The sequence below is a fragment of the Cherax quadricarinatus genome, unplaced genomic scaffold, assembly GCF_038502225.1.
Source record: "Cherax quadricarinatus isolate ZL_2023a unplaced genomic scaffold, ASM3850222v1 Contig40, whole genome shotgun sequence".
Taxonomy (NCBI): Eukaryota; Metazoa; Arthropoda; class Malacostraca; order Decapoda; family Parastacidae; genus Cherax; species Cherax quadricarinatus.
In genome coordinates, this window is record NW_027195066.1 from 122,169 (window position 1) to 194,257 (window position 72,089).

The 72,089-nt window shown below is 42.4% G+C and overlaps 1 protein-coding gene across 1 annotated transcript; it reads left to right on the forward strand.

The window, feature by feature from the left end:
* Nucleotides 1-6,543: 6,543 nt before the first annotated feature.
* On the forward strand, nucleotides 6,544-52,925 carry LOC128700662 (uncharacterized). The gene is made up of 4 exons (XM_070079908.1): nucleotides 6,544-6,987; nucleotides 17,521-17,691; nucleotides 23,211-23,298; nucleotides 50,658-52,925. The coding sequence occupies exons 2-4, from the start codon at nucleotides 17,525-17,527 to the stop codon at nucleotides 51,795-51,797; spliced, it is 1,395 nt and encodes a 464-aa protein (XP_069936009.1). The 5' UTR covers nucleotides 6,544-6,987; nucleotides 17,521-17,524; the 3' UTR covers nucleotides 51,798-52,925.
* Nucleotides 52,926-72,089: the final 19,164 nt, after the last annotated feature.

Below are 72,089 nucleotides of genomic sequence, written 5' to 3' on the forward strand. Positions count from 1 at the left end.
GTTTGTTCTTCGACATTGGGGCACAGAGATCATTTATAACAGAGAGTCTAGCAACTAAGTTGAAGTTGAAGACAGGTGGTAAAGTTGACATGAAGGTGGAAGGGTTTGGTGGTCAGGTCCCACGCAAGTCTTATCCGGTTGTCAATGTGATGGTCAGATTAGCTGGGCATCGACGGAAAATTTCAGCCTTGATAGTGAAGAGGCTGCCCAATATCATTACCACTAAGGGACTGGCTGCAGCAGTCAAACGTTTGAGGGAGTTGGGTGTGAAGCTGGCAGAACCAGACTTTGCTACAGACAACATCAGTAATGTAGGAATCTTGGTAGGAGGAAATTACATAGACGAGTTCATGTCGACGAGAAGGGTTATCAAGGAGGGTGTTGGCCTGTACAGGACTCCAGCGGGGTACATCGTAGGAGACAGGATACCGGCTCACTTCCCTGTGACCCTGGGAAAGGGGGGCTCTGATACTACAGCGACTGAGGCTGTGCTGGTGATGCGGATTGCTCTGCACGAAGATCTATCAGAGTCACAAGTCGACATAGCCGACAGTGAGCCAGTCCATAAACTATGGGACCTGGATGTAGTAGGGATTAAGGGTGACTAGACGCCCCACGAACATGAAGAGACCTATCAAGATTACTTGAACCATGTGCAGTTCAAGGATGGACAGTACTGGGTGCAACTCCCATGGAAACCGGTACACCCAACGCTGCCCACTAATTTCAAGAAGGCACAGGGTCAGTTGAATTCATTGGTGAACAGCCTGACCAAGAAGGGTCTGGTGGGGAAATACGATGACATTATTAAGGAACAGCTGGCCCTCGGGTTCATTGAGAAAGTACCCAATGCCAGCCCTGGGGAAAACATCCATTATCTTCCACACATGGCAGTCACCAAGGAGTCAGTAACCACTCCCATCAGAGTGGTCTTCAACTGCAACTCACAAGCGAATCCCCGAGAGTCATCGCTGAACGACTGTTTGCTCACAGGGCCCTCCCTGACGCAGAAGTTAGCAGATGTGTTGTTGAGATTCAGGACAGAGCAGTATGCCTATGTGGCAGATATCAACAAAGCCTTCCTACGTATTGGGTTGCAGCCACAAGATAGGACATACACAAGGTTCTTACGGTTGGCTAACAGGGAGGTGCCCGAGCAAGGGTATGATACCTACAGATTCAGGGCGGTGTTGTTTGGCGCCACTAGTTCACCATTCCTATTACAGGCCACCATAGACTACCACCTTGCGAACTGTAACAGCCCGCTAAAAGAATTACTGAAGACCCTATTTTACGTAGACAACATGCAAGGTACCACCTCAGATGAGGGGCTGTTGATGGACATTTACCGAGAGTCTAATCAAGAGATGCTCTCAGCTAACATGCCCTTGAGAGAATGGGTGACAAACAATCCAATGTTGCGAGGCACAGTGGAACATGACTATGCTGGCTATTCAGTACCTGAGGTAACATCGGTGTTGTGACTGGAGTGGGAAATCAAGGAAGACAGACTTAGGCTAAAGAGGAAACCTGATGGGGAAGGGAAGCTGACCAGGAGGTCCTTGCTGAGTAAAGTGCAGACTGCCTTCGATCCTTTGGGTTTGTTGACACCCATCACTATTCGAGGGAGGATGCTAGTGCAACAGACCTGGGAGCTGAACCTAGGTTGGGACGATCCACTGCCAGAAACAGTCTGCCAGGAGCGGGATCTGGTTAGCAAAGATCTAGCCGAATTGCATGAGTTCACCTTCCCCAGGTTCCTCGGGTGCATCGGGCAAGACTATGACTTACATGTCTTCTGTGATGCCTCCTCCAGGGCCTATGGGGCAGTAGTGTACTTGGTGGCTGGGGACCAGGTCAATCTGGCCACCAGCCGGGCGCGGGTGACACCCCTGAAGGATTGCTCGATCCCAAAGCTAGGGCTCACGGCGATGTTGCTGGGAGAAAGACTGGGGAAGTATGTAAAGGAGGTGTTGAGTAACCTGTGGGTGACACACACCTATGTATGGACAGACTCGGAGGTGGCCTTACAGTGGGTCCAGAACGACAGGTCCAAGCTCCCCTATGTCAGGAATCGGGTAAAGGAGATATGGGAGCTACAGTCAATGTCAACAATTCTGTATGTACCTACAGATCAAAACCCAGCTGACCTGATAAGCCGAGGGGTGACACACAAAAAGCTGAGTAAAAGCGAGATTTGGTTCAAAGGCCCAGACTGGTTACCAGCAAAGGAGTGCTGGCCAGAGCAGAAATTTGGGGAGACAACCAGCAGCATAGTACACTTTGTGGGGGAACCCGACACTGAATTATTTGACCCCAGACGCTACTCCTCTTGGAGGAAACTTATAGGAGTCACAGAAATGGTATTTCGATTTGTGAGGAAGCTGCATGACAAGGTAAGCCGAGGTCGACAGTTATCTCTCGTGGATCCCAGAGAATATTGGATACAGCAATACCAAAGGGAGAGGTTCCCGGGAGCTCTGGAGTTACTGGTGGCAGGGCAGCAGGATATGACGTCGGGTCTTGTGCCCGATGGCGGCTCAGGGAACAGTAAATTGCTCCACTCATTTGGATTGTTCCTAGATCATGCTGGGCTGATAAGATGCAGGGGAAGACTACAAAACTCTGAGCTCAGTTATGGAGCCAAACATCCCATGTTACTGGGAAAGGAGGGGTGGGTGTCAGAGTTATTGATACATGATGCTCATCAGAGGACCATGCATGGGGAGGTTTGAAGATACCCTTACCAGTCTTCATCAGAACTACTGGGTACTGAAGGGTCGAGCTGCCATCAAAAGGGTGATAAAGAGTTGCACTGTCTGCCGGCAGTACGATGGGAGGACCCTACTGTACCCAGGTCCCCCACTGCTGCCTCAGGAGTGGTTACATAGTGACAGGCCCTTTGAGACTGTGGGAATAGACTATACCGGGGCTATCACGTTGAAGAACCCTGGAGACGATAGGGTAGGCCCACAGAAGGTATATGTCTGCCTGTTTACTTGTGCACCTACTCGAGATGTACATTTGGAGTTGGCAGAAGATATGTCGACAGAGACTTTCGTGAAGTTGTTCAGGAGGTTCACAGCCAGATTCTTGTGCCCGCGATTGATTATCTCGGACAATGGTGCGAGCTTCAGAGCAGCCGATAAAGTTTTCAGGAATCTTATGGACATCAGAGAAGTACAAGAATATCTGAAGAGAATGGAGTGCGAGTGGAGGTTCATAGTTCCCAGAGCACCTTGGCAAGGGGGTTTCTATGAATGCATGGTGGGCACAGTCAAAAGGCGCATTTGGAAGGTCTTGCATGGCAAGAGAGTGAGCACTGATGAATTGAGGACAGTGCTAGCCGAGATAGAGGCAAGAGTCAGTAACAGGCCCCTGACCTATGTACAAGATGGGATTGATGAGCAGGAAGCTCTCACCCCCAGTCACATGATGTCTGAAAGGAGGATTGAGCCCTTCCCCGCAATTTTGAGCCAGTCTTCCAAGGAGCAGGATTATTATGGGCCAGATGGTCCCCTCATCAAGGAAGAACTGCACAGGAGTCACAACAGACTGGTGAACATCCTGGACAAATGGAACCAGGTGTGGCAAAGGGATTACTTGACAGCCGTGCGAGAGCATTTCTATGGTGCAGACTCTGAGGCAAATAAGATGACGCTGAGTGAATGGGACCTGGTGCTAGTAGAATCTGAGGCACCCAGGGCATACTGGCCTCTAGGCCTGGTGGTGTCGACCCACCCAGATAAGGCTGGGCAGTTGAGAATGGTGAAGGTGAGAATGAACGGGGCCGAGACCATAAGGCCCATCAACAGGCTTTTGCCTCTCGAGGTCCACACGGTGGGACTGGGACAGGAGAAATTAGACCCGAGGTTGACAGACCAGAGTGGCCGGATGACCCGTCGAACGGTGCTCAAGTCCAGGGCCCACTGGGAGGGCCTGCGGGAGGCAGACTTGATTTAGACTTAGTGCCTACCTTGGCTGGTGGGAGGATGTGGAAATTTATTTAGTCCTAAAAGTTCCACAGGACAGATACATCGTACAAAGATCCCAACAAGTCATGGATAAACAGCTGAGTTGGGTGGCCCTTACACCCACCCAAAACACACACACACACACCCGGGTTGGCGGAGGTGGTTGGAAGGTACTTCTTAATTGATAGATTTACCCTTCAGGGAAGAAGTAGGTAGTTTATACTGTTAGTACACTAATATTAGGATTATTGAGGCAACTGTAGATAATAATAATGTAGACCTAAGACCTTAATGTAGGTAGTAATAGGCCGATAATGTAGGCAAACACTAGGTTATGTTAGCCAGGGAGAACTGGCAGCCCAAATTTGAATACTGGGGCAAGGGTTTGAGACTGCAGTGCCCTTTCTTCTAAGACCAGGCACCATCTGAGCAAGTGTCATGATCAGCAGGTGGCACCCCCATGTGTCTTCACATACTAGACCTGGGGAAATCTGGTGGAGGCACCTGGACGTACCGTAGATGACCTCCTCTGTCAGGCCCATACAGAAAGAAGACAATACCTCTCTTTTTTCTGCAAGATTCCGGCCAGTGTCTGGGGAAAATTGCGAGTGAGTTATACTGTGGTCCTTGTGCAGGCGGCAGTTCATGACCAGTACGTACCGGCATCACTCCTTCAGGCTTTAAAGCTAGTGTCCATTTCTGCATAGTCATGCTAGGGGATACACACCCCCTTGGAAATAGGAATTTCTGAGGTGCAGGCAGGTCACTAATGTCGACTGAATATTGCAGGAATTAAGGCTCCCGGTTGCACGTGGTTCTGAGGTGAAGTTCATAGGGGCTAAAGCTTAGGGAGGTTGAGGACTGGGACATATTCTCCAACACCAAATAAGTTAGTCCTTCATAAGTGCATGCAGGCGAGATTTCTTGCAACATCAGTCATTTATGAAAATCTGTCCTATAAGCCACTTGTGAGGCTGAGGTACCGACCTCAGGGCTCGGCGTCAACAGAGCTGGCTAGGGCAGAGAACTCACATGGAGGCAGTCAACACAAATTTTCACAAAGCCCCACCCGAACCATGGTTTGTTTACCCGGAATATATTCCTCATTTAATTCACGTATATCATGAAAGATACTTACAAGTAATTCGACTGATACATATTTGCAGGAATAATTCCTGACTTAGACACAATGACAGACTGAACGTTTCCTGGAAAATTGCTGACCATAGTGGAAGCCGCCGCGTCACACAGCACCTCAGGCACAGTGTTGTCACTACGGCTGCCCAGCACAGAATCTTACAAACATTTTCTGCTATTCCTCTGGTAGTGGGATTTATTCACATTATATTTAAGCATTGAATAATGAGGAAAGCCTTGATGAGGTACACTTGAAACCGCCTTGAAGCGTTAGAATTAACACGCTATTTAAATGATACTGACTAGTTATTATTAGCCGCGCTCTACCCACTGGGTACCCGTGGGTACGCATGGGTACGCCATGGTGGGCAGCTCACTCACACTCCTAGTTCAAGGTTATGAATAACAGCAGAACTTATGCTTCTGTTTCCAGTAGCTGTTTAACTTACTAAGATTTAAATGATAATGAACTTATTTACCAGGAAATTTAATATTCTTGGGAGCACCATGAAAAATAAATTTATTATGGATGTGTGTGGACAGTTTCCAAGTGTTGCATCATCCACATTTTTAACGAAATATTTATTATTTAATGCTTAGTTATGATTTAATAACGATTAAATATTTTAATACAGCGCATTAATGCTCGTAATACGAAATATTTCTCTAATTGAGTATATTTTAATAATTATTATTACTGACAATTATTTGATATTATATATATATATATATATATATATATATATATATATATATATATATATATATATATATATATATATATATATATATATATATATATATATATATATAAATGTGTGTGTGTGTACTCACCTATTTGTGGTTGCAGGGGTCGAGTCATAGCTCCTGGCCCCGCCTGTGTGTGTGTGTGTTTATTTTGAATATCTGAATGTATGAAGTATATTACTGTTGACTGAAGGTCTGTTATATTATAGTGAGTTGACACTACAACAGTTACCAGTTACCAGTTACCAGTTACCAGTAAAGAAAACAGTGCAGCAGTAATTTCTTATATTTATGTGAGTGTCAGTGATACTGTGCTCTGGTAAAGATTAAAACTTTATGCAAAAATACGGGAAAAAAATATATTATGCTGTCGATGGGATAATGTGTAGTTGAGACTGTGAGTGAAAACTATAAGATTTAATTAATAATTACGATTAAACTGAATGAAAAATCCTAGATTCTGAGAGAACAGCAAATATTAGGACACCAGTGGAAATAAGTCACTTTGTTTGGGTAATCCCATCTTCTCTACACATATACTGCTATGTATGATAATCTATGTATTTGTGTATACATGAATAAACTTAATATTACAATACAAGAAGCAGCCAACGCAGAGTGAAGGTCAGTGCTGGATAAACAATAACGAAGGTTGAACAGAGATTTGTGTTAAGTTGTGAACACTGGACACAAATGCAACACTGCAACGCCCAGCGGCGCCTCAGACCTTGAGACTTACTCAGCAGATCAGTTACACACAGGCAGGACCACATACACCAGCTGTATCTCTGAACACACAGTCGGGACCATAACACCAGCTGTATCCCTCAACACACAGGCCGGACCACAGACACCAGCTGTATCCCTCAACACACAGGCCGGACCACAAACACCAGCTGTATCCCTCAACAGACAGGCCGGACCACAGACACCAGCTGTATCCCTCAACACACAGGCCGGACCACAGACACCAGCTGTATCCCTCAACACACAGGCCGGACCACAGACACCAGCTGTATCCCTCAACACACAGGCCGGACCACAGACACCAGCTGTATCCCTCAACACACAGGCCGGACCACAGACACCAGCAGTATCCCTCAACAGCAGCCAAGACAACAGAGAAAAGGTACCTAAATTAACTGTTTCGTTATGTGTTTGTAACCTAATGTATCATTTACAATGCATAGAGTGTAAATGATACAAGTGTGAAACACTGAGAGTGGGATTATATTCTACATTAAGTACGTAAGAGGTACATATGCGGTAACACTCTTCTCCTTGTTATACATGTATAATTAAGATATAAATCAGTACATAATGAATAACCATGAAGACTTTTGGAGTTATTACTGTACTACCTCTCACAGTACAAACATTGAATGTGCAATAATGGTGTTACCACTTACAGTATGAACATGGGGTGTACAATAATGGTGTTACCACTTACAATATGATCATGGGGTGTACAATAATGGTATTGCCACTTAAAGTATTAACATCGGGTGTACAATAATGGTACTACCACTTACAGTATGAGTATGGGGTGTACAGTAATGGTACTACCACTTACAGTATGAGCATTGGGTGTACAATAATGGTACTACCACTTACAGTATGAGTGTGGGGTGTACAGTAATGATTCTGCCACTTACAGTATGAGCATGGGGTGTACAATAATGGTACTGCCACTTACAGTATGAACATGGGGTATACAATAATGGTACTGCCACCTATAGTATGAACATGGGTATACAATAATGGTACTACCACTTACAGTAATAGCATGGGGTGTACAATAATGGTACTACCACTTACAGTAATAGCATGGGGTGTACAATAATGGTACTACCACTTACAGTATGAGTGTGGGGTGTACAGTAATGATTCTGCCACTTACAGTATGAGCATGGGGTGTACAATAATGGTACTGCCACTTACAGTATGAGCATGGGGTGTACAATAATGGTACTGCCACTTAAAGTAATAACATGGGGTGTACAATAATTGTGCTACCACTTACAGTATGAGCATGTGGTGTACAATAATGGTACTACAACTCACAAGATGAACATGGGTATACAGTAATGGTAGTACCACTTACAGTATGAACATGTGGTATACAATAATGGTACTACCACTTACAGTATGAACATGGGGTGTACAATAATGGTACTACCACTTACAGTATGAACATGGGGTGTACAATAATGGTACTACCACTTACAGTATGAACATGGGGTGTACAATAATGGTACTACCACTTACAGTATGAACATGGGGTGTACAATAATGGTACTACCACTTACAGTATGAACATGGGGTGTACAATAATGGTACTACCACTCACAAGACGAACATGGGATGCACAGTAATGGTGTTACATCTCAAAGGATAAACCTTGGGAGTACAATAATAATAAAATAACTCTCTAACGAACTTCGGGTGAATAAATATAGTACTACTATTATCTACGTGAACCTGATGTGTACAGTAGTGGTAAATACAATCACCGCTTAATTAAACATGGAGTGTACAACCAGATGTGTGTAAATCCAGTCCCCCCAGAGAAAGATCGCAATCAGGTGGATTCGAAACCAGTGTGAGTAGAGGCATAGCATCCATTGTGACACTCGAGACCACTCAGCCGCAGATGCCACAGGAAACTAGGTAGTCTGATTACGGACCATATTTTGTAATTGTCCTTGGCACACCAGGGAGCCTCATACATTGTTTCCAGCAGTATAATTCTTCTCTATTTTCTGAAGAAATGAGCGATTTTATATCAATGTGCGACTCAGAAACAACCAGGTTACCTAGTTATGTGTGGCATCAGAGTCTTAGTGGTTGTAGAACATCACTTGGGGAACTATACCTCTCACCACATGGTTGTCAATCCAACTGACTGAGATCTTTCTCTGTATATATCTCAGCTTGTTTCTACGAGGTGCTTTGAGTATGGGGGACATACCTTTATGTTCTGTTTTGGGGGGGTTCTGGTGGGCCACACATAGGTGTGAATTCTGGGGGTTGCACTAATGAGTGAATTTTGGGGTTGCGCTAAGGTGGGAATTTTGGGGGAGGGGGCACACTAGATGGGAATTTCTTTGGTGGGAGATAACTTGAAATGAAAAAGAGCTCAGTCTCAAACTCCCAAACCCCTTTCCCTACTTTCTCTCACATCCCTACCCTTCATTACCCACTTACATCTCTCCGTTTCAACCTGCCTCCTCTCTCATCCCTCACATGCTCCATAACCCCCTCCCCATTCCACCACTAACACCTCCCCTTTGACCTCTATTGACCAAGCTATCATCCACCACCCTAACCTCATCCCCTCGCACTAGGATGTAATGCCCACTACCTTATGTGATAATTTTGATGTGATAAATGGTTTAACAAAACGACAAGTTAGGACTCTTTATTAAGGAAACGTCTGAACACACAGTGCCTTCATCAGTTCAATACAAGGTAGAAATGGGTAAGGAGAGGAGGAGTTTGAGTGTCATCAGTCCCTTAGCCTGGAATCGACGTGAGTCCACCAGTTTTGTAGAAAGTGCAGCATATGGCCGAAGAAGTGGCTTATATACTGTAGTCAGGTGAGTGGAAGCAGGAGGTGGCGGGATTACAGTGGAAACATCCACTAGTGTAAGTAGGTCTTCGTTCAAAGGTTGGACAAGTGATAAAGAATTACTGTGTCAAGTTCCCATGATGTTGCAGTGTCTGACAGATGTGATAAATGGTTTTTATAGCCCACAAGTTGAAGAGTGAGACACTTATGTAACATATAGGAAACGTTTCTACTTTATATTGGACGGATAAAGCCACTACGTGGCGAAACGTTGACTTAATAAAGATTATCATATGTTGCATATGTGTCTCATTCTTCATAATTCTCATATTAACAAACTGTATCACTTTGGATCAAGACTGAACCAAGATCACGCCTCAAACCACTCCCTCCACCACACTCCCTCCACCACACTCCCTCCACCACACTCCCTCTACCACACTCCCTCCACCACACTCCCTCCACCACACTCCCTCCATCACACTCCCTCCACCACACTCCCTCCACCACACTCCCTCCACCACACTCCCTCTACCACACTCCCTCCACCACACTCCCTCCACCACACTCCCTCCATCACACTCCCTCCACCACACTCCCTCTACCACACTCCCTCCACCACACTCCCTCCACCACACTCCCTCCACCACACTCCCTCCACCACACTCCCTCCATCACACTCCCTCCACCACACTCCCTCTACCACACTCCCTCCACCACACTCCCTCCACCACACTCCCTCTACCACACTCCCTCCACCACACTCCCTCCACCACACTCCCTCCACCACACTCCCTCTACCACACTCCCTCCACCACACTCCCTCCACCACACTCCCTCTACCACACTCCCTCAACCACACTCCCTCCACCACACTCCCTCTACCACACTTCCTCCACCACACTTCCTCCACCACACTCCCTCCACCACACTCCCTCCGCCACACTCACTCCACCACACTAACTCCACCACACTTCCTCCACCACACTTCCTCTATCACCCTTACACCTAAGACAAAGCCTTCCTCCCCCTACCCTCCATCACCCACTCCCATCATCAATCAATCGATCAATCAATCAATCAGTTTTATTCTCTATAAGGATTACAATGCTGGGTTTGCAGATTTTGAATATTGTGTGGTTTACATGTTATAAAATACTAATTAGAGAGGGGGCCACTAGGACACCTAGCATGGCTAGGCATTTCGGGCAGACTTAGATTAATTCTAAACTTTAAATCCTTACGGATTATGGTATTAAGGCTAAGTAACTTTATTATAATTTGTGAGTTTAGCAACGTGAATGCTTTTGTTTGGCACAATACAAAGTGTCTATATTGGAGTATCATAGGTAAACTTATGACTAGTTAGGATTCATTATTTTAAGATTAAGATATAGTATTTCTGGGTTTATAGTCAGTGGGTGAGTGAGTGTAATTGTGAACCACCAGGTGGTTATCATGTAGTTAGTTGTCGGGGTGGATCAGGGAGATAAGATGTTTTCTAATGGTAGTTTTGAAGGTGATGAATGTGTCTGCAGTTCTAGAGTTCTCAGGTAGGGTGTTCCAGATTTTAGGGCCTTTGACACACACTGAATTTTTGTAAAGGTTTAGTCGGACACGGGGAATGTCGTAGAGATGTTTGTGTCTGGTGTTATGCCTGTGGGTTCTGTCACAACTATCAAGAAAGCGTTTTAGGTCAAAGTTAATATTGGAATTTAAGGTCCTGTAGATATAGATTGCACAGTAGTAAGTGTGGATGTTCTGAACAGGGAGTAAGTTTAGATCTATGAAGAGTGGGGGGTGTGTTGCCAGGGATGGGATTTAGTGATTATTCTTACTGTGGCTTTTTGTTGGGCTATTATTGGCTTTAGATGTGTTGCTACAGTTGATCCCCAAGCACACCTTCCCCTCAACCTTCAGGACCATACTTGCTCCTGCATCTTGGATCAAGAGTCTATCCATGTTACCCCCCCCCCCCCCTCTCCACATACCAACTCCACTCCTAGTGACTTCACTGCTTTCATAAGTACCAATATTCAACACCACAAACTCACCTTTAACCAACCCCAGACTCCCAGCCTCACCACCTTCCCCTAGTATCACTGCTACAGTAACCAGCGCACTGTCTAGTACTACGCTCTAGCTAATAATAGCTACGTGACACACTATGGCATTTCATTTAAACTTAGGAATATTTATAAACAAAGCATACCACAGGTTGGGTTTGAACCCGAGGTCAGAGAGTCTCAAAAGTCCAGACTGTTGCATTAGCCACTGACCAAGGGTTCAAACCCCAACCGTGGTATGGTTTGCAATCGTGTCATTACGATTTCGTGAGTCATTCCCAGAGTAACCACTCTGTGGTATTGTTCAAAACATACCATTATCGATATTATTTCATTTATTCATAGCGATGTTTATTAAATATTTCTTAGTAAAAACTCTAATAGTCTTAAAACTTACAAATAATATTTACTAACATGCATACAAAATCATACACATTTATGCACACTCATACTCACTTATAATCATTTACCCACTTATACACACACACACACACACACACACGCAAATGGCTTCTCGAATTTAATCCTGCCAAATGCAAAGTCATGAAGGTAGGGGAAGGGCACAGAAGACCACAGACAGAGTATAGGCTAGGTGGCCAAAGACTGCAAACCTCACTCAAGGAGAAAGATCTTGGGGCGAGTATAACACCGAGCATGTCTCCGGAAGCACACATCAATCAGATAACTGCTGCAGCATATGGGCGCCTGGCAAACCTGAGAACAGCATTCCGATACCTTAGTAAGGAATCGTTCAAGACACTGTACACCGTGTATGTCAGGCCCATACTGGAGTATGCAGCACCTGTTTGGAACCCGCACTTGATAAAGCACGTCAAGAAACTAGAGAAAGTACAAAGGTTTGCGACAAGGTTAGTTCCAGAGCTAAGGGGAATGTCCTATGAAGAAAGATTAAGGGAAATCGGCCTGACGACACTGGAGGACAGGAGGGTCAGGGGAGACATGATAACGACATATAAAATACTGCGTGGAATAGACAAGGTGGACAAAGACAGGATGTTCCAGGGAGGGGACACAGAAACAAGAGGCCACAATTGGAAGTTGAAGACACAAATGAGTCAGAGAGATATTAGGAAGTATTTCTTCAGTCATAGAGTTGTAAGGCAGTGGAATAGCCTAGAAAATGACGTAGTGGAGGCAGGAACCATACACAGTTTTAAGACGAGGTTTGATAAAGCTCATGGAGCGGGGAGAGAGAGGGCCCAGTAGCAACCGGTGAAGAGGCGGGGCCAGGAGCTAAGACTCGACCCCTGCAACCACAAATAGGTGAGTACATACTTTTACTTATACATTTACAAAACTCCACAACAAAAGATCCATAATAACCCAACTCCTACCCCTCGAATTCATGTTACAAACATGAGCACTATAAATTACACCATGACACCATAAATTACACCATGACACCATAAATTACACCATGACACCATAAATTACACCATGACACCATAAATTACACCATGACACCATAAATTACACCATGACACCATAAATTACACCATGACACCATAAATTACACCATGACACCATAAATTACACCATGACACCATAAATTACACCATGACACCATAAATTACGCCATGACACCATAAATTACACCATGACACCATAAATTACACCATGACACCATAAATTACACCATGTCACCATAAATTACACCATGTCACCATAAATTACACCATGACACCATAAATTACACCATGTCACCATAAATTACACCATGACACCATAAATTACACCATGACACCATAAATTACACCATGTCACCATAAATTACACCATAACACCATAAATTACACAATGTCACCATAAATTACACCATGACACCATAAATTACACCATGACACCATAAATTACACCATGTCACCATAAATTACACCATAACACCATAAATTACACAATGTCACCATAAATTACACCATGACACCATAAATTACACCATGACACCATAAATTACACAATGTCACCATAAATTACACCATAACACCATAAATTACACAATCTCACCATAAATTACACCATGACACCATAAATTACACCATGTCACCATAAATTACACCATGACACCATAAATTACACCATGACACCATAAATTGCACAATGTCACCATAAATTACACCATAACACCATAAATTACACAACGTCACCATAAATTATACCATGACTCCATAAATTACACAATGACACCATAAATTACACCATGTCACCATAAATTACACCATGTCACCATAAATTACACCATGACACCATAAATTACGCCATGACACCATAAATTACACCATGTCACCATAAATTACACCATGACTCCATAAATTACTCAATGACACCATAAATTACACCATGTCACCATAAATTACACCATGACACCATAAATTACACCATGACACCATAAATTACACCATGTCACCATAAATTACACCATGACTCCATAAATTACACAATGACACAATAAATTACACAATGTCACCATAAATTACACCATGACACCATAAATTACACCATGACACCATAAATTCCACCATGTCACCATAAATTACACCATGACTCCATAAATTACACCATGACACCATAAATTACACCATGTCACCATAAATTACACCATGACTCCATAAATTACACCATGACACCATAAATTACACAATGACACCATAAATTACACCATGACACCATAAATTACACCATGACTCCATAAATTACACCATGACACCATAAATTACACCATGACACCATAAATTACACCATGTCACCATAAATTACACCATGACACCATAAATTACACCATGACACCATAAATTACACCATGTCACCATAAATTACACCATGTCACCATAAATTACACCATGACACCATAAATTACACCATGACACCATAAATTACACCATGTCACCATAAATTACACCATGACACCATAAATTACACCATGACACCATAAATTACACCATGACACCATAAATTACGCCATGACACCATAAATTACACCATGACACCATAAATTACACCATGACACCATAAATTACACCATGACACCATAAATTACACCATGACACCATAAATTACACACCATGGCACCATAAATTACAGTATGACACCATAAATTACACAATGTCACCATAAATTACACTATGACACCATAAATTACACAATGTCACCATAAATTACAGTATGACAACATGAATACAATAAATTACATGATCACCAAAAATTGCACCAATGAGCATAAAAATTTACAACATAAACACTAAAAACTACGACAAGTAAACCAAAAATAACAAACATTATAAAATTGCAACTCAGTCACCAAAAAAGTAACATCTCAGCCTCCCAAAATTACATGAAGAATGTGTTCACTTAACCTAACCTAACGTAACTTAAGTTTCTCTCTTCTGCTTCTATGTTTTTCATTGCCCTTTAACGTTCTTTTATTTTTTTGAAGCTCTTGCTATTTTCGTTTTTTTCTCCTCATCTTTGCTAGAACTTTTCTATTCATTGAGACTTATCAACCACCTGTGAATAAATGCCTCCTCTGCCTTCCAGAGCTTCCCAGCCAGTATTCCTTCGTCTCAATGAATTTTTTTAGTTACCATTCAGTATCAAATATTATGGGGAAAAGTTCAATATTTTAAGGGAGTTCTGCCTATTTGGCTCAATAAGGTTCAAATATACACACACGCAAACAAAAAAAAGGCCAAATTGATATTCAAAGCAGAACTGGCCTGAAACAGGATCCTGCAGGAGAAAGCATGACTAAAGGACATACCGACATACAGGAGGGTGTACCTCGAAAGGCAGAAACTGCCCCCACCCCTCTCATCACAAACTCCACCCCCACAGAAACCCCCCATAGATCCCTGCCAGGTCTCCCACTCCCCAACCGCAACGTTCTCCCCAGACCACAGTTTTCAAAAAGAAGTTGAAGGTTTTGGTATACGAATGTAGATAGTATAACAAATAAATATGAAGAGTGGCATGAAAGAATTAAGGATACATCCCCAGACATCATAGCCCCAACAGAAACAAAGCTCACAGGGATTATAACAGATGCAGTTTTCCCACCCAGATATCAGATCTTGAAGAAAGATAGAGGCAGCGGAGGGAAAGGAGCAGTCTGGGGGACATAACATAGTCATTGCAGTGATGTACAACCTGCCACAGAACTGCAGGAGGCCAAGTGAAGAATATGAAGAGAGCAACAGAGCAATGATTGAAACACTAGCTGAGGTAGCCAGAAAAGCTCACACAGGTAGAGCAAAGTTACCAGCTATGGGTGCTTTCAACCACAAGGAGATTGATTGGGAAAACTTGGAGCCACATGGGGGGTCCCACAATGATGGCACTGGTGGTAATGGAAAGCGATGGTACTGATGGATGTGGTACTGGTAATCCTCATGCATCAACATGTTAGGGACACTACCAGAGAGAGAGGGGAGGATGAACCAGCAACATTGGATCACGTATTCAACCTGAGTAGCTCAGACATCGAGGACATCACTATGAAAGGCCCCATGGAGCTAGTGATCACGTGGTTCTGAGCTTTGAATACATAGTAACAAGTGGAGAGGGTATAAGGAATAGGATGGAAAAGCCAACTACAGAGGGGGAACTACACAGGCACGAGGAACTTCCTGCAGGAGGTTCAGTGGGAAAGAGAATTGGTAGAAAAATCAGTAAATGAAATGATGGACTACGTAATAACAAAATGCAAGGAGGCAGAGGAAAGGTTTGTTCCCAATGGAATAGAAATAATGGGAAGATCAGAACAAGCCCTTGGTTTACCCAAAGGTGTAGGGAGGCAAAAACTAATGGAAAATGTACAGAAGACAAAGGACCAAGGAAAATAAAGATATTATTCGGGGAGCCAGAAACGAGTATGCACGGATTAGGAGAGAGGCCCACCGACAGTACGAAAATGACATAGCATCCAAAGTCAAGTCTGACCCAAAACTGCTTTATAGCCACATCGGGCTGAGGAAAAAATGTGGGGAGCTCACAAGAAACGACCAAGAAGCATGTAAGGAGCTCAACATGAGATCTAAGGATTTACAGTGGAGACAGAAAGGACCACAGGAAGTCAGAATAGAGAGGTACACCAACAAGGGATATATCAACAAGTGCTGGATGAAATACACAATCGAGAAGGTGAAGATAAGTGAACTTGATACCTCTCCGAGGGTTCTTAGAAAGTGAGCAGAGATGTTGTGTGTGCCATTAACAACAATTTCCAACACATCCATTGAAACTGGGCAACTACCTGAGGTATGGAAGACGGCAAATGTAGTCCCCAGTATTAAGAGAAGATACAGACACGAGGCACTAAACTATAGACCAGTATCACTGACATGTATAGTGTGCAAAGTCATGGAGAAGATTATCAGGAGGAGAGTGGTGGGGCATCTAGAGCGAAACAAGCTCATAAACGAGAGTAAGCACAGATTCAGGGAAGGAAAATCCTGTTACAAACCTACTGGAGTTTCAAGACAAGGTAGCCGAAGTAAGACACGAGAGAGAGGAGTGGGTTGATTGCATTTTCTTGGACTGCAAGAAGGCCTTTGATACACTTTCTTATAAGAGATTAGTGCAAAAGCTAGAAGGTGTCACCTCCTGACAGTTGTCCAAGGTGGTGTCACCTCCTGACAGTATATAAGTCTCCATAGTGTCACTTCAACTTCACATTGTTTCAGACTATGTAACAAATACTCCAGGCTGAGGGACTGATCACCTCAATACTACATCTTCAAGAGTGATGGACTGATTACATCGTCTTCACATCTCTTCTATCAACTTTTCTGTACTCGACTGAAGAAGCCTACTGTGTACGCGAAACGTTTCGAAATAAAGATACCTAACTGTTGCACATGTGTCTTACCTAACAACCTGTCGGTATTTAAACCATTTTCAAAGTATGCATTTTATTTTTTTGGTGGTAACCACGACAGTTTCTTTCAGTTTTAATCAATACAATTATACTTTTTCCAGATATATTTTAAATTTCTTAATCTTTGGAAATCAGGAAGATGGATGACCTGGACGTGACCTGGATAAGAGAAGCTGGATCTTTAGAGTACATCGCCGAGTTAGCACATCAACGTCGAACTTTTCTTATCTGTTATCAACTTAGCCTTATCACACGTGAACCTCTCCAGGTGGCACATGTTAGACAAGCCCTCACACACCTGTACAGGTAGGTGATGTAAATATATTACAAAATGTTTAATATGTAATGTCAAGCATGTAACAACTGTATTATAGATTTTGGTGTCTTCTGTGTGAGGCTGTACGTCAGGTGACAGTATATGTACGTGTGGAAGACTTCAACAACAACAAGAACAAGATAGAATAGGTAAGACCCCCATGGGGTGAGCAGGGAAGTGGAGATAGTGGAAGAATATGTAAGTGAGAGGAAGGTTCCAGTGGAAGGAATAGTACCAGGGCTTATCCCAGTCTGAATATTAAAATGGTATATAATACCCACAAGTTGGTAAGTAAGACACATAGGCAACATTTAGGCAACTTTATTCCGAAACGTTTCGCCCACACAGTAGGCTTCTTCAGTCGAGTACGGAAAGTAGGCAGGAACAGTAGAGATGTGAAGACGATGTAATCAGTCCATCACCCTTGAAGTGGTAGTTTTGAGGTTGTCAGTCCCTCAGCCTGGAGATGTTCCATACTCTGAAACAATGTGGAGACCAAGCAACAGTGTCGAGACTTGTATACAGTCGGAAGAAGAGGTGAAGAGTGGTAGTAGAAAGAATGTGATCACTGAGAGGTCACGTCCCTCTCAGATCCAACCATTCTCTCTTAAAAATGTTGTCCAAAGTGTTTTCTTCTTCTGTACCAAGATGTCCTTATGTTGCAGTGTCTGACAGAGTGAATATCAAAATGATATACATCTCTACTGTTCCTGCCTAGTTTCTGTACTCGACTGAAGAAGCCTACTGTGTAGGCGAAACGTTTCGGAATAAAGATACCTAACTGTTGCCTATGTGTCTTACTTACCAGCTTAACCCAGTCGCTGGGCAGATAGAGGCTCAGGAGTGTTGGACGCGGGAAGGAATGCAAGGCCCAGGGGAGGGGGGCGCCGAGATGCAACTTTACACGGTACTGGCTAGGATCGATATTAAAACAAGGACGTCTTTTAAGGGTCATACCTGTGAAAACAGGTCGGTTTTCGTACAGTTCAAGTGGAACTGCTTGTATAAGGGAATAGGGGCAGGAGCAAGTAGAGAGTAAAAGAGAATGGGGTTGCAGGTCTACGTACTTCCTCGTCAAGGCGAGTTGTCCTGTAGTTACTTCATAACTAATGTACAGTTACGGAGATAACTTCTTGGACAGACTCTCCTGGGCAGAAATAATATCAGGCATCTCAGACTTAATCAACAGAGGAATAAAGACTATTTTCATGAATAAATCAGCGTAGCTTGTAACGACGATGGTGACAGGTAAACAAAATTAACTGCTGGTACTTTCTGTACATTTGTACAGAAAAAGATTTATAAATCTATGCATTTATTAATTGCCATTCAGATATTACATCTGATATTATAAAAAGTGTAAAAAATATTTGAAAAAATTCACTGAATATATTGTGAGGGAAGTATTGTAATTGATAACAGGTGTGTAGTTATGCTACATCAGTCACTAACCATATAACAGGTGTGTAGTTATGCTACATCAGTCACTAACCATATAACAGGTGTGTAGTTAAGCTACATCAGTCACTAACCATATAACAGGTGTGTTGGTGGATGTTAGTTGGAAAAACCTAACATGAACCAACGGCCCAACAGCAGCGATTCTTATGTTTTATTTTTAAATAATTCCGATTTGTTTAATAACAAAATCAACCTTTCCAAAATATTAAGTGACACAACTATTGAACTTATTACACTATGTAAGACAATTTGTTCTTGGCAAGTGTTATTTTCCAGCTCCTTTTATTGCAAAAATACAAAATTCCCATTATTAATTATTAATTATCCCTTTTAAACTTTGCTTTTGTGGCTTACACGATGAATTTTTGAAAAAAAAGGCTAAATTTCAATATTTTTTTGCTGGTTTTTAATGTAAAACAAAAGCATACAATAAAATAAATAAATTTTACACAAATAAACTTTTAGAACCATATTTACAAAATTAAACCTGAGCAGTTTTTCTAGATTTGTGATCAGCAACAAGTCAGTTTCCCGTTTAAGCTGCCAAATATAGTGTGCCATCATGTTTTTATTATAAGATCCCTGATATCTGTGTTCACAGTTCATTATATCTTGGTGGAAGTGTTCCCCTTGCTGCTATGAGTACCTGCAGTGTACCTGGAGAGAGTTCTGGGGGTCAACGCCCCCGCGGCCCGGTCTGTGACCAGGCCTCCTGGTGGATCAGAGCCTGATCAACCAGGCTGTTACTGCTGGCTGCACGCAATCCAACGTACGAGCCACAGCCCGGCTGGTCAGGTACCGACTTTAGGTGCTTGTCCAGTGCCAGCTTGAAGACAGCCAGCGGTCTATTGGTAATCCCCCTTATGTATGCTGGGAGGCAGTTGAACAGTCTCGGGCCCCTGACACTTATTGTATTGTCTCTTAATGTGCTAGTGACACCCCTGCTTTTCATTGGGGGGATGTTGCATCGTCTGCCAAGTCTTTTGCTTTCGTTGTGAGTGATTTTCGTGTGCAAGTTCGGTACTAGTCCCTCTAGGATTTTCCAGGTGTATATAATCATGTATCTCTCCCGCCTGCGTTCCAGGGAGTACAGGTTCAGGAACTTCCAGCGCTCCCAGAAACTGAGGTATTTTATCTCCATTATGCGCGCCGTGAAGGTTCTCTGCACATTTTCTAGGTCAGCAATTTCACCTGCCTTGAAAGGTACTGTTAGTGTGCAGCAATATTCCAGCCTAGATAGAACAAGCGACCTGAAGAGTGTCATCATGGGCTTGGCATCTCTAGTTTTGAAGGTTCTCATTATCCATCCTGTCATTTTTCTAGCAGATGCGATTGATACAATGTTATGGTCCTTGAAGGTGGGATCCTCCGACATGATCACTCCCAGGTTTTTGACGTTGGTTTTTCGCTCTATTTTATGGCCGGAATTTGTTTTGTACTCTGGTGAAGTTTTGATTTCCTCGTGTTTACCATATCGGAGTAATTGAATTTTCTCATCGTTGAACTTCATATTGTTTTCTGCAACCTACTGAAAGATTCGGTTGATGTCCGCCTGGAGCCTTGCAGTGTCTGCAATGGAAGACACTGTCATGCAGATTCGGGTGTCATCTGCAAAGGAAGACACGGTGCTGTGGCTGACATCCTTCTCTATGTCAGATATGAGAATGAGAAACAAGATGAGAGCGAGTACTGTGCCTTGTGGAACAGAGCTTTTCACCGTAGCCGCCTCGGACTTTACTCTGTTGACTACTACTCTTTGTGTTCTGTTTGTGAGGAAATTATTGATCCATCTACCAAGTTTTCCTGTTATTCCTTTAGCACGCATTTTGTGCGCTATTACGTCGAAGGCTTTTGCAAAGTCTGTATATATTACATCTGCATTCATTTTGTCTTTTAGTACATCTAGGACTTTGTCGTAGTGATCCAATAGTTGAGATAGACAGGAGCGACCTGTTCTAAACCCATGTTGCCCTGAGTTGTATAACTGATGGGTTTCTAGATGGGTGGCGATCTTGCTTCTTATAGGACCCTTTCAAAGATTTTTATGATATGGGATGTTAGTGCTAACAGTCTGTAGTTCTTTGCTATTGTGGAGTGGGGCTATGTCTGTTGTTTTTAGTAGCTGTGGGACGACCCCTGTGTCCATGCTCCCTCTCCATAGGATGGTAAAAGTACATAATAGGGGCTTCTTGCAGTTCTTGATGAACACGGAGTTCCATGAGTCTGGCCCTGGGGCAGAGTGCATGGGCATGTCATTTATCGCCTGTTCGAAGTCATTTGGCGTCAGGATAACATCAAATATTCTCCTTAAAATTGTCAGGATGAGCATCAATGATATGGATCTTAAGGGACATCCTGCAACCCATCTGACCAAAGCCTTTTACCAAGGTCTCAGCTGGTTCCATATAATTGTCAGCCTTGTTGTTACCCAGAAAGCCCTGTGCTACAGCAACAAAACTCTCCCAGGCTTCCCTTTCCTTCTCTGTGAGCTTCTTAAGATATTCTGAGCACTCCATGATATTCCTGACTTGTGGTCTAGTGAAGATGCCAGCCTTCACCTTCGCCTCCGATAGCTTAGGAAAGAAGTCTTGAAGATACTTGAAGGCTGCAGACTCTGTCAAGAGCTGTAACAAACTGTTTCAGTAGCCCTAGTTTGATGTGTAATGGAGGGAACAGAACCTTCTTAGGATCAACCAATGGTTTATATTTAATATTATATCTTCCTACTGAGAACTCAGTCCTTTGAGGCCAATTCTTCCTCTGATAATGTGCTGCTCTGTCTCTTCTATCCAAGTGACAGAGATAACAGGAAAACTTGGTAAAACCTCCTTGGAGCCCCATCAAAAATGCCACTATTTTGAAGTCTCCAATAACCTCCCAACCATACGTATCATAGTTCAAAGCTTCCAGTGTAAGTTTGACACTGTTGTAGTCCTCCTTAAGATGCACTGAATGAGCCAAGGGAAGAGATGGATACTTGTTCCCATTACATTTAAAAAAATGTTCCTATTGAAGATTTTACCCTTCATATAAATAATGACTTTTTTACCTTTCAATGTTTTCTTACAATGTTCACAAAAGCAAAGTTCTGGGAGAATAAACTTAAATTGAATTGAATTGAATTGAATTGAATTCTGCAGAAGTACAGGTTTTAGGCTTCTGGAGGAGCTGTCAGTGAAGAGTCTCCACTTATCTGGATTGCATACAATTCCAATTGCATCAAACAGGCCTGATTCATCATTACAGTAGCACAACCTGTCTACATTAGTGAAGAAGTTTGAGAAATGTTGGTGACGTTTTCTTTGGCTTGTCACTTGCACACTTTCATCCACCAAGTCTTGAAATCAAAAGCTGATCTCTGATAAGGTCATTGAGGTCTGTTTGGTTTGGGAAGTAAGGATTCCTCCAGACAGTTTCATCTGTGAGATCATAGTCTCGTTCACTGTGCTCTTCATTTTCTGATTTGATGCTTTCTTCTGACGGTTGACTTCTTTCTGGAGGTGTAGGTACAGGAAGATCACCACTGTGTGGTACTGGTGCAATAGAAGTGGGAAGGTCTGGATAAGAAACAGCAGGTGTATTTTTTTCAGTTCGGTGTTAGGAAGGATCCACCAGACAGAAGTAACAGTTGGTTGAGTGATCAGTGGGTTCACACCAGAGTCTAGGAAGAGCAAATTTCATGGCTCTTTTTTCTCCTCTATACCATCCTGGAAAAAAACAAAAGAATTAGTTTCTGTTACATACATTACATTTAAAAAATGTTACTATTGAAGATTTTACCCTTCATATAAATAATGACTTTTTTACCTTCCAATGTTTTCTTACAATGTTCACAAAAGCAAAGTTCTGGGAGAATAAATTGTTTTTTTTTAAATTTGGTTTAGTAATAAAGAATTGGGAAATGATGTTTATTTCCCAGGAACATGACAAAGGTGAAATTTTGTTACATAGTGTTATTAACCAGTATTGATATATTTTATTATCTCAGCAGCATACTGATATTAATATTAATAGTCTTACTAGGTGCTAAATGATACATAAACTTCAGGAAAGTTCCCTGCCTGCGTGTGTATTACGACGAACGAAATGGAACCAAGTGGCTCCGGGAAGCAACTCATCCAAACATTGACTTTAAGGTAGGTAATTATTAATTGTTAGTTTACCATCAGGTATCTGAGTCATTTATCCAGTCAAAAACTACATTTCTAACCTAGTAAGTATATATAAATATTACTAAAACAAACTAAGGAGCGTATGCCTGGCTACTAGAGGCATAACATGGCTACTAGAGCCATAACCTGGCTACTAGAGGCATAACCTGGCTACTAGAGACATAACCTGGCTACTAGAGGCATAACCTGGCTACTAGAGGCATAACCTGGCTACTAGAGGCATAACCTAGCTACTAGAGACATAACCTGGCTACTAGAGGCATAACCTGGCTACTAGAGGCATAACCTGGCTACTAGAGGCACACCCTGGCTACTAGAGGCATAACCTAGCTACTAGAGGCATAACCTAGCTACTAGAGGCATAACCTAGCTACTAGAGGCACAACCTGGCTACTAGAGGCATAACCTAGCTACTAGAGGCATAACCTAGCTACTAGAGGCATAACCTAGCTACTAGAGGCACAACCTGGCTACTAGAGGCATAACCTGGCTACTAGAGGCATAACCTAGCTACTAGAGGCAAAACCTAGCTACTAGAGGCATAACCTGGCTACTAGAGGCATACCCTAGCTACTAGAGGCATAACCTAGCTACTAGAGGCATAACCTAGCTACTAGAGGCATAACCTAGCTACTAGAGGCATAACCTAGCTACTAGAGGCATAACCTAGCTACTAGAGGCTTAACCTAACTACCAGAGGCACAACCTAGCTACTACAGGCATAACCTAGCTACTAGAGGCATAACCTAGCTACTAGAGGCATAATCTAGCTACTAGAGGCATAACCTAGCTACTAGAGGTACAACCTAGCTACTAGAGGCATACCCTAGCTACTAGAGGCATAACCTAGCTACTAGAGGCACAACCTGGCTACTAGAGGTATAACCTAGCTACTAAAGGCATAACCTCGCTACTAGAGGCATAACCTAGCTACTAGAGGCATAACCTAGCTACTAGAGGCATAACCTAGCTACTAGAGGCATAACCTAGCTACTAGAGGCATAACCTAACTACCAGAGGCACAACCTAGCTACTAGAGGCATAACCAAGCTCCTAGAGGCACAACCTAGCTACTAGAGGCATAACCTAGCTACTAGAGGCATAACCTAGCTACTAGAGGTATAACCTAGCTACTAGAGGCATAACCTAGCTAGTAGAGGCATAACCTAGCTACTAGAGGCACAAACTAGCTACTAGAGGCATAACCTAGCTACTAGAGGCATAACCTAGCTACTAGAGGCATAACCTAACTACCAGAGGCAAAACCTAGCTACTAGAGGCATAACCTAGCTACTAGAGGCATAACCTAGCTACTAGAGGCATAATCTACCTACTAGAGGCATAACCTAGCTACTAGAGGCACAACCTAGCTACTAGAGGCATAACGTAGCTACTAGAGGCATAACTTAGCTACTAGAGGCACAACCTGGCTACTAGAGGCATAAACTAGCTACTAGAGGCATAACCTAGCTACTAGAGTCATAACCTAGCTACTAGAGGCACAACCTGGCTACTAGAGGCATAACCTGGCTACTAGAGGCATAACCTAGCTACTAGAGGCACAACCTAGCTACTAGAGGCATAACCTAGCTACTAGAGGCATAACCTAGCTACTAGAGGGATAACCTAGCTACTAGAGGCATAACCTAACTACAAGAGGCACAACCTAGCTACTAGAGGTATAACCTAGCTACTAGAGGCATAACCCAGCTATTAGAGGCATAATCTAGCTACTAGAGGCATAACCTAGCTACTAGAGGCACAACATAGCTACTAGAGGCATAACCTAGCTACTAGAAGCATAACCTAGCTACTAGAGGCATAACCTAGCTACTAGAGGCACAACCTAGCTACTAGAGGCATAACCTACCTACTAGAGGCATGCCCTAGCTACTAGAAGCATAACCTAGCTACTAGAGGCATAACCTAGCTACTAGAGGCATAACCTAGCTACTAGAGGCATAACCTAGCTACTAGAGGCACAACCTAGCTACTAGAGGCATAACCTAGCTACTAGAGGCATAACCTAGCTACTAGAGGCATAACCTAGCTACTAGAGGGATAACCTACCTACTAGAGGCACAACCTAGCTACTAGAGGCACAACCTAGCTACTAGAGGCATAACCTAGCTACTAGAGGCATAACCTTGCTACTAGAGGCATAACCTAGCTACTTGATGCATAACCTAGGTACTAGAGGCATAACCTAGCTACTAGAGGCACAACCTAGCTACTAGAGGCACAACCTAGCTACTAGAGGCATAACCTAGCTACTAGAGGCATAATCTAGCTACTAGAGGCACAACCTAGCTACTAGAGGCATAACCTAGCTACTAGAGGCATAACCTAGCTACTAGAGGCATAACCTAGCTACTAGAGGCATAACCTAGCTACTAGACGCACAACCTACCTACTAGACGCACAACCTAGCTACTAGAGGCATAACCTAGCTACTAGAGGCATAACCTAGCTACTAGAGCCATAACCTAGCTACTAGATGCATAACCTAGCTACTAGAGGCATAACCTAGCTACTAGAGGCATAACCTAGCTACTAGAGGCATAACCTAGCTATTAGAGGCATAACCTAGCTACTAGAGGCATAACCTAGCTACTAGAGGCATAACCTAGCTACTAGAGGCATAACCTAGCTACTAGAGGCATAACCTAGCTACTAGAGGCATAACCTAGCTATTAGAGGCATAACCTAGCTACTAGAGGCATAACCTAGCTACTAGAGGCATAACCTAGCTACTAGAGGCATAACCTAGCTACTAGAGGCATAACCTAGCTACTAGAGGCATAACCTAGCTACTAGAGGCATAACCTAGCTACTAGAGGCATTACCTAGCTACTAGAGGCCTAACCTAGCTACTAGAGGCATAACCTAGCTACTAGAGGCATAACCTAGCTACTAGAGGCATAACCTAGCTACTAGAGGCATAACCTATCTACTAGAGGCATAACTAGCTACTAGAGGCACAACCTGGCTACTAGAGGCACAACCTGGCTACTAGAGGCATAACCTGGCTACTAGAGGCATAACCTAGCTACTAGAGGCATAACCTAGCTACTAGAGGCATAACCTAGCTACTAGAGGCATAACCTAGCTACTAGAGGCACAACCTGGCTACTAGAGGCACAACCTGGCTACTAGAGGCACAACCTAGCTACTAGAGGCATAACCTAGCTACTAGAGGCATAACCTAGCTACTAGAGGCATAACCTAGCTACTAGAGGCATAACCTAGCTACTAGAGGCATAACCTAGCTACTAGAGGCCTAACCTAGCTACTAGAGGCATAACCTAGCTACTAGAGGCATAACCTAGCTACTAGAGGCATAACCTAGCTACTAGAGGCATAACCTATCTACTAGAGGCATAACTAGCTACTAGAAGCACAACCTGGCTACTAGAGGCACAACCTGGCTACTAGAGGCATAACCTGGCTACTAGAGGCATAACCTAGCTACTAGAGGCATAACCTAGCTACTAGAGGCATAACCTAGCTACTAGAGGCATAACCTAGCTACTAGAGGCACAACCTGGCTACTAGAGGCACAACCTGGCTACTAGAGGCACAACCTAGCTACTAGAGGCATAACCTAGCTACTAGAGGCATAACCTAGCTACTAGAGGCATAACCTAGCTATTAGAGGCATAACCTAGCTACTAGAGGCACAACCTGGCTACTAGAGGCACAACCTAGCTACTAAAGGCACAACCTAGCTACTAGAGGCATAACCTAGATACTAGAGGCACAACCTAGCTACTAGAGGCATAACCTAGCTACTAGAGGCATAACCTAGCTACTAGAGGCACAACCTAGCTACTAGAGGCACAACCTAGCTACTAGAGGCACAACCTAGTTACTAGAGGCATAACCTAGCTACTAGAGGCACAACCTAGCTACTAGAGGCACAACCTAGCTACTAGAGGCACAACCTAGCTACTAGAGGCATAACCTAGCTACTAGAGGCACAACCTAGCTACTAGAGGCATAACCTAGCTACTAGAGGCACAACCTAGCTACTAGAGGCACAACCTAGCTACTAGAGGCACAACCTAGCTACTAGAGGCACAACCTAGCTACTAGAGGCACAACCTAGCTACTAGAGGCATAACCTAGCTACTAGAGGCACAACCTAGCTACTAGAGGCATAACCTAGCTACTAGAGGCACAACCTAGCTACTAGAGGCACAACCTAGCTACTAGAGGCACAACCTAGCTACTAGAGGCACAACCTAGCTACTAGAGGCACAACCTAGCTACTAGAGGCACAACCTAGCTACTAGAGGCACAACCTAGCTACTAGAGGCACAACCTAGCTACTAGAGGCACAACCTAGCTACTAGAGGCACAACCTAGCTACTAGAGGCACAACCTAGCTACTAGAGGCATAACCTAGCTACTAGAGGCACAACCTAGCTACTAGAGGCATAACCTAGCTACTAGAGGCACAACCTAGCTACTAGAGGCACAACCTAGCTACTAGAGGCACAACCTAGCTACTAGAGGCACAACCTAACTACTAGAGGCACAACCTAGCTACTAGAGGCACAACCTAGCTACTAGAGGCACAACCTAGCTACTAGAGGCACAACCTAGCTACTAGAGGCATAACCTAGCTACTAGAGGCACAACCTAGCTACTAGAGGCACAACCTAGCTACTAGAGGCGCAACCTAGCTACTAGAGGCACAACCTAGCTACTAGAGGCACAACCTAGCTACTAGAGGCACAACCTAGCTACTAGAGGCACAACCTAGCTACTGGAGGCACAACCTAGCTACTAGAGGCACAACCTAGCTACTAGAGGCACAACCTAGCTACTAGAGGCACAACCTAGCTACTAGAGGCATAACCTAGCTACTAGAGGCACAACCTACCTACTAGAGGCACAACCTAGCTACTAGAGGCACACCCTAGCTACTAGAGGCACAACCTAGCTACTAGAGGCACATCCTAGCTACTAGAGGCACAACCTAGCTACTAGAGGCACAACCTAGCTACTAGAGGCACAACCTAGCTACTAGAGGCACAACCTAGCTACTAGAGGCACAACCTAGCTACTAGAGGCACAACCTAGCTACTAGAGGCACAACCTAGCTACTAGAGGCATAACCTAGCTACTAGAGGCACAACCTAGCTACTAGAGGCATAACCTAGCTACTAGAGGCACAACCTAGCTACTAAAGGCACAACCTAGCTACTAGAGGCACAACCTAGCTACTAGAGGCACAACCTAGCTACTAGAGGCACAACCTAGCTACTAGAGGCACAACCTAGCTACTAGAGACACAACCTAGCTACTAGAGGCACAACCTAGCTACTAGAGGCACAACCTAGCTACTAGAGGCATAACCTAGCTACTAGAGGCACAACCTAGCTACTAGAGGCACAACCTAGCTACTAGAGGCACAACCTGACAAGTACTCAATCAACAATAAAAATCTAGTAATAAGAAAGATAATAGACAACATTTAAGAAGCAAATAATCCCACTGCAGAAAAATAATCCCACTGCAGAAAAATAATCCCACTGCAGAAAAATAATCCCACTGCAGAAAAATAATCCCACTGCAGAAAAATAATCCCACTGCAGAAAAATAATCCCACTGCAGAAAAATAATCCCACTGCAGAAAAATAATCCCACTGCAGAAAAATAATCCCACTGCAGAAAAATAATCCCACTGCAGAAAAATAATCCCACTGCAGAAAAATAATCCCACTGCAGAAAAATAATCCCACTGCAGAAAAATAATCCCACTGCAGAAAAATAATCCCACTGCAGAGAAATAATCCCACTGCAGAAAAATAATCCCACTGCAGAAAAATAATCCCACTGCAGAAAAATAATCCCACTGCAGAAAAATAATCCCACTGCTGAAAAATAATCCCACTGCAGAAAAATAATCCCACTGCAGAAAAATAATCCCACTGCAGAAAAATAATCCCACTGCAGAAAAATAATCCCACTGCAGAAAAATAATCCCACTGCAGAAAAATAATCCCACTGCAGAAAAGTAATCCCACTGCAGAAAAATAATCCCACTGCAGAAAAATAATCCCACTGCAGAAAAATAATCCCACTGCAGAAAAATAATCCCACTGCAGAAAAATAATCCCACTGCAGAAAAATAATCCCACTGCAGAAAAATAATCCCACTGCAGAAAAATAATCCCACTGCAGAAAAATAATCCCACTGCAGAAAAATAATCCCACTGCAGAAAAATAATCCCACTGCAGGAAAATAATCCCACTGCAGAAAAATAATCGTCACGTTTGAATTGTCTAATACATAATCTCCCTAAAATTCACAAATGGCCTTAAATATTTTAATATAAACATAATTTATAAACATAAGTTATTTATTTTGAAGCACAAGTGTTTGTTTTACCACAAATGTTTGTATCAATCCCATGTTTGATTAAATAACACCATTTTTTTTTTGTACTTTCTGTGTTTAAATGAAATGCTAAAATTTTTATTAGCAATATTATTATTTACAATGTTTGAACTGTCTACCCCTCCTCAAGGGGGGGGGCTCCTTGGCGTGGTGAAGAGGCTCTTGGTCTGAGGAATTAGACCTGTCGGTCCCCTTCCTCAGACCGAACGTAATTACCCCCCAATCCTCCCTTCCCTATCCCATCCTCCCCATCTTCCCCTTTTTCCTTTCCTCTTCCTCCTCCCCACCCCTCCCTTTGGCCCTTCCTTTTTTGGCCTTTGAGATTTTTTCCCGCAGACGCGCTAGTTCCTAGGTAGGGGGAAGGATACCAGGGTCCATCCCATTCCGTTGAGGTTCTTGGCGGTGGTGTAGTTTGCAGTGGAATCTGGATCTCCTGGGAATGTCCCGATCCCTCTCCGGTATCCCGGAGGGTGGCTTTGGGTGTCTTTCGGGCGACGGGTGTATCTCTGGAAGCCACCTTTCGGATTCCAGGGGTGGTGGCCGAAGGAAGTATGCTTTGTGGTGGATATCCGGCCACCCTCTCTTTTGTCCACCGAGGTAGCTCGGCAGATGTGAGGTTGCTATCCCGGATTGCTGGTTTACTGGCATGAAGGGTAGGGTATGGCATGGGTTCCATGCTGCATCTGCGCTACTTGCGGTGCTGAGGTCCTCTTGGGCACGGAGGGAGATTTCTGGCCCTTTCATTCCTCCTCGGAACTATCCCTCCGCGCCCCCCCCCCTTTTTTTGTTATTCTTATTTTTTTATTTTCATTTTCTTTTCTTTTTTTTTCTTAAAAACAAAAAGAAAGAAGTAACCTAACCATAGAGTTCCCAATCCATGACCCCACTACCCCCGGGCCCCTTCTTGTTACCACACCCCGTTCTGACCTCGCCTCATCTTTTGACCACTCTCCGGACACTCCTACGGCCCCTGTACCTCTTGCTGGTGCTGTTTCATCACCCACTTCAGGTGCCAGAGTTTCAACTGACTCCTTCGATTTGTCTGACCTCCGCTCTCCTTTGACTATGCTTCCGGCCTCTCCCTCTACGGTGCGACAATTTTCGAATCACCAGCCCATCCCATGCCAGACCAACTCCGGTCCCACTCCTAAACGCCAACGACAATTGCCCAATGATACTTCTTTGCCGCCTTCTCATCCTACTCGGAAAAGACCGACACGTTGTACTCTCCCTTTACACGCTCAGTTTCAGAATGCACAATGGACTAAATTCTTTACTTTACGACCGACTTCCTCTACTGCCTATCTTTCTGACCATAGTATTGGCAAGGCACTCCTACGCCATGTTGGTAGAGATATTTCCTTTCATGCTCTTAAGAGTGGTACGTGCATCATCACAGTCCAGAATGCTATCCAAGCTCATGATCTGTCTCTTCTTTCACATATCGATACTATTCCTATCACTATCGAAAAACATCATTCCCTCAATTCTTGTAGTGGTACTGTTATTCTGCCCCATACCATAGTCCAACAGAATTTCCAGACATGTGGCAATGACATTCTCGAACAGCTGGAACTCCTAGATCTCCCAATTCTCAAGGTAGACACTTATGTCCTTCCTGCCCCCGGTTGGAGACGATACCCTTGCAATGTGGCTCATTTAACTTTTGACAGCCGTGAACTCCCATCCTCTGTTTATGTAGCAGGACATCGGTTACAAGTTCGGAAGGTGATCCCTACACTACAACAGTGTAGAAATTGCTGGCGATTCGGCCACCCAGCGAAATATTGCAGATCTATAGCCGAATGCCCAGTCTGTGGTGCCCATGACCATTCTAATATGTCTTGCAGTCGACCTCCCTCTTGCCTTAATTGTGAACATTAAAATAGTATAAAATACCGTCAGGTTGTTAGGTAAGACACATATGCAACATTTAGGTATCTTTATTTCGAACGTTTCGCCTACACAGTAGGCTTCTTCAGTCGAGTACAGAAAAGTTGATAGAAGCAGAAGATACTTGAAGGGTGGTGAACTGATTGCATCGTCTTCAAGTATCTTCTGCTTTTATCAACTTTTCTGTACTCGACTGAAGAAGCCTACTGTGTAGGCGAAACGTTTCGAAATAAAGATACCTAAATGTTGCATATGTGTCTTACCTAACAACCTGTCGGTATTTTATACCATTTTAATGTTCGCTCTGTCAGACACGGCAACACAAGGGTATCTTGGTACAGACCTGAAATCAACTTTGTCAACTTCTACTAGTGAGAATGGCGGGATTTGAGAGGGACCTGACCTTCCAACGACAACATTCTTACCTCTACTAGTGGCCTACATCTCACCTCCTGGCGTTATATAAGGCTACATCCTTTCACTTCAACTCCATATTGTTTCAGACTATGGAACAATACTCTTCTCCAGACTGAGGGACTGACCACCTCAAAACTTCTAGGGTGATGGACTGATTACATCGTCTTCAAGTATCTTCTGCTTCTATCAACTTTTCTGTACTCGACTGAAGAAGCCTACTGTGTAGGCTAAACGTTTCGAAATAAAGATACCTAAATGTTACATATGTGTCTTACCTAACAACATTGCCTTAATTGTCATGAGGCTCATCCTTCGTACTCTCGCCGTTGCCAGGTCTACTTAAATGAGCGGGAAATTCGTTGCCTCAAAGAGGCAGAAGGTCTCCCTTATGCTCTGGCAGTTTCTCATCTCTGCCTCCAGGGAGACTACCCCATGTTTCTTAATCTCGTGTTTCAAAACGTCCCCCCACTTCTGGGGTCCCGTCTTCTGCAGCCTCCTCTGCGGTTGCCCCTCCCATAGTCACTCCTGTATCTAATTCTGGGCTCAGACGTCCCTACTTTAATACCCCAGTGTGTTCTCACTTCTTTGTGTTCTCCCTCACAAAGCCCGGTATCGACAAGACCTCATACGACACCTCCCAGTCGTCCCGCTACTTCGCAGAAGTCCAAAAAATCTCCTTTAACCCCTCCTTCCCTTCTTCCACCTCCTCATTTTACCTTCCCGGTCTCTGTACCTGCGTCTTACCCTCTCACTGGCTCTGTTACAAGTGTGGAGGTTCATCCTCCTCCTTGTACTGTGCCTTCCTACCCTGTCCCCTCCCAAGTTTCTTCCTCTTCTGCCACCTCCCAGGTTTCTGCATCTTCTGTCCCCTCCCACACTTCTTAAAGTTCCCTTCACCCTTTCGCCCCCCTACCTTGATACAGTCTATTACAGTTCCGATCTTTACTCAAACTCCTCCTCCTTCCTTCTCCAATATTGTCTCCCATACGAAGTCTCTGAACTCCAAAACACTTGAAGCAGTCTCTGAATGTATTGCAGAGATCAAACCATCAATTGACACTGATCCACCCTCTGCTCCTCCTCTTTCCTCTTCTCCATCTGTGCAACTCCTTTCTTCACAGCACACTGTTCCTTCACTGCTTGAATGTTTTCCGCTGCCACCGAATGTGGACTTTTCTAACCCCTCTAGTCCATAGGTACCCATACCTGTGGATTTCTAGTATCCTTATCGTTGCCAATCATGGCCTGTTTACGGTGGAATATACGCAGCCTCAGGGGTAATTGGGGTGAGCTTCAGATGTTTCCCCTGTTGGTGTTTGCTTACAGGAACCAAAATTACACTCTTCTGTTATCTATCCCATCTCAGGCTATAATTTATTGTATTCTTCAGATCCTTTTCCTGATGGGACCTTTAATGAAAGTGCCCTTCTTCTACTCACTGATATTCCGTACCATCAGCTATTTGTTGGTGCTTCGCTGCATTACACAGCAGCCCGTATCCACTTACATAGGTGGTAAACGCTCTGTTCTTTATATCTCTCTCTTTCTCGTGCATTATCTATCCCAGATATTGCCTTTCTTGTTTCGTCATTACCGCCTTCACTTCTGTTACTTGGCGATTTTAATGCCCATCATTTCCTTTGGGGGGTCTCACTGTGATTCCTGTGGCATTCAGTTAGAGGCTTTTCTTGCCACCCACCCCCTCCAAGTTTTAAATACAGGTACTCACACCCATTTTGATCCTCGTACTCATACTCTCTCTTGCATCGATCTCTCAGTCTGCTCTTCCTCCGCCACACTAACTTCACCTGGTCTGTTCTCCCGGATTTACATGACAGCGATCATTTTCTAATCATTCTTACTTCCCCTTCATATTCACCACCTCTTCGTAACCCACGCTGGCAATTTGATCAAGCAAACTGGGACCTTTACTCACAACTAACTGTTTTTAGTGAGGTTCCTTCTTCGTTCTCCACTGATGAGCTTTTACACCTCTTCTCGTCCTCAGTTTTAATCACAGCTTCTCATTCTATACCAGAACCACGGGCAGGTATTCTCAGAAATGCGTGCCTTGGTGGTCTTCTGCTTGTGCTCGTGCAGTACGTTTGAAACGCGCTGTGTGGGGCAGGTACCGGTACAATAGAACCACGGAGAGACTTCTTGATTTTAAGCAGAAGCGTGCGATAGCTCGCCGTGTCATCTGTGATGCTAAACGCACTTGCTGGCGAGATTATGTCTCCACCATCACCTCTGCTTCCTCTATGAGTGCAGTCTGGAAAACAGTACGGAAACTTAGTGGTAAATATTCTCCTGACCCGGCTCCTGTTCTGCGGGTTGCCAGTGTTGATATAGCAAACTCTCTAGATGTTGCCAATCAAATTGGTAATCATCTGATCAGTATTTCTCTGGGGCTCCAACTATGCCTCTCGTTTCTTTCCTCAAAGTCTGCCAGAGAGTTAGCACCCTTGGACTTTTCTTCTCTCAGAGAAGAACAGTATAATGTGCCTTTTACAATTCAGGAACTGGAGGCAACACTCTCAGCTTGCTGATCATCGGCAGCTGGGCCCGACAACATTCATATTCGTATGTTACAACATTTACAACAGTCAGCCCTTGCAGTCCTCTTGCACGTTTTCAATCTTATTTGGTCACAAGGAGTTCTTCCAGAGCTGTGGAAATCTGCCATTGTTCTCCCTTTCCGCAAACCGGGTACTACGGGACATTAAGCCTCTCACTAACGTCCCATCGCTCTTACCAGTACACTTTGCAAAGTGATGGAACGTCTGGTAAATAGACGTATAATGTGGTATTTAGAGACACACAACAGTCTCTCCACTCGTCAATATGGCTTTTGTGATGGCCATACTACGCTTGGATACGTATGTTCATAATGCCTTTGCGAATAACCACTTAGTTATTGCCATATTTTTTGACCTTGAGAAGGCATATGACACAACTTGGAGGTATAATATTTTGGTCCAAGCCCACTCCTTAGGCCTCCGAGGCAATCTACCATCCTTCCTTAAGAACTTTTTAACTGACAGACACTTCCGTGTTCGAGTCAATAATGTGCTCTCCCCGGACTTTGTCCAAGCTGAAGGTGTCCCTCAAGGATGTGTTCTAAGCACAGCACTTTTTCTCCTTGCTGCAAATGATTTGGCCTCTGTTCTTCCATCCAATATTTGGTCATCACTCTATGTAGATGACTTCGCTATTGCTTGTGCAGTCGCTGACTGTCACCTGATTACAGTTTCTCTCCAGCATGCGGTCGACCGTGTTTCCAATTGGGCCACCACACATGGGTTTAAATTTTCCGGTACCAAAACTCACCAAATTACTTTCACTAGACGCTCTGTCATCTCTGATCATCCTTTGTACCTCTATGGCTCCCGTATCCCTGAACATGATACAGTCAGGTTTCTAGGTCTTCTCTTTGATCGTAGGTTATCCTGGAAACCCCACATTACCTCTCTGAAGGCAACTTGTCACAGCCGGTTGAACCTTCTTAAAACCCTTGCTCATCTTTCATGGGGAGCTGATCATTGAACTCTCCTTCACCTACATTCAGCCCTCATTTTATCGAAACTCGATTATGGTGTCCAGATCTATTCCGCGGCCTCTCCTGCTACTCTCTCTAGCCTTAACTCTATCCATCACCAAGGCTTACGTTTGTGCCTTGGTGCTTTTCGCTCTTCCCCTGTTGAGAGCCTCTATGCAGAAGCAAATGTTCCATCCTTGTCTGATCGCCGTGATGCCCATTGCCTTCGTTACTATGTACGCTCTCATGATCTCCGCAATCCTTCCATTTATAGAATGGTCACCGATATTAGTAGACATTCTTTATTTGTTTACCGCCCCTGTTTGCTCAGTCCCTTCTCTCTTCGCCTACATTCGCTCTTGTCTTCCCTTCAGTTACCACCTTTATATGTTCATGTAGCATTTCACTCTTCCCTACCCCCCTGGGAAGTTCCAGCTGTTCGGGTCTGTTCTTTCTCACTTCCTTGCTCGAAAGCCCAACTGTCTATGGTGGCATCCCGCTCTCTTTATCATGATCACTTCCACTCTCATTCTCATGCCATCGCAGTGTACATAGATGGCTCTAAGTCTTCTGACGGTGTCGGATTCGCAGCAGTGTTTCCGGACAGCATCGTGCGAGGGCATTTACTATCTTCGGCTAGCATTTTTACTGCTGAATTGCATGCCATTCTTGCAGCACTTATTCGTATCGCATATATGCCTGTGTCATCATTTGTGGTTGCCTCAGACTCCCTTAGTGCTCTACAGGCTATACGGAAATTTGATACACCTCACCTAGTTCTCCGTATCCAACTTTGGCTACCCCGTATCTCTACCAAGCATAAAGATATTGTTTTTTGTTGGGTCCCTGGTCATGTTGACGTACAGGGCAATGAACAGGCAGACACTGCTGCGCGGTCAGCAGTACATGACTTACCAGTTTCATATAGAGGTGTTCCATTTCCAGACTATTTTTCAGTAATAGCTACCCACCTTCACACCTGTTGGCAACAACGTTGGTCAACTCTACTTGGTAACAAACTTCATTCTGTTAAACCGAGCATAGGTTACTGGCCGTCTTCTTGTCATCAGTGCCGAGGTTGGGAGACCACTCTCTCCCACCTTCACATTGGCCACACTCGTCTCAAGAAATCGTGTCATTACGATTTCTTGAGTCATGTTGACGGCAGTGAAGGGACTTGAGCTAGAGTTCGTCACGGCCACGCTAGCTGGAGATTCGTCTGTAAACACTTGCATTTGTGGTCACAGTGGTGCCTGTGCTAACCTTCCTATGGTGTAGAAATATACCTAGTTGGATGAATCTTATTGTGGCTAGCTGGTCTAGTGGCTAACGCGACGGGCTGGAGTTTTGAGACTCTATGACCGCGGGTTCAATCCCGGCCGGGGGTATGGTTTCATGGGTATCTCATGGAGAGGCGCCCTGTTCCTCTCTGTGAGCAGTGTCAAGTTCCAGTATCGATTAGCCACATTCTGTAAGACTGCCCTCTCTATCAACGAGCACGCAGAATTTACCTCCAACGTCGGCTCCGTTCTACTACTCTCTCTTTACCTTCCCTTCTTGCTGATGGACCCTCCTTTAATCCTGACTCTCTCATTGACTTCTTGACAACGACTGATTTACTCCACAAACTCTGATGATGATACCTTTCGCACTCCCCTCAACCCTTTCTAACTCAATCTTTTGCTGCCCTCTTCCCTTTCACCATCCTCTGCCCCGCTGTTCTTCGTAACCTATTACTCATCCATCTCCCTTTTGCCCCCTGATGCCCTCACTTCCTTCCTGCCCTGCAGCGCTGTATAGCCCTTGTGGTTTAGCGCTTCGTTTTGATTATAATAATAATGAACTATCTACCTTCAGTGTAAACATCATTTTAATCAAGGGTTTCTCTAGCACAATAGAATGATCCTCTATCAATATTTCAGAAATTTTTAAATAATTTTTGTATTAGGAAACAATCTGTCGCCTTAAAATAAACTGTTACGGTTTTTAAAGATGTCGGTTATACTGAACTCTCTTCCTACAAGCATTTTAGGTTATGACAATTTAGTAAGATTTTTTTTTTTAAATTATCAATAATTGTTTATCAACAAAACTAAATATTCTAAATAATATTTCTCAATCCTTTAACTGTTGTAAGTCAATATGGATATAAAGTTGCAGTTACATTATGTTTAAACACTATTTTCCACTTCACTTATTTTGACTATATTGTTGATGTTTTCACGCTAAATTAAATGATCATTTAGGAATGTCACACAAGACTCTTACTAAACTATCTAAACTTCCCTTTTCAACAGTCAGTGTGCTTTCTAAAATGAAAAAATTCTTCATTTAAGTTGATGATTTTATAAATTTTGCAAAGGTGCAAAACATACTAGATTTAAGAGTTTTGTGGGAGTATATTTTAAGTTCGGACCAGAACTTAATGTTTCTGTGAAGGAATTATTACTTAAAAAGACTTACTCTACCCTGCTGAAGATTTCTCATTATTTGAGCTCAGGAAGTTGTGTGTAATATTTAGTTGGTACCTCCCTCTCTCTGTTTGTGGTAGCAGCCTCTCTCTGCTTGCAGTACCTGCCTCCCTCTGCTTGTGGAAGCAGGCTCTCTCTGCTTGAGAGAGCCTGCTACCACATGCAGAGAGAGCCTGCTACCAGAGAGAGCAGGCTCCCTCTGCATTCCCGTACCCACTACCGGGAGGGTGTTTGTATGTACTACAACACCTTGTTACATACGTCCAATGAATGTTACAAGCTGCACAGTATGATGTCGGCGCAGCAGGCCAAGCACTCGGGGCACAAAGCATATACTAGTAGCAGCCCTTCCAACAGTTCATGGAAGAGGTGCGTCCAAGAAACCAGGGAAAGAGGTAGTCACCTTGTCGGAGTCGTTGTACTCCATCCCTGTCTGCAGTGCGTTCGCCGCATCGTTTGTTCCACCCTCTTCCATGACATCGATCTTCACGCAGCCATGTTGATGGAGCTGTCTGTTATTCAGACGTTGAGAAGAATCTCAGGACGTCTTCTGATGGTTCACGATCTAGGGCCGCAAGAAGTCAGTGAAGTTTTTAGTCATTGATGACATCGTCTTTCCTGGTGATCTGCTTATCGGTCTAAATATCATGGCAAACCTTAAGATCTGCTTAGATCCAGCTAAGTGGAAAGCTGATTTTAATGGAGTGGATGTGCCCTTCTGGGGTGTACGCTTAGGATCCACTACGTGTTACTCTGTCTCGGAGTATGTACGTGTCTGGAATCCTTGGAAACCGAATGTTTCCATAGCAAGTTCTCCCAGAGGTTGGCCTCTCGTCCTGACCAGCCTCGTACGAGAGCTCGTGTCTCGTCAGCTCCTGGCCATCAATGCTCAGTTGCCAGTGAAACCCAGTCTGGGGATGCCCGGTCTTTCACTCTATTTCTCACACTGTTGTAGTGGACAGCAGTTGTCAAGCCGCAGTGTCCTTGTCGGCAGGCGACTGTCTGACTAATGTCATGGCATCAGCGAGCGAAGTTGCCGCTTGTACAAAGTATGATGTCACTTTGTCAGCGAACTTGCTCTTGTTACGGTGTACGCGAACAGAGCTTTCGAAGGAAAGCACGTGCTAATCGACAACGAGACGTGCTGAGTCAAGGGCCTCTCCCATGAGCCGTCCTTGCACATGGTGCAATGTGGTAAGTTGCGAGTCCTTGTTGCTGAGCATTTCCCCTGCAGAAGGACACCTCACTCGTCGATCTCGTCAGATTCCTCTCCCAGTGAGAGTGGAGGGCGAGATCCAAGCTGACCATCTCGTAAGTGCAGTTCTCCTAGGTGAGTCTGCTACTGACTCTTCTGACACCCAGCCGGTGCAGGAAGATGATCTAGCTACGACAGACTCCCCTGAAAAAGTTCCAAAACTTCTCCAGGTTCTCAATCGTGCATGTTCCGCAGTTGCATTAGATGGCGAGTCCATGGGCCTGACCCCACTTATTTCTCACTGTATTCCACTTGATAAAGGTATTAGACTCATTTATGTACCTGCGTATTGCCTATCACATGTGTAATGAGTCGTCGCCGAAGAATTCATTGCGAAGATGCTCCGTGAGGGAGTTATTGAGGAGTCCAATTCCCCATGGAATGCCCCTCTCATCCTGGTTCCAAGAAAAATGATACTTGGCATCATGTTGTTGATTAAAGGAAACTCAATGCTTTCATGATCCCTGACCGATTTCCACTGCCGGTTCTGAATGACTTGTTACAGAACATCGGTGGTAATAAGGCCTTTTCGACTCTTGATCTTTTTCAAGGGTTTTGGCAGATCCCTCTCGATAACCAAAGCAAGGAGTTGACAGCTTTTTCCATGCCAACCAGTCATTATCAGTTCAGGAGGATGCCTTTCAGCTTGCAAGGAAGCCCAGTCACGTTCAGTCGTTTGATGACAATGATTTTCCATACTCTCCTAGGTGACACACTAGATGATCTTATCGTCATGTAGCAAGATGTCTCTATACATCTCAAAAAAAGTTGAAAGGATATTGGACAAACTAGCTTGGGCTTGTCAGTTCGTCAGGAAGGAAATAAAATTTCTGGGTCATGTAGAGACTCAGAAGGGCATAAAGACAGACGAGTCTAAAAACTCAGCTGTACAGAAGTTCCCTAGACCTATGACGGCAGATGCAGTCCATTCCTTCATAGGTCTAGTGGATCTCTACCTTACCTTCATCGCCGGTTTCTCCACCATCGCCGCACCCCTGACACGCCTACTTATGTATATATATATATATATATATATATATATATATATATATATATATATATATATATATATATATATATATATATATATATATATATATATATATATATATATATATATATATATATATATATATATATATATATATATATATTATCACACTGGCCGATTCCCACAAAGGCAGGGTGGCCCGAAAAAGAAAAACTTTCACCATCATTCACTCCATCACTGTCTTGCCAGAAGGGTGCTTTACACTACAGTTTTTAAACTGCAACATTAACACCCCTCCTTCAGACTGCAGGCACTGTACTTCCCATCTCCAGGACTCAAGTCCGGCCTGCCGGTTTCCCTGAACCCCTTCATAAATGTTACTTTGCTCACACTCCAACAGCACGTCAAGTATTAAAAACCATTTGTCTCCATTCACTCCTATCAAACACGCTCACGCATGCCTGCTGGAAGTCCAAGCCCCTAGCACACAAAGCCTCCTTTACCCTCTCCCTCCAGCCTTTCCTAGGCCGACCCCTACCCTGCCTTTCTTCCACTACAGACTGATACACTCTTGAAGTTATTCTGTTTCGCTCCATTCTCTCCACATGTCCGAACCACCTCAACAACCCTTCCTCAGCCCTCTGGACAACAGTTTTGGTAATCCCGCACCTCCTCCTAACTTCAAAACTACGAATTCTCTGCATTATATTCACACCACACATTGCTCTCAGACATGACATCTCCACTGCCTCCAGCCTTCTCCTCGCTGCAACATTCATCACCCATCCTTCACACCCATATAAGAGCGTTGGTAAAACTATACTCTCATACTCTCTCATACTCTCATACTCTGGTCGAGAACCAAAACCTAGTCATTGTGGTAGTCTACAAGCCTCCGGATGCAACATCCCAGCAATTCCAGGAACAGCTGTTAAAAATTGACCACTGTCTGGAAAATCTTCCAGCTCCTGCACCCAACATCTTGCTCCTGGGGGATTTCAACTTAAGGCACCTAAAATGGAGGAATATAGCAAATAATATTGTTGCAGTAATAACACCAGGAGGCAGCTCTGATGAAAACTCACACTCACACGAGCTTTTAAATCTCTGCACAAAATTCAATTTAAACCAGCAAATAATAGAGCCTACTAGACTGGAGAATACACTAGACCTCATATTCACTAACAATGATGATCTGATAAGAAATGTCACCATATCAAAAACAATATACTCAGATCACAACATAATTGAGGTTCAGACATGTATGCGAGGAGCCCCAGACCGACAAAATGAGACTAGTCACGAGGGAGCATTCACCAAATTCAACTTCAATAACAAAAACATAAAGTGGGACCAAGTAAACCAAGTCCTAACCGATATAAGCTTGGAAGATATACTAAGCAACACAGACCCAAACTTATGCCTAGAACAGATTAACTCGGTGGCACTCGATGTATGCACAAGGCTTATTCCTCTAAGAAAAAGGAGGAGTAGATGTAAAATAGAAAGAGACAGGCGCTCCCTTTACAGGCGACGGAAAAGAATAACAGAGCGGCTAAAAGAGGTCAATATATCTGAAATGCGCAGGGAGACACTGGTCAGAGAAATAGCAAGCATCGAACTTAAGCTAAAAGAATCCTTTAGGAGTCAGGAATCGCGGGAAGAACTAAAAGCTATAAATGAAATCGAAAGAAACCCAAAGTATTTCTTCTCCTATGCCAAATCAAAATCGAGAACAACGCCCAGTATTGGGCCCCTACTTAAACAAGATGGGTCCTACACAGATGACAGCAAGGAAATGAGTGAGCTACTCAAGTCCCAATATGACTCAGTTTTTAGCAAGCCGCTAACCAGACTGAGAGTCAAAGATCAAAATGAATTTTTTATGAGAGAGCCACAAAATTTGATTAACACAAGCCTATCCGATGTTATCCTGACGCCAAATGACTTCGAACAGGCGATAAATGACATGCCCATGCACTCTGCCCCAGGGCCAGACTCATGGAACTCTGTGTTCATCAAGAACTGCAAGAAGCCCCTATCACGAGCCTTTTCCATCCTATGGAGAGGGAGCATGGACACGGGGGTCGTCCCTCAGTTACTAAAAACAACAGACATAGCCCCACTCCACAAAGGGGGCAGTAAAGCAACAGCAAAGAACTACAGACCAATAGCACTAACATCCCATATCATAAAAATCTTTGAAAGGGTCTTAAGAAGCAAGATCACCACCCATCTAGAAACCCATCAGTTACACAACCCAGGGCAACATGGGTTTAGAACAGGTCGCTCCTGTCTGTCTCAGCTACTGGATCACTACGACAAGGTCCTAAATGCACTAGAAGACAAAAAGAATGCAGATGTAATATATACAGACTTTGCAAAAGCCTTCGACAAGTGTGACCATGGCGTAATAGCGCACAAAATGCGCGCTAAAGGAATAACAGGAAAAGTCGGTCGATGGATCTATAATTTCCTCACTAACAGAACACAGAGAGTAGTCGTCAACAGAGTAAAGTCCGAGGCAGCTACGGTGAAAAGCTCTGTTCCACAAGGCACAGTACTAGCTCCCATCTTGTTCCTCATCCTCATATCCGACATAGACAAGGATGTCAGCCACAGCACCGTGTCTTCCTTTGCAGATGACACCCGAATCTGCATGACAGTGTCTTCCATTGCAGACACTGCAAGGCTCCAGGCGGACATCAACCAAATCTTTCAGTGGGCTGCAGAAAACAATATGAAGTTCAACGATGAGAAATTTCAATTACTCAGATATGGTAAACATGAGGAAATTAAATCTTCATCAGAGTACAAAACAAATTCTGGCCACGAAATAGAGCGAAACACCAACGTCAAAGACCTGGGAGTGATTATGTCGGAGGATCTCACCTTCAAGGACCATAACATTGTATCAATCGCATCTGCTAGAAAAATGACAGGATGGATAATGAGAACCTTCAAAACTAGGGAGGCCAAGCCCATGATGACACTCTTCAGGTCACTTGTTCTATCTAGGCTGGAATATTGCTGCACTCTAACAGCACCTTTCAAAGCAGGTGAAATTGCCGACCTAGAAAATGTACAGAGAACTTTCACGGCGCGCATAACGGAGATAAAACACCTCAATTACTGGGAGCGCTTGAGGTTTCTAAACCTGTATTCCCTGGAACGCAGGAGGGAGAGATACATGATTATATACACCTGGAAAATCCTAGAGGGACTAGTACCGAACTTGCACACGAAAATCACTCACTACTAAAGCAAAAGACTTGGCAGACGATGCACCATCCCCCCAATGAAAAGCAGGGGTGTCACTAGCACGTTAAGAGACCATACAATAAGTGTCAGGGGCCCGAGACTGTTCAACTGCCTCCCAGCACACATAAGGGGGATTACCAACAGACCCCTGGCAGTCTTCAAGCTGGCACTGGACAAGCACCTAAAGTCAGTTCCTGATCAGCCGGGCTGTGGCTCGTACGTTGGTTTGCGTGCAGCCAGCAGCAACAGCCTGGTTGATCAGGCGCTGATCCACCAGGAGGCCTGGTCACAGACCGGGCCGCGGGGGCGTTGACCCCCGAAACTCTCTCCAGGTAAACTCCAGGTAATGACAAAGATCTTTGTCTCCACAGACTCCTAAGTGCACTACTCACCCTTTTCCCCTCATCAATTCTATGATTCACCTCATCTTTCATAGACCCATCCGCTGACACGTCCACTCCCAAATATCTGAATACATTCACCTCCTCCATACTCTCTCCCTCCAATCTGATATCCAATCTTTCATCACCTAATCTTTTTGTTATCCTCATAACCTTACTCTTTCCTGTATTCACTTTCAATTTTCTTCTTTTGCACACCCTACCAAATTCATCCACCAATCTCTGCAACTTCTCTTCAGAATCTCCCAAGAGCACAGTGTCATCAGCAAAGAGCAACTGTGACAACTCCCACTTTATGTGTGATTCTTTATCTTTTAACTCCACGCCTCTTGCCAAGACCCTCGCATTTACTTCTCTTACAACCCCATCTATAAATATATTAAACAACCACGGTGACATCACACATCCTTGTCTAAGGCCTACTTTTACTGGGAAATAATTTCCCTCTTTCCTACATACTCTAACTTGAGCCTCACTATCCTCGTAAAAACTCTTCACTGCTTTCAGTAACCTACCTCCTACACCATACACCTGCAACATCTGCCACATTGCCCCCCTATCCACCCTGTCATACGCCTTTTCCAAATCCATAAATGCCACAAAGACCTCTTTAGCCTTATCTAAATACTGTTCACTTATATGTTTCACTGTAAACACCTGGTCCACACACCCCCTACCTTTCCTAAAGCCTCCTTGTTCATCTGCTATCCTATTCTCCGTCTTACTCTTAATTCTTTCAATAATAACTCTACCATACACTTTGCCAGGTATACTCAACAGACTTATCCCTCTATAATTTTTGCACTCTCTTTTATCCCCTTTGCCTTTATACAAAGGAACTATGCATGCTCTCTGCCAATCCCTAGGTACCTTACCCTCTTCCATACATTTATTAAATAATAGCACCAACCACTCCAAAACTATATCCCCACCTGATTTTAACATTTCTATCTTTATCCCATCAATCCCGGCTGCCTTACCCCCTTTCATTTTACCTACTGCTTCACGAACTTTCCCCACACTCACAACTGGCTCTTCCTCACTCCTACAAGATGTTATTCCTCCTTGCCCTATACACGAAATCACAGCTTCCCTATCTTCATCAACATTTAACAATTCCTCAAAATATTCCCTCCATCTTCCCAATACACATCCACTCCCAAATATCTGAATACATTCACCTCCTCCATACTCTCTCCCTCCAATTTGATATCCAATCTTTCATCACCTAATTTTTTTATCCTCATAGTCTTATTCTTTCCTATATTCATTTTTAATTTTCTTCTTTTATATACCCTACCAAATTCATCCACCATCCTCTGCAACTTCTCTTCAGAATCTCCCAAGAGCACAGTGTCATCAGGAAAAAAGAATCTGTGACAACTCCCACTTTGTGTTAGATTCTTTATCTCTTAACTCCACACCTCTTGCAAAGACCCTCGCATTTACTTCTCTTACAACCCCATCTATAAATATATTGAACAACCACGGTGACATCACACATCCTTGTCTAAGGCCTACTTTTACTGGGAAATAATCTCCCTCTCTCCTAAATACTCTAACCTGAGCCTCACTGTCCTCGTATATATATATATATATATATATATATATATATATATATATATATATATATATATATATATATATATATATATATATATATATATATATATAGTGTAAAGCACCCTTCTGGCAAGACAGTGATGGAGTGAATGATGGTGAAAGTTTTTCTTTTTCGGGCCACCCTGCCTTGGTGGGAATCGGCCGGTGTGATAATAAAAAAATAATAAATAATATATATATATATATGTCGTGCCGAATATGTAAAACTGGTCAATTAGAAAGAACTCATTTAAAATTAAGTCCGTTCTGAAATTTTCTCTTATACGTTTAAAGATATATTTTTTTCATTAATGCTAATGTAAAAAATTTTAGTTTTGCACCAAAAGAATCTTAGAAAACTTACCTAACCTTATTATAACAAGCGCAATTTATTTTAGCCTAACCCAACTAAATATATTTTATATTTGTTTACAATAATTTAATACTAAACAAACACAGTGAAATATATTTTTTTCGTTAGGTTCAGAATGATTTTGGCGAAATTATTGCATACACAAATTTTCACTTGTCCTATATGGCAAGATGAGCGTTGCTATTTAAGCCAAGATCGTAAGTTCTGCCTATTCGGCACGACATATATATATATATATATATATATATATATATATATATAAAAATGTAGTGTTAGAGTGTTCAGCAGAAGTTTGTGGTTACAGGAAAGTGGGTGCAGGAGGGAAGAGGAGCGATTGGTGGAATGATGATGTAAAGAGAGTAGTAAGGGAGAAAAAGTTAGCATATGAGAAGTTTTTACAAAGTAGAAGTGATGCAAGGAGGGAAGAGTATATGGAGAAAAAGAGAGAAGTTAAGAGAGTGGTGAAGCAATGTAAAAAGAGAGCAAATGAGAGAGTGGGTGAGATGTTATCAACAAATTTTGTTGAAAATAAGAAAAAGTTTTGGAGTGAGATTAACAAGTTAAGAAAGCCTAGAGAACAAATGGATTTGTCTGTTAAAAATAGGAGAGGAGAGTTATTAAATGGAGAGTTAGAGGTATTGGGAAGATGGAAGGAATATTTTGAGGAATTGTTAAATGTTGATGAAGATAGGGAAGCTGTGATTTCGTGTATAGGGCAAGGAGGAATAACATCTTGTAGGAGTGAGGAAGAGCCAGTTGTGAGTGTGGGGGAAGTTCGTGAGGCAGTAGGTAAAATGAAAGGGGTTAAGGCAGCCGGGATTGATGGGATAAAGATAGAAATGTTAAAAGCAGGTGGGGATGTAGTTTTGGAGTGGTTGGTGCAATTATTTAATAAATGTATGGAAGAGGGTAAGGTACCTAGGGATTGGCAGAGAGCATGCATAGTTCCTTTGTATAAAGGCAAAGGGGATAAAAGAGAGTGCAAAAATTATAGGGGGATAAGTCTGTTGAGTGTACCTGGTAAAGTGTATGGTAGAGTTATAATTGAAAGAATTAAGAGTAAGACGGAGAATAGGATAGCAGATGAACAAGGAGGCTTTAGGAAAGGTAGGGGGTGTGTGGACCAGGTGTTTACAGTGAAACATATAAGTGAACAGTATTTAGATAAGGCTAAAGAGGTCTTTGTGGCATTTATGGATTTGGAAAAGGCGTATGACAGGGTGGATAGGGGGGCAATGTGGCAGATGTTGCAAGTGTATGGTGTAGGAGGTAGGTTACTGAAAGCAGTGAAGAGTTTTTACGAGGATAGTGAGGCTCAAGTTAGAGTATGTAGGAAAGAGGGAAATTTTTTCCCAGTAAAAGTAGGCCTTAGACAAGGATGTGTGATGTCACCGTGGTTGTTTAATATATTTATAGATGGGGTTGTAAGAGAAGTAAATGCGAGGGTCTTGGCAAGAGGCGTGGAGTTAAAAGATAAAGAATCACACACAAAGTGGGAGTTGTCACAGCTGCTCTTTGCTGATGACACTGTGCTCTTGGGAGATTCTGAAGAGAAGTTGCAGAGATTGGTGGATGAATTTGGTAGGGTGTGCAAAAGAAGAAAATTAAAGGTGAATACAGGAAAGAGTAAGGTTATGAGGATAACAAAAAGATTAGGTGATGAAAGATTGAATATCAGATTGGAGGGAGAGAGTATGGAGGAGGTGAACGTATTCAGATATTTGGGAGTGGACGTGTCAGCGGATGGGTCTATGAAAGATGAGGTGAATCATAGAATTGATGAGGGAAAAAGAGTGAGTGGTGCACTTAGGAGTCTGTGGAGACAAAGAACTTTGTCCTTGGAGGCAAAGAGGGGAATGTATGAGAGTATAGTTTTACCAACGCTCTTATATGGGTGTGAAGCGTGGGTGATGAATGTTGCAGCGAGGAGAAGGCTGGAGGCAGTGGAGATGTCATGTCTGAGGGCAATGTGTGGTGTGAATATAATGCAGAGAATTCGTAGTTTGGAAGTTAGGAGGAGGTGCGGGATTACCAAAACTGTTGTCCAGAGGGCTGAGGAAGGGTTGTTGAGGTGGTTCGGACATGTAGAGAGAATGGAGCGAAACAGAATGACTTCAAGAGTGTATCAGTCTGTAGTGGAAGGAAGGCGGGGTAGGGGTCTGCCTAGGAAGGGTTGGAGGGAGGGGGTAAAGGAGGTTTTGTGTGCGAGGGGCTTGGACTTCCAGCAGGCATGCGTGAGCGTGTTTGATAGGAGTGAATGGAGACAAATGGTTTTTAATACTTGACGTGCTGTTGGAGTGTGAGCAAAGTAACATTTATGAAGGGATTCAGGGAAACCGGCAGGCCGGACTTGAGTCCTGGAGATGGGAAGTACAGTGCCTGCACTCTGAAGGAGGGGTGTTAATGTTGCAGTTTAAAAACTGTAGTGTAAAGCACCCTTCTGGCAAGACAGTGATGGAGTGAATGATGGTGAAAGTTTTTCTTTTTCGGGCCACCCTGCCTTGGTGGGAATCGGCCGGTGTGATAATAATAAAAAATAATATATATATATATATATATATATATATATATATATATATATATATATATATATATATATATATATATATATATATATAACAGAATTTAGTAAAAAAATTGAGTTAGTCTTGGTCCCAAAATAAAAATCATTATATCAATGTTAATGAAAAAAAATTAGTAATCTAACTGGAGAGAAAAGAACTTTTGGAAAAGTTTAGTGAGTTTGGTAGTGAAGATTTAAGAGTGACATGTTAGGCATGATTTAAAATTCTTACATTTGCTATTCATAATGTATGAGTCTATTTTATACAACCCTGGACTTACATTCATATTTCAATCAATTATATATTTTATGAAGCTTGATTGAACTATATTATTATTATCAGCTATAGACTTATCTTGCTGCAGTCTTCTTGCACTTTTCAAAATCACTTAAATAATCAGAGCGTTACACTTTTATCCGGTTCTAATACTAAAGGACATGTCCAATAAGAAGAGTTTAACGGAAATTAACCTGACAACAAAGGAGGACAGAAAGGATAGGGATTATTAATATTTTTATTGTAATTAAAACTAAGTGCTAAACCCACCAGGGTCATACAGAGCAGGAGGGACAGTGAGGACATGACAATGGCATATACAATACTTAGAGGAATTGAGCAGGTGGACAGGGCCAGAATGTTTCAAAGAGGAAACATAGGACACAAGGGGACACAAGTGGAGGTTAAAAACCTAAATGAGTCATAGGGATGTTTGGAAGAATTTGTTTAGCTTTAGAGTTGTCAGGGTCCATGTATAGCATTATGATGAGGTGCCATATGTCTCTTGGAGCATGAAGAGAGTGGACCTAGTAACGATGAGTGAAGAAGTGGGGCTAGGAGCTGTATTGCAATCCCTGCACCCACAAACAAGCGAGTACAAATAGGTGCGTACAAAATAGGCAGCAGAAACACTGGAAATGGAAAGATGTAAACAGTCCATCACCCTTTAAGAAACAGTTTTGAGGTGGTCAGTCCCTCAGCCTGAAGAGTTCAGTTCCATTGTCTTTCTTAACATCTTTTCAGTATTATATACCAGTTATATTTGCACTGGAAAGAGGTATATAATTGAATGTAGAAGTGTGACAAGTAAGGTTCTGCAAAAACTAAGACTAGTACTCCTTCTTGAATACATAAACAACATGACGGACTTCGACAAATTGCAGGATTAGTCTGAAATGTGGCTACTATATTTCATCTAAACAAAAGCATAGTTATAAAATTTGAGGAAGGACAAAAACGACCTTGGTGGGTAAAGCTGCAAACATTGCTGTAAGAGAAGGACCTCAGGGCACAACATTAACGAAACAGCCACTGCAGCAAATGTGAGACAGACGAAATTTAAGAATAACCTCTAGAACCTTAACAAGGAGTCATTCACAACTATATACGACATCTATCATGCGTGTCCTGTAGTACTCGGCACCAGCATGGAACCAGCATGTGATAAACCTTATCAAGGAACAGGAATAAAATTAAAAGGTTTGCTACTAGACTAGGGCCCGAGCTAAGAGTTATAAGTAATGAAAGAGGCAAAAGTAGGTAAACGTCGTGACTACGGTGTACAGAAGGACAAGAGGTGACATGATTTCTATATTCATAATGCTGAAAGAGATTAAAAGGGTGGACAGGACATTCATGTTCGAGAATCAAGAACATGAGAGGAATAGTTGGAAGATATTAATACAGACAGGAATTGTCTCTGTAATCATGAAGTGGAATGACCTAGACAGCAAAGTGGTAGAGTCTGGATCAATGCATAGTATAAAACAGAGGTATAGTAAGGCAGCTAACTGAGAGGTGGGGCCAGGAGCTGAGACTCGACTCCTGCAACACAAATAGGTGAGACCAAAATGAGATTCATAAACTCATGGATGTAATTACAGCATTTAGTGGGAGGAATTTCTCAGTTGTTAAATCAGAGGTCGTCACTGGCTACAAATGTTGGCTAAATAACTTTTTACTCATTCACAAGATTTAAACAAATATTAGTACAGTAGAATATTAAAAGAGAAATAAATACCTTGAATGGAGGTTCGTATTATTGGTAATTGATAGTTAATTTACTTGTTCCAAGAATTATCATGTCTAAGCTAGTTCTTAATAATCTTGCTTATAAATTAATCTAAAAATTAAGATACTTTTATTCTATAGGTGCTGCCTGGAAACGATGCTTCTTCTGTAATTGACTGCCTGCGAACGTATCGATATAATTCAACAACTGGTCCTCTTTGGTGTGCCAGGCTGATGTCTGATGTAAGCAGCCACAAGACTTCACCAATATTACCTGATGACAGCTCCGTATCCTTCCCTCATTTACATCAACTGTTTTTGGGATTTCATCATGGTATTGTAGATGGTTTCACAGTTATGAAGATATGTGGCTTAACTGTCACACTACTAAATGATGTTATTTCTGGAAACCCCATAAACAATGAACAACTAGGAGAGCACGTCTCTCCTAAGCAGACCATGGAGCTGGTGCTAGCAAGAAAAGCTCTTATTGAAGCTGACCCAGAATTGAGAAAGAAATGGGTTGATGAGACTAAGATACTGCAGGAGAAGAAGTCTTTCTTTAATCAAATATATCAAAGGCCAAAGGAAATAGAGGAGAAAAGTCTTCACGTGGAGCGAGAACTGGATGAATCCACCACCAAGAGATTTTTCAACACATGTCGGGCTGAGGGAGTTACAGTTCACTCCGCCTTCACTGCTCTCACTAATGTAGCATTCATTGACCTCTTAGTTGAGAATGGTATTGTCCAGGATACTTACAGTATATGTAACGGCCATCTCGTCAATATGCGACGATACTGGAAAGGAGATGTATCTAGATCTCTTGGGTGCCACATTTTGAGGCCAATACTTCTGCGCATAGATACTGCGAAAAACATAATTGACACATTTTGGGATTTTGCTCGTTCAGTTCACCAAGAACTTCAGAGAAACATTAAAGATGGAACAATTATTGAAGCAGAAGCTTTTCACATGATAAATGATGTAGAAGACACAGAGCTAGATTTAGACTCTCTTCCAGCAGATGGATCTGATTACCACATATCTAACATGGGAGATGTCACAGCATTAGTTACTGAAGGTGGAGACCATGTTAAGGTGACCCGCGTTCTCAGGTCAATATCCATTCATAATTTGCCAGGTAACTGTTCCCACATCATCCATTCCTTTAGAGGTAAATTTATGTATGTTCTAGATTATAACACCAGGAATGTCAGCACGGAGATTGCAAACAACTTCTGTAATAAAGTTTTCAGTAATTTGATAAAAGTTATTTAGGACTGAGATTGAAATACTGCTGATGGTCCATCATATCAAGATGGCTGTATAATCCTGCGGGTTTAGCGCTCCCCCATGATCATAATACTATCATGTCAAGATAATCCTTTAAAACAGGGTGACTCATTAACGGAAGGTAACCCATCAAGACAGTGTGATGTACCTTGGCAAAGTGACTCTTCAAGACAAAGTGACAAATCTCTATATATATATATAGATTTGTCAGATAAGATCACAGTAAACAGGTGATATCAGAATGTGCAAAACAACCACTATAAAAGAATAGTGAAATTCCAAGCACTTTCGTGACTTCTCACATTATCAAGGAACTGTAAAAACAATACATCAAAGTAAGGCTACACTTCACCATCACATCCCACAACAAAGCAACACCTCACACACACGTGACAACACCCGACTCTGTGAAACACACCTAATACTCTACCCAAGAATTAAGATTTATTACTTGTTTAAAGTATCATTAAACTTTTCCCAAATTTTATTAATTATAAATGAGTCCAATTTATATAAAGCAAAGGAAATACTCACATTATTTTCAAAACTGCTTTTTATGAAACATGATTCAATTATATTCCTGTCAACCATGGACTTTCTTGATACAACTTTTTCAGCCTTTTGAAAATCAATTGGATGGTTAAAATCTCTCACATGAATAAACAGAGCAATAGAATTGTAGTGATACTGCTCCTGTGGGGAGCAGCAACAGGATAATACTGCACCACCTGTCGGGGCCCTTAACAACAACAACAGTTTGGTGTGTGTCATGGGCGCCAACACATGCTGTGTGATTCTCTTCTTTTACATCAATATATTAGTGATGCAGATTACATGGTGAGTTTAAATATGTGGCCTGTAGTTATAACTTTTCTCTTGACATATGCAAGACATCACCATCCCTGTAGAAGCCACTATTAGATGTACTAGTCATTATATTTTGTTGTTGCAGAAGTACTATGAAGATTATATGTTCAATAAAGCCTAGAGATAAGGCCTGTGTTTCTATCACAACAAGAATCTTGTTCAGTTCTAATGCTATATTTATGTTGTTTTAATCTAAGTTCGAAATTTTTACCAGTTTGACCGTAATAAACTTTATCGCAAATTTTACAAGGAATCTTATAGACATATCCATAAGCATTTTGGGGGGAATTCTTTATCAAAATTTTTTTTTTTCTGTATCAAGATTTTTAAATACAACTTTGATATTAAAAGTCTTAAGAAGAGAAGGTATATCAACCAAGTTTTTATGATTAGATTTAGATTTTGCCACCGAAGTGGCTAGTTTATTGTGCACCCCATATCCATCCTGTGGACGGTAGCACGAGAGCATATGGATACACAAAAGGCCTAGGAACTAGGCCCCAAAGGGTTAACAGGAATACATATGGATTTATATCTACATATCTATAGTTCACTTATCTGTTGCAAGCAAATTTAGGAAATTTGCTTAGTATATCTGGTATCTTATTTTCATTAATAAGATATCTTGACATGTCACATAGGTTATTATACTGTCTGTCTCTGTATTCCTCAATAAGTGGACAATTAAGCACATAGTGTTCAAGAGAGTGACCATATGCCTGATCACATAATTCACATTTAGTTTGATCATCATCTGTGTGTCTCCCAAACTGCCAGAAGTACTTGTAACCAAGCCTAAGCCTGGCCACTACAACATCAGTCAGTCTGTTCACATTGCAAGTTGCTCCATAAACATACTTATCTACGTTCATGTTATCATAGTGGGTTATAGATCTACTCAGGCTTCTAACTGTATTCCTATAACAATCATTTTCATTATTTGCTTCTCTCCTAATATTATTCCTAATGCTAGACACAGTTATACCAAAGTTATATTCTACATTCTCCTTCTGGGTACTCTTCTTGGCTAACATATCAACTTTATCATGAAGGAGTAATCCAATGTGTGATGGGATCCATAGCAATTGTACATTAATTCCTTTGTCCCTAATTTTTGAGTATCTATACCTGGCTTCTCCAATGAGCATGTTGTTGGAGTCATTATATGAGTCAAAAGCCTTCAATGATGACATAGAATCAGTAATGATGATAGAGTCAAGCTCAGTGTCATAGGTTAGCTGTAGCGCCATTAGGATTGCAAACAATTCAGTTTGCAGTGTAGACGCCCAGTTGTTAATTCTTATGCCTAACTCAACAAATTTATTATCGTTCTTAACTAGGGAGGTGGCAACAAGAGCACATGCAGCCCTGCCAGAAGACTCCTGTTTAGATCCATCAGTGTATATAACTTGTGATAACTTATTACTACCAGCTAGGTGAGAAATTTCTTCTTGAGCAGTTGCTCTAACAAGAGATTTAAGGAAGGGATTACTAGCAATAAGCTTCTTGTAGGTATGTGATATTAAATGAACACATCTTCCATGGAGGGGTGAAATGCTCTTGTTGTCTACAGTGATACAGTTCATGCAGGTTATAAAACTTAATGCAATTGCACGTTTTCACAATCCATTTAGATCTGTGTGTATTTACCTCTAGACACTTGGTAAGATTCACTGTGACAGTGTCTGGTTCGTTTCTCAACATTCTAATACCGAGTACAGTGTTAATTTCAACAATCCTATCACTGATACTAGAAATACCAAGCTCCTTCCTCATGTTAAGAACTTTTGTAGATCTGGGACAGTCAAGAATAATCCTGAGAGCTTCATTTTGCATTAACTCCAAGGGTCGGAGAGAACTTTCTCTAGCTAATATCAACATGAGAGCAGCATAATCAATTAAGGACCTAACATAGGCTATGTACATCATTCTCACGATTCTCACATTAGCACCATAGTTGGGATTGTAGCCAGCAACAGCTTTGAGAGCATTTAGCCTAGCTTTACATTTCTTGTTTAGTTGTGGTATAGTGGATTTGTTAAAGGATACATCTACACCAAGACATCTGTAAGTTTTAACGTAGCTAATGATTTCACCCTGCAAATAGATGGGTGGGGGATGTCGTTTGCTTGTTAATATCTTTGTTTTAGAGGAAGATATTATGAGGCCTAGTCGATTACAAATTGCTTGAACTTCATTAAGAATGGTATTCATCTTCTTATGCCCTGTTGTATGGATCATGATATCATCAGCATAGCTTATAGCTATATGTTTAGGTGAGGCAGGTAGAGCATTTAGGAGAGCATTAATCAGAATATTAAATAGCATGGGACTAAGAACTCCTCCCTGCGGTGTACCTAAAGACATTTCTTTAGAATCACTTCTGAAGCCTTGGTAAAGGACAGAGGATACTCTATTTGACAGGTATCCTATTATCCAGCAGAGTAAGCTACCACCAATATTAATTTTGGCTAGTTCATGTAGTATAACGGTTCTGTTCGCAATATCAAATGCAGATTTTAGATCAAGAAAAGTGGTAAAACTAGTAGAGGTGTGTGCAGTGAGAAAGGTGGAAACGCAGTTCTGCACACTTTTACCTTTCATGAACCCATAGAGGTAGGGGGAAAGTTGATGTCTGATTCTGTAGTACAGTCTGTTAAGCATCATTCTTTCAAAAGTTTTACAAAGACAACTAGTTAAGGAGATCGGCCTAAATGTATCAGGCTGTTGGGGCTTAGGGATAGGCACAATGAGACTATTGGTCCAGGAAGTAGGAAGAACGCCCTCAATGTAACTGAGATTATACAGTGCCAACAAAGGGTTATCAGGCACGTGCCTTAGAGTTCTGAGAATATCATAGGTTATACCATCCTCTCCAGGAGCAGTTGATCGACCTTTGATTAATGCATTATCTAATTCATACTCGGTAAAGAGGCAATCACTCTCATCAATATTTTGGCTCATAAAATTAATCAGTTTCAACATTTCTTCAGAAGTACTCTCTAATTTTTTTCTAATATGAGATGGAAGGTTTTCATGCCTGGATGTTTTGGACCAGTCATTTATGAGGTCATTTGCTTTTTCAAGAGGAAAGGGATGAGCAACATTGCCAGTCTTTTTCCTGGTTATTTTATTTATACCTTTCCAAGCCAAACTCAAAGGGGTGGACCTATTTAATCCACTAAAAGTTTTTATGGTAAGGGAGAACCAACATATTTTTAGTTGAATAAGGTTGGTTGTCCCTTTTTGGGTTGTAAAAAGTATTTCTAGCAATTTTAAAAGATATATCAATTACATTTCTTGGGTATCTTAGATCATTAGCTGTCCCATAAATTTTGGATATTTCTTCATCTATGAACTCTGGACTACAAATACGTAAAGTTCTCAAAAACATTGATGAGAACACAGACAGTTTGACTCTATCTTGATGTCAAGAATAATAGTGTACATAGGAACAGGTATTTGTTGGTTCTCTGTAAATTTTAAATTTTAAATTTTTGTTACCCTTAATAATTAAAACATCTAGGAAAGGCAATGAGTTATTCTCTTTGAATTCAAAAATTAAAATGTATAGAATGAGCAAAACTATTCACAGAATATAGAATATAGGGGGTGGTAGGGGAAGACAATATTCAAACAGCTCTAGGGGGAACCTTGAGTTTTCCCTGAAGTAAGTTTATCCTCTTCTCTGAGGATGAGGGTCCGCAGCACAATTCCAGGGATGGTACCTCTCGATATATATATATACACCTACCATCCGATTTACGACCTGCTCGACATACATCCACTCGACTTACGACCGTGCATCTTGCAGCTGGGCTGGGCCGGCTGATGCACACCGCTGTACAATATTTGACAATACTCGCGGTGGCAATGCGTCATGCAGGCAGCATCAGTTTGAGTAACCCTGTCCTATCAGCAGCATCATACTGTATTAACTGTACTAACTGGACAGTAAATTTCACCATGGCCCCTAAGATGAAGTCTGAATCTTGCACTGGAGATTGTGGCAAGAAAGGCTCTTACTCTCGAACTCTCTATTTGTTTTCACTGTTGCACATAAACCTGTCTGTATCTGTCTGCCTGTATATCTGTGTCTGTCTGTATCTCTCTGTGTCTGTTTATCTGTCTACCAGCATGTCTTTCTGTCTACCTGTGTGTCTGTCTTAATGTCTACCTGTGTGTCTGTCTTATGTCTACCTGTGTCTGTCTTCCTGTGTGTCTGTCTACCTGTGTGTCTGTCTTTCTGTCTACCTGTGTGTGTCTTTATGTCTACCTGTGTGTGTCTGTCTACCTGTGTGTCTTTCTTTTTGTCTACCTGTGTGTCTGTCTTTCTGTTTACCTGTGTCTGTCTCTCTGTCTGCTTGTCTGTCTCTCTGTCACTCATTAAGAGTGTAATTGATCTTGAAGATGCTATATTAATAATGATAATAACACAATAATAATCACTGAGGTGCATTAAATGTGTATAAAATGTTAATATAGACATTTTGCTTAATCCATCTATGATTTTTTTTTCAAAATTAAATAGTAAACATGCTACATAACATATAAACATATAAATTAACAAATATGAGATGTTTTTCTGGTCGGCTTGACAGAGTGAAGAGAAACCATTCATGTCCGGGCTGGTAACAACAACGTTTGTTTACATAACTCGTGAACCTTCTACACTCTCATTCTCTCTCTCGTTTATTCATTTAATCTTCTTTACTCACCTCTCACTCTACATTAAGACTACAGATATTTTAAGGTAAGACATGATTATTATATTTTAGTTTAATAATAATATTATTATTAATATTAGTACATATGTATTATTGTAATAATAATAATAATTATTATTATTAATATTATTAATTTAGGGCACTGGAGCACAGATCCACTGTATAGAACTTTGTCTGGATTATTTGGGTTATCCTACGTAATTTATACTATGTATGATAACTTTACTTACGTGTACCTGTGAGAGAGAGAGAGAGGGAGAGAGAGAGAGAGAGAGAGAGGGACAGCCACATTCAGTCAGATGACTCACGAAATCGTAATGACACGATTGCAAACAAACCATACCATGGGCGGGATTGAACCCGCAGTCAGAGAGTCTCAAAACTCCAGACCATCGCGTTAGCCACTGGACCAGTTAGCCACAGTAAGATTCATCCAACTAGGTATATTTCTACACCATAGGAAGGTTAGCATAGGCACCACTGTGACCACAAATGCAAGTTTTTACAGACCGTGACGAACTCTAGCTCAAGTCCCTTCAATGCCATCAATGTGACTCACGAAATCATAATGACACGATTGCAAACAAACCATACCTTTCTATGGTGTAGAAATATACCTAGTTGGACGAATCTTATTGTGGCTAACTGGTCCAGTGGCTAACGTGATGGTCTGGAGTTTTGAGACTCTCTGACCGCGGGTTTAAATCCCGCCCGTGGTATGGTTTACATTCAGTCAGCCAACAAACCACCCGGCCACCCCAAGGCCACCCACCCACCCACCCACCTGGCCACACACCCACCCACCCACATGGCCACACACCCACCCACCCGGCCACAAACCCACCCACCCACCCACCCATCCACCCAGCCACCCACCCAGCCACCCACCTAGCCACCCACCTGGCCACCCACCCAGCCAGCCAGCCAGCCGGCTACGTATTACACATGTTCCAGAGTTGTTTCTCTTTACTTAGGGTATAGGTTATACAACATTCTGGCAGAATGACACTACCAGTGGTATTCTCCCATTCCACTGTGTAGACAGTACATAAAGATAACAGTAACATATGATACTGTATGCTATGTAAAATTTACAATACAGTTCACTACCATGTATACATTATATACAGTACATAAATAATTAAAATATAACAATAGAAGTAAATTATGGTAAAAAGAATGAAATAATGATTGTACATTTCATTACAGTACTATGTAGGTAGTTTAGGTAGGAAATGTTTAACATTATGCCCTACCCAGTATGTCGGCAATTTTCAAAGGTTCGACTTACGTCCATTTTGACTTATGACCGGTTGGTCCAAACCATGCTTGGTCATAAGTCGGATGGTAGGTGTATATATACATACATATATATATATATATATATATATATATATATATATATATATATATATATATATATATATATATATATATATATATATATATATATATATATATATATATATATATATATATATATATATATATATATATAATATATATATATGGACCCCCGAGTTTCGGCAGCATCGACTTTCGTGAAATTCGACTTTCGGCAAGTTTTTTTGGCAAAATTTGTCCTTGAGTTTCGTGATTAGACTCGTAATTTGGCAACCATCCAGTACCTGTCTGCCCACCACCACGCACACAAAGCCAGTCTCCCACGCCATTCATGCTCAGTGTGCCATTGTTTACCAACACGGGTTCATACATAATAATCCATTGTTTTTTGTGATAGCAACTGCTAAATAAGTCACAATGGGCCCAAGGAAAGCTAGTGCAAGCCCTTTGGTAAAGAAAGCGAAGAACATGATCCAGAGGGATTTTGAAGGGTTTGAGGCAGACCCTGACCCTGCCGACCCTCTGCCTGTTGTGGAAGGTGTTGAGGCATTGGGTAAGTCCATGGGGTTGGAGGTGAGTGATGGGGATGTGGAAGAGTTGGTGGAGGACCACAGGGAAGAGCTAACTACTGACAAACTGCAAGAGCTTCAACTGGAACAGCATCAGACTACAGCTGAGGAACTTGCTTCAGAGGAGGAGGAAAAGAGAGTGAAGGAGGTGCCTTCTTTGGTGATTAAGGACATATGTTCAAAGTGGAATGAGTTGCAAAGTTTTATTGAAATGTATCACCCTGATAAAGCTGAAACAAGCCATATCTGCAACATGTTCAGTGACAAAACCTTGTCCTACTTCAGGGAAATCATAAAGAAATGCAAGAAACAGACCTCTCTGGACAGATATTTTTTTGCGACAGGGGTCTAGTGACTCTCAAGTTGTTCCCAATGGCATTAAAAGAAGAAGGGAAGTAACCCCAGAAAAAGACTTGCTACCTGAAGTCCTAATGGAAGGAGATTCTCCTTCCAAACAATAGTGTACACCTTCCTCCTATCCCCTCCTCCCGTCTTCCATCCACCCAGAAGTCTTCAGTAAAGGTAAGTGTAATGTTATTATTATTTTTAATATGCATGTACTTGATTTCTGATTGTTTTCAGAATGTAAATCTTTATTAAATTTGAAAAAAAAAAAAATTATTTTAATATTTTTGGGTGTCTGGAAGGGATTAATTTTATTTCCATTACTTCTGAAGGGAAAATGGTTTGGAGTTTCGTGAATTTCGACTTTCGGCAGGCTTTCTGGAACGGATTAATCATGAAACTCGGGGGTCCACTGTATACATATATACATATATATTCATATATATATATACATATATATTCATATATATATATATAAATATATATTCATATATATATATATACATATATATATATATATATATATATATATATATATCATGCCGAATAGGCAGAACTTGCGATCTTGGCTTAAATAGCAACGCTCATCTTACCATATAGGACAAGTGAAAATTTGTGTATGCAATAATTTCATCAAAATCATTCTGAACATAACGAAAAAATATATTTCACTGTGTTTGTTTAGTATTAAATTATTGTAAACAAATCTAATATATATATAGTTGGGTTAGGCTAAAATAAATTGCGCTTGTTATAATAAGGTTAGGTAAGTTTTCTAAGTTCGTTTTGGTGCAAAATTATAAATTTTTACATTAACATTAATGAAAAAATATATCTTTAAACGTATATGAGAAAATTTTAGAAAGGACTTAATTTTAAATGAGTTCTTGCTAATTGACCAGTTTTACATATTCGGCACGACATATATATATATATATATTTTTTCCCAGTAAAAGTAGGCCTTAGACAAGGATGTGTGATGTCACCGTGGTTGTTTAATATATTTATAGATGGGGTTGTAAGAGAAGTAAATGCGAGGGTCTTGGCAAGAGGCGTGGAGTTAAAAGATAAAGAATCACACACAAAGTGGGAGTTGTCACAGCTGCTCTTTGCTGATGACACTGTGCTCTTGGGAGATTCTGAAGAGAAGTTGCAGAGATTGGTGGATGAATTTGGTAGGGTGTGCAAAAGAAGAAAATTAAAGGTGAATACAGGAAAGAGTAAGGTTATGAGGATAACAAAAAGATTAGGTGATGAAAGATTGAATATCAGATTGGAGGGAGAGAGTATGGAGGAGGTGAACGTATTCAGATATTTGGGAGTGGACGTGTCAGCGGATGGGTCTATGAAAGATGAGGTGAATCATAGAATTGATGAGGGAAAAAGAGTGAGTGGTGCACTTAGGAGTCTGTGGAGACAAAGAACTTTGTCCTTGGAGGCAAAGAGGGGAATGTATGAGAGTATAGTTTTACCAACGCTCTTATATGGGTGTGAAGCGTGGGTGATGAATGTTGCAGCGAGGAGAAGGCTGGAGGCAGTGGAGATGTCATGTCTGAGGGCAATGTGTGGTGTGAATATAATGCAGAGAATTCGTAGTTTGGAAGTTAGGAGGAGGTGCGGGATTACCAAAACTGTTGTCCAGAGGGCTGAGGAAGGGTTGTTGAGGTGGTTCGGACATGTAGAGAGAATGGAGCGAAACAGAATGACTTCAAGAGTGTATCAGTCTGTAGTGGAAGGAAGGCGGGGTAGGGGTCGGCCTAGGAAGGGTTGGAGGGAGGGGGTAAAGGAGGTTTTGTGTGCGAGGGGCTTGGACTTCCAGCAGGCATGCGTGAGCGTGTTTGATAGGAGTGAATGGAGACAAATGGTTTTTTAATACTTGACGTGCTGTTGGAGTGTGAGCAAAGTAACATTTATGAAGGGATTCAGGGAAACCGGCAGGCCGGACTTGAGTCCTGGAGATGGGAAGTACAGTGCCTGCACTCTGAAGGAGGGGTGTTAATGTTGCAGTTTAAAAACTGTAGTGTAAAGCACCCTTCTGGCAAGACAGTGATGGAGTGAATGATGGTGAAAGTTTTTCTTTTTCGGGCCACCCTGCCTTGGTGGGAATCGGCCGGTGTGATAATAAAAAAAAAATAATATATAATGTATATATGTATATGTATATATGTATATGTATATATATATGTATATATGTATATGTATATATGTATATATGTATATATGTATATGTATATATGTATATATATATGTATATATATATGTATATATGTGTATATATATGTATATATATATGTATATATGTATATATATATGTATATATATGTATATATATATATGTATATATGTATATATGTATATATATATATGTTATTGTATCCACAAAACGAGTGGTATTCATCAATAACAACACTGCACTAGCCAAGGAGTCGAACCCATGCTGTTTTGGTCCTCCTCATGGTGAGAGAAAATGCATGATGCTCTAGACCAGTGCTGATTATATACACACACACACACACACACACACACACATATATATATATATATATATATATATATATATATATATATATATATATATATATATATATATATATAATACCCATTCTAGACAATCTAAACTGCCCTTTTCTATAATTAGAGGTAGGGGTAGGGGTCAGCCTAGGAAAGGTTGGAGGGAGGGGGTAAAGGAGGTTTTGTGTGCGAGGAGCTTGGACTTCCAGCAGGCATGCGTGAGCGTGTTTGATAGGAGTGAATGGAGACAAATGGTTTTTAATACTTGACATGCTGTTGGAGTGTGAGCAAAGTAACATTTATGAAGGGGTTCAGGGAAACCGGCAAGCCGGACTTGAGTCCTGGAGATGGGAAGTACAGTGCCTGCACTCTGAAGGAGAGGTGTTAATGTTGCAGTTTAAAAACTGTAGTGTAAAGCACCCTTCTGGCAAGACAGTGATGGAGTGAATGATGGTGAAAGTTTTTCTTTTTAGGGCCACCCTGCCTTGGTGGGCCACCCTGCCTTGGTGGGCCACCCTGCCTTGGTGGGCCACCCTGCCTTGGTGGGCCACCCTTCCTTAGTGGGCCACCCTGCCTTGGTGGGTCACCCTGCCTTGGTGGGCCACCCTGCCTTGGTGGGCCACCCTGCCTTGGTGGGCCACCCTGCCTTGGTGGGCCACCCTGCCTTAGTGGGCCACCCTGCCTTGGTGGGCCACCCTGCCTTGGTGGGTCACCCTGCCTTGGTGGGCCACCCTGCCTTGGTGGGCCACCCTGCCTTGGTGGGCCACCCTGCCTTGGTGAGCCACCCTGCCTTAGTGGTGCACCCTGTCTTGGTGGGCCACCCTGCCTTGGTGGGCCACCCTGCCTTGGTGGGCCACTCTGCCTTGGTGGGTCACCCTGCCTTGGTGGGCCACCCTGCCTTTGTGGGCCACCCTGCCTTAGTGGGCCACCCTGCCTTGGTGGGCCACCCTGCCTTGGTGGGCCACCCTGCCTTGGTGAGCCACCCTGCCTTAGTGGTGCACCCTGTCTTGGTGGGCCACCCTGCCTTGGTGGGCCACCCTGCCTTGGTGGGCCACCCTGCCTTGGTGGGTCACCCTGCCTTGGTGGGCCACCCTGCCTTGGTGGGCCACCCTGCCTTAGTGGGCCACCCTGCCTTGGTGGGCCACCCTGCCTTGGTGGGCCACCCTGCCTTGGTGGGAATCGGCCAGTGTGATAATAATAATAATAATAACATAATAATAATAATAATAATAATAATAATAATAATAATAATAATAATAATAATAATAATAGTAATAATAATAATAATAACAATCAATTTGATGACTCGGAGCTTGTTAATGATGGACTTCAAACTTAGACATATTATATATTTTACACTCGGATTACTTTACAATACATTGGAACTCTGGTTTTTGTACTGTCCACATATCGTTTAATTCAGATTTAGAACACATTTTTGGGCAAAATTTTGGTCCGGATTCATACCTTAATCCGGAAATCATACATATTATACATGTCTGCCCACCAGGGACACCATCTGGAGTTTACCTGCAGAGAGTTCCGGGGGTCAACGCCCCCGCAGCCAGGTCTGTGACCAGGCCTCCTGGTGGATCAGAGCCTGATCAACCAGGCTGTTACTGCTGGCTGCACGCAAACCAACGTACGAGCCACAGCCCGGCTGGTCAGGAACCGACTTTAGGTGCTTGTCCAGTGCCAGCTTGAAGACTGCCAGGGGTCTGTTGGTAATCACCCTTATGTATGCTGGGAGGCAGTTGAATAGTCTCGGGCCCCTGACACTTATTGTATGGTCTCTTAACGTGCTAGTGACACCCCTGCTTTTCACTGGGGGGATGTTGCATCGTCTGCCAAGTCTTTTGCTTTCGTAGTGAGTGATTTTCGTGTGCAAGTTCGGTACTAGTCCCTCTAGGATTTTCCAGGTGTATATAATCATGTATCTCTCCCTCCTGCGTTCCAGGGAATACAGGTTTAGGAACCTCAAGCGCTCCCAGTAATTCAGGTGTTTTATCTCCGTTATGCGCGCCGTGAAGGTTCTCTGTACATTTTCTAGGTCAGCAATTTCACCTGCCTTGAAAGGTGCTGTTAGTGTGCAGCAATATTCCAGCCTAGATAGAACAAGTGACCTGAAGAGTGTCATCATGGGCTTGGCATCCCTAGTTTTGAAGGTTCTCATTATCCATCCTGTCATTTTTCTAGCAGATGCGATTGATACAATGTTATGGTCCTTGAAGGTGAGATCCTCCGACATGATCACTCCCAGGTCTTTGACGTTGGTGTTTCGCTCTATTTTGTGGCCAGAATTTGTTTTGTACTCTGATGAAGATTTAATTTCCTCGTGTTTGCTATATCTGAGTAACAGAAATTTCTCATTGTTAAACTTCATATTGTTTTCTGCAGCCCAATGAAAGATTTGGTTGATGTCCGCCTGGAGCCTTGCAGTGTCTGCAATGGAAGACACTGTCATGCAGATTCGGGTGTCATCTGCAAAGGAAGACACGGTGCTGTGGCTGACATCCTTGTCTATGTCAGATATGAGGATGAGGAACAAGATGGGAGCAAGTACTGTGCCTTGTGGAACAGAGCTTTTCACCGTAGCTGCCTCGGACTTTACTCTGTTGACTACTACTCTCTGTGTTCTATTAGTGAGGAAATTATAGATCCATCGACAGACTTTTCCCGTTATTCCTTTAGCACGCATTTTGTGCGCTATTACGCCATGGTCACACTTGTCGAAGGCTTTTGTGAAGTCTGTATATATTACATCTGCATTCTTTTTGTCTTCTAGTGCATCTAGGACCTTGTCGCAGTGATCCAATAGTTGAGACAGACAGAAGCGACCTGTTCTAAACCCATGTTGCCCTGGGTTGTGTAATTGATGGGTTTCTAGATGGGTGGTGATCTTGCTTCTTAGGACCCTTTCAAAGATTTTTATGATATGGGATGTTAGTGCTATCGGTCTGTAGTTCTTTGCTGTTGCTTTACTGCCCCCTTTGTGGAGTGGGGCTATGTCTGTTGTTTTTAGTAACTGTGGGACGACCCCCGTGTCCATGCTCCCTCTCCATAGGATGGTAAAAGCTCGTGATAGGGGCTTCTTGCAGGTTCTTGATGAACACGGAGTTCCATGAGTCTGGCCCTGGGGCAGAGTGCATGGGCATGTCATTTATCGCCTGTTCAAAGTCATTTGGCGTCAGGATAACATCAGATAGGCTTGTGTTAACCAAATTCTGTGGCTCTCTCATAAAAAATTAATTTTGATCTTCGACTCTCAGTCTGGTTAGCGGCTTGCTAAAAATTGAGTCATATTGGGACTTGAGTAGCTCACTCATTTCCTTGCTGTCATCTGTGTAGGACCCATCTTGTTTAAGTAGGGGCCCAATACTGGACGTTGTTCTCGACTTTGATTTGGCATAGGAGAAGAAATGCTTTGAGTTTCTTTCGATTTCATTTATGGCTTTTAGTTCTTCCCGCGATTCCTGACTCCTATAAGATTCCTTTAGCTTAAGTTCGATTCTTGTTATTTCTCTGACCAGTGTCTCCCTACGCATTTCAGATATATTGACCTCTTTTAGCCGCTCTGATATTCTTTTCCATCGCCTGTAAAGGGAGCGTCTGTCCCTTTCTATTTTACATCTACTCCTCCTTTTTCTTAGAGGATTAAGCCTTGTGCATACATCGAGCGCCACCGAGTTAATCTGTTCTAGGCATAAGTTGGGGTCTGTGTTGCTTAGTATATCTTCCCAGCTTATATCGGTTAGGACTTGGTTTACTTAGTCCCACTTCATGTTTTTGTTATTGAAGTTGAATTTGGTGAATGCTCCCTCGTGACTAATCTCATTATGTCGGTCTGGGGCTTCGTGCATACATGTCTGAACCTCAATCTGTGTATATTGTTTTTGATATGGTGACATTTCTTATCAGATCATCATTGTTAGTGAAGATGAGGTCTAGTGTATTCTCCAGTCTAGTAGGCTCTATTATTTGCTGGTTTAATTTGAATTTTCTGCAGAGATTTAAAAGCTCGTGTGAATGTGAGTCAGTGTGGCTCTGATGCTGGTTGAGTGAGCATTCATCTGAAACATTTCACAATTTTTGTGCTTGTTTGTTGATTACAGTAAGTCACCATGGACCTAAAGAAAGTTCCTAGTGCCAGCCCTGTGGTAAAGAATGTGGGAAACACGATCGAATTCAAGAAAGAGATTGTAGAAAAATACAAAAGTGGCATATGTTTAACCGACTTCAGGACTTTAAACTCTGCTTTGAGAAAACTGTGGCCAGAATGGGTCCAAGAGAAGGGTTATGAAGGGCTTGAGGCTGACCTTGTCTACCCTATGCCTGTTGTGGAATGTATTGTGTCTTTAGGGAAGTCCATGGGGCTGGATGTGAGTGACCAGGATGTGGAAGAGTTGGTGGAGGACCACAGGAAAGAGCTAACCACTGAAGAGCTGCAAGACGTTCATCTGGTACAGCAACAGACCACAGCTGAGGAAATTGCTTCAGAGGAGGAGTTAGAGAGAGGGAAGAAGGTGCCTTCTTCAGTGATCAAGGACATATGTACAAATTAAAATGAAGTGCAAACTTTTGTGGAAAAATATCACTTTGATCAAGATGATACAAGCCATATCTGCAACATGTTCAGTGACAATACCTTCTCCCATTTTAGGCAAATCTTACAGAGACACCAGAAACAGAATTCTCTGGACAGATTTTAAGTGCAACAAGGGTCCAGTGGCAGTAAGAAGCAAAGAAGGGAAGTAACGCCAGATAATGCTTTGATACCTAAAGTCATTATGGAGGGGGATTCACCTTCCTAACAATAACCTCAGCTCCCTCTCCCCTCCTCGCCTTCTTCAATACACCAACAAGATTCTTCAGTAAAGGCATATAATATTCATTTATCATTAAACTAAGTCATTTATATTTATTTATCATTGTTTTCTGTATGTAAAACTATAATTATTCTTTAACCCTTAAACTGTCCAAACGTAGATCTACGTTTTTTCAACATTTGATTGTAAAAAAGTAGATCTTTTCTTTTTTACATTTGAAAACGTGTAAAAAAACTTTGATCTACTTTTTTTTATTTGAAAATAAGTAAAAAATAAGGAAAACTACTTTTGGAGCACTATGCATGTGAACATTGATCTGCTTGGACAGTTTAAGGGTTAAAAAATGTCTTTTTTGTTAATATTTTTGGGTGTCTGGAACGGATTAATTGTATTTACATTATTTCTTATGGGAATTATTAATTCGGTTTTAGTACATTTCAATTTTAGACCGACCTTCTGGAATGGACTAAGTACGAAAATCGAAGTTGCATTGTAATTGCTTTTTCGGTGCCGAAGTTTTTCTCATTTGTTGCGAGTCTTCAAAGGAGACTCCTTAATTTCTCTGATGCTGGAATATTATCTCTTCCTTCCTTCCTTGGAGAGAACATGATTGTCTCAAATTCCCCAAGGAACTGATATACACTTAAGGGTTTAGCACATTCCCTAAATAAAATAATAATCATTAGGCATCCTTGGTTTGTCGTGTAAGGTGAGAGTCAGAAGCTCTCTGGCTTCAGTTGTGGGACCATTGTTCGTCATGTGAGGTAAGAGGCGGTAGCTCTGTGGTTTCAGCTGTGGGACCATTGTTTGTTGTGTGAGGTGAGATTCAGTAACTCTCTGGCGTCGGTTGTGGGACCATTGAGCATCACGTGAGGTGAGAGTCAGTGCTTCTCTGGCTTCAGTTGTGGGACCATTGTTCGTCGTGGGAGATGAGAGTACCTCTCTGGCTTCGGTTCTCGGAACATTGTTTTTACTCTTATGTTTTGCAAGTTTTAATCCCTACTTTAATTTTAAGTATATACATAGTAATAAATTAAATCTTACATATGATAAATTCTGTATAATGTTTAACATATCTGACAATTCTGAAGATGGTCAATGAGTAACAACTAAGTTTACCTGGAGAGGGTTTAGGGGGTCAAGGCCCCTACAGGCCTGTCTGTGATCAGACCTCGTGGTGGATCAGGGTCTGATCAACCAGGCTGTTACTGCTGGCCAATGCAAACTGACGTATGAACCACAGCCCGGTTGGTCAGGTACTGACTTAAGGTGCCTGTCCAGTGCCTTCTTGAAGACAGCCAGCGGTCTATTGGTAATCCTCCCAGCATGCATAAGCATGCTGGGAGGCAGCTGAACAGTGCTGGGCCGTGGTCGCTTATTGTGTTGTCTCTCAGTGTACTCGTGGCACCCCTGCTTTTCATTGGAGGTATGTTGCATCTCCTGCCAAGTCTTTTGCTTTCATAGGGAGTGATTTTTGTTTGCAAGTTTGGCACTAATCCCTCTAGGATTTTCCAAGTGTATATTTTATTATTATTATCATGTATCTCTCTCGCCTGCATTCCAGGGAATACAGATCAAAAACCTTCAACCATTCCAGTAATTTAGGTGCCTTATCGTACTTATGTTTGCCATGAAAGTTCTTTGTACACTCATCAGGTCAGCAATTTCGCCTGCCGAAGGGGCCAGTTAGAGTACAGCAGTATTCCAGCCTAGAAAGAACAAGTGATTTGAAGAGAATCATAATGGGCTTGGCATCCCTAGTTCTGAAGGTTCTCATTATCCATCCTATCATTTTCCTAGCAGATGAGGTAGATACACTGTTGTGGTCTTTGAAGGCGAGATCCTCTGACATAATCACTCCCAGGTCCTTCACATTATTTTTCGGCTCTATTGTATGGTTAGAATTTGTTGTATACCCTGACACATTTTTTAATTTCTTCAAGTTTTCCATATCTGAGTAGTTGAAATTTCTCTTCATTGAACTTCACATTGTTTTGAGTGGCCCATTTGAAGATTTGGTTTATGTTCGCTTGGAGTCTTGTGGTGTCTTAGATGGAGGTCACTGTCATGGCAATCTGGGTGTTATCTGCAAGGGAAAACAAGGAGCTACGGCTTACATCTCTATGTCAGAAATGAGGATGAGGAATAGGGGAGCGAATATTGTTCCTTGTGGAGCAGAGCTTTTCACGGTAGCTGCCTCAAATTTTACTCTGTTTACTATTACTATTACTCTTTTGTATTTCTATTTGGGGTTCAACTGCAGCAACACACCTAAAGCCAATAATAACCCAACAAAAAGCCGCAGTAAGAATAATCACTAAATCCCATCCCTGGCAACACCCCCCCCCCCCCCCCCACTCTTCATAGATCTAAACTTACTCCCTGTTCAGAACATCCACAATTACTACTGTTCATTCTACATCTACAGGACCTTAAATTTCAATATTAACCTTGACCTAAAACGCTTTCTTGATAGTTGTGACAGAACCCACAGGCACAACACCAGACACAAACATCTCTATGACATTCCCCGTGTCCGACTAAACCTCTACAAAAAATTCAATGTATGTCAAAGGTCCTAAAGTCTGGAACACCCTACCTGAAAATTCTAAAACTGCAGACACATTCATCACCTTCAAAACTACCAACAGAAAACATCTTATCTCCCTGATACACCCTGTCAACTAATTACACGAATACCACCTGGTGGTTAACACTTACACTCACTCACCCATTTGGCCATAAACAGAAATATCAATCTCAATCTCAAAATAATGAATCTTAACTAGTCATAAGTTGGCCTGTGATATTCCAATACTGAAACTATGTATAGTGCCAAAACAAAAGCATTCACATTGCTAACCTGGAGTTTACCTGGAGAGAGTTCCGGGGGTCAACGCCCCCGCGGCCCGGTCTGTGACCAGGCCTCCTGGTGGATCAGAGCCTGATCAACCAGGCTGTTGCTGCTGGCTTCACGCAAACCAACGTACGAGCCACAGCCCGGCTGATCAGGAACTGACTTTAGGTGCTTGTCCAGTGCCAGCTTGAAGACTGCCAGGGGTCTGTTGGTAATCCCCCTTATGTGTGCTGGGAGGCAGTTGAACAGTCTCGGGCCCCTGACACTTATTGTATGGTCTCTTAACGTGCTAGTGACACCCCTGCTTTTCATTGGGGGATGGTGCATCGTCTGCCAAGTCCTTTGCTTTCGTAGTGAGTGATTTTCGTGTGCAAGTTCGGTACTAGTCCCTCTAGGATTTTCCAGGTGTATATAAGCATGTATCTCTCCCTCCTGCGTTCCAGGGAATACAGGTTTAGGAACCTCAAGCGCTCCCAGTAATTGAGGTGTTTTATCTCCGTTATGCACGCCGTGAAAGTTCTCTGTACATTTTCTAGGTCGGCAATTTCACCTGCCTTGAAAGGTGCTGTTGGTGTGCAGCAATATTCCAGCCTAGATAGAACAAATGACCTGAAGAGTGTCATCATGGGCTTGGCCTCCCTAGTTTTGAAGGTTCTCATTATCCATCCTGTCATTTTTCTAGCAGATGCGATTGATACAATGTTATGGTCCTTGAAGGTGAGATCCTCTGACATGATCACTCCCAGGTCTTTGACGTTGGTGTTTCGCTCTATTTTGTGGCCAGAATTTGTTTTGTACTCTGATGAAGATTTAATTTCCTCATGTTTACCATATCTGAGTAATTGAAATTTCTCATCGTTGAACTTAATATTGTTTTCTGCAGCCCACTGAAAGATTTGGTTGATGTCTGCCTGGAGCCTTGCAGTGTCTGCAATGGAAGACACTGTCATGCAGATTCGGGTGTCATCTGCAAAGGAAGACACGGTGCTGTGGCTGACATCCTTGTCTATGTCGGATATGAGGATGAGGAACAAGATGGGAGCGAGTACTGTGCCTTGTGGAACAGAGCTTTTCACCGTAGCTGCCTCGGACTTTACTCTGTTGACGACTACTCTCTGTGTTCTGTTAGTGAGGAAATTATAGATCCATCGACCGACTTTTCCTGTTATTCCTTTAGCACGCATTTTGTGCGCTATTACGCCATGGTCACACTTGTCGAAGGCTTTTGCAAAGTCTATATATAATACATCTGCATTCTTTTTGTCTTCTAGTGCATTTAGGACCTTGTCATAGTGATCCAATAGTTGAGACAGACAGGAGCGACCTGTTCTAAACCCATGTTGCCCTGGGTTGTGTAACTGATGGGTTTCTAGATGGGTGGTGATCTTGCTTCTTAGGACCCTTTCAAAGATTTTTATGATATGGGATGTTAGTGCTATTGGTCTGTAGTTCTTTACTGTTGCTTTACTGCCCCCTTTGTGGAGTGGGGCTATGTCTGTTGTTTTTAGTAACTGTGGGACGACCCCCGTGTCCATGCTCCCTCTCCATAGGATGGAAAAGGCTCGTGATAGGGGCTTCTTGCAGTTCTTGATGAACACAGAGTTCCATGAGTCTGGCCCTGGGGCAGAGTGCATGGGCATGTCATTTATCGCCTGTTCGAAGTCATTTGGCGTCAGGATAACATCGGATAGGCTTGTGTTAATCAAATTTTATGGCTCTCTCATAAAAATTCATTTTGATCTTCGACTCTCAGTCTGGTTAGCGGCTTGCTAAAAACTGAGTCATATTGGGACTTGAGTAGCTCACTCATTTCCTTGCTGTCATCTGTGTAGGACCCATCTTGTTTAAGTAGGGGCCCAATACTGGACGTTGTTCTCGATTTTTATTTGGCATAGGAGAAGAAATACTTCGGGTTTCTTTCGATTTCATTTATGGCTTTTAGTTCTTCCCGCGATTCCTGACTCCTAAAGGATTCTTTTAGCTTAAGTTCGATGCTTGCTATTTCTCTGACCAGTGTCTCCCTACGCATTTCAGATATATTGACCTCTTTTAGCCGCTCTGTTATTCTTTTCCGTCGCCTGTAAAGGGAGCGCCTGTCTCTTTCTATTTTACATCTACTCCTCCTTTTTCTTAAAGGAATAAGCCTTGTGCATACATCGAGTGCCACCGAGTTAATCTGTTATAGGCATAAGTTGGGGTCTGTGTTGCTTAGTATATCTTCCCAGCTTATA

Bases quoted from the DNA above. Each gene is read 5' to 3' on its own strand.
- LOC128700662 (XM_070079908.1), top strand. From the start codon at position 17,525: ATGGATGACCTGGACGTGACCTGGATAAGAGAAGCTGGATCTTTAGAG. The intron at 17,692-23,210 runs GTAGGTGATGTA...CATAAACTTCAG, and splicing joins GCCCTCACACACCTGTACAG to GAAAGTTCCCTGCCTGCGTG. The intron at 23,299-50,657 runs GTAGGTAATTAT...TTTATTCTATAG, and splicing joins ATCCAAACATTGACTTTAAG to GTGCTGCCTGGAAACGATGC.